Below are 72,089 nucleotides of genomic sequence, written 5' to 3'. Positions count from 1 at the left end.
GAATGAATGAACCTGGCCGCTACATGGAAATCCAAGTGTTCCACTGGAAAGATGAGATGAAATCGCTTGAAAACGATATAAAGAACGCTGGAATCGGAGTTACAGTTTGGAAATGGCAAGCAATTCAAATATGACCATGTTCTGCGATTTATAGCAAGTAGCCATCTAAATGCAACAAGATGAACATGCTACAGCATCCAAACATGGCAACAAAATACATGGCAGGGGTCCTCTCATGAGGCTTAACAAAAGACTAGCACTGAGCTACGGCCAATTCATCCATTAACAGGTTCAAACAAGCATGGCAAAAATGCATTTGGTAACCAGATTTCAGACTTAGCGAAATTAACACTTGTCTGGAATTTCAGATCAGATAGCACTTTTTGGAGCAAGAAAACAATATGCTACAGGACCTGAACATGGCAAAGCAAAGCATGGCAGGGAGCTGCTCAAAGAGCTTAACAAAAGTCCCTTAGTGACCTTGAGCCAAAAGGGATCAGAAAATACATTTGCAAGCATGTGAACATGGCAAAAACATAATCAGTTCTCAGACTTAGTGAAAACTGGAGCATGCTGAAACAGATATCGAGTAGGCATGTTTACGAGCTCGATGCACTCACCACAGAGCAAGGCATGACAATCTAAGCATACACCCATCAATAATACACAAAAATACAAGCTAGACATGGCAAGAACAATAGCATGGCATGCATGGATCAACTACAACATCCTCGGCAAAATTGCTAACAAGTAGACAATCTGCTCAGATTCACGAAATGACAAAAGTAGAGCTCGATTGACTCAAGCTAGGGTGCTCCATAATTGCAAAAAAAGACATGGATGGATAGAGCACTACAATATTAACAAAACATCCTTACTTATCATCCTCAAAAGAGGCACGGATCACTAGGAAACAACATGAACATATGGCATAATGAGATAAACAGTTCAAGGACTTAGTGGAAATGCTAAGTCCCTGAAATTAGCATTAACGAATGCACCACTTTGCAAGCTTGTGCTAGTCACCACACACATCACAAAAATACATGGGTTGCACCTCTGGATAGATGGCAAAACATATAACAAAATACATGTAGAGCTCATGGGCATATCAAGCACACAATAATCATGGCAAAAATGACAAATATCTAATTAGAGCAGCAGATCTGACAATTATCCCAAATAGCATTCTTCCAACAGCATTTCGGGCATCAAGATGAACTCAAATGAAAATGATGCAATGAGATGAAATGATGTTCTCTCTGAGGCGAACATTTTGATATGCTATATGTCCAAAACGGATCTACAGATGAGGAGATACAACATGATGAACATAGCCAAAATAACTAGGGACTTAGGGAAAAAGAGAGAGGTCAACCCCTAGGGTTTACTGTAGCGGTTCAGATCTGGATCGCGGCGTGGAAGCCGAGGTTCACCGGCACCGGGGTTGGAGCTCGGGGAGTCCGCCGGGGAGGGAGAGACGGTGAGATGCGGTGGCCGGGGCGGCGCTGCTCGCCGGAACCGGATCGGCGTGCGGCGGACGGGGCGACGATGAGGGTCGCCAGACGCGGCGCCGGTGGGACTGGAGGCGGCGGCGCTCACCGGAGATGGCGGCGCGGTGGCTCCCGGTGGCCGGAGCCGGCGAAGGAGGCGGCGGGCGCTCAGGTGCGCGGATCGAGCGGCGGCTCGGGGCACCGGGCCGCGGGGGCCTCGCCTGGGCTTCCCAGGCCGGCGCGGCGGCGCGCAGAGGCGAAGTGGGCGCGGCGTCCCAGCGAATGGGGAGGCGACACATGGCGGCGAACACGGCAGGCGGACACGTCCGTCGGCGGCGAAGATGTCCGGCGGCGGCGGACGAAGTGGATCTAGGGTTTGGGAGAGGGGATCCGCGAATTTTGAGGAGGGGGTCTATATATAGGCATAGAGGGAGCTAGGAGAGTCCAAATGAGGTGCGGTTTTCAGCCACACGATCGTGATCGAACACTCTAGATGATGGAGAGGGTTTTGGTGGGTTTTGGGCCAACTTGGAGGGGTGTTGGGCTGCAACACACACGAGGCCTTTTCGGTCCCTCGGTTAACCGTTGGAGTATCAAACAAAGTCCAAATGATACGAAACTTGACAGGCGGTCTACCGGTAGTAAACCAAGGCCGCTTGGCAAGTCTCGGTCCAATCCGGAAATGTTTAATCCCCACACACGAAAGAAAAGTAGAAATGACCACCGGAGGAGAACGAAGCGCCGGAACGCAAAACGGACAACGGGGAAAATGCTCGAATGCATGAGATGAACACGTATGCAAATGCAATGCACATGATGACATGATATGAGATGCATGACAACGACAACAACACACGGAGACAAAAAACCCGAACCCGAGAAAATAAAATAACTTAACACCGGAAACGGCAAGAGTTGGATTACATATTGGGAAAATCATATCCGGGGTGTTACAACACTCCACCACTACGAAAGGATCTTGTCCCGAGATTTAGGACTGAAAGAACGCCGGGTACTCAGAACGGAGGTGATCCTCGCATTCCCAGGTAGCTTCACGGTCGGAATGGTGTGACCACTTGACTTTGAGGAATTTGATTGACTTGTTGCGAGTCTTGCGTTCAGTCTCTTCAAGAATAGCAATGGGGTGCTCACGATAAGAGAGATCTTCTTGGAGCTCAATGTCCTCAAAGTTGACGGTGCGGTCAGGAGTCTTGAAGCACTTTCGGAGCTGAGAGACATGGAACACGTCATGAACATTTGCAAAGTTTGAAGGAAGCTCGAGTTGATAGGAGAGATCGCCTCTCTTGCTAACGATCTTGAAAGGTCCCACGTATCTAGGGGCAAGTTTCCCTTTGATACCGAAGCGACGAGTACCTTTCATCGGAGAGACGCGGAGGTAAACATGATCTCCGATCTCGAAAGCCAAATCGCGGTGCTTACTATCATAGTAGCTCTTCTGGCGGGATTGGGCTCCTTTGAGGTTATCTCGAATGACTTTGCACATTTCCTCTGCCTCTGTGATTAAGTCATTGCCGAGAAGCTGACATTCACCGGTTTCAGACCAGTTGAGAGGGGTACGGCACTTCCTGTCATAAAGAATTTCAAAAGGGGCCTTACCCGAACTTGCTTGAAAACTGTTGTTGTAGGAGAATCCAGCATATGGAAGACAATCCTCCCACTTCATGCCGAAGGAAATCACACAAGCCCTGAGCATATCTTCAAGAATCTGATTGACACGCTCGACTTGACCACTAGTTTGAGGATGGAAAGTTGTGCTGAAGCGGATGTTGGTGCCCATGGCCTTCTGAAAAGAATTCCAAAACTTGGAGGTAAAGATGCTGCCACGGTCTGAAGAGATCACTTGTGGAATACCGTGCAGAGAGACAATATGAGAGGTATAGAGTTCTACCAATTAAGCTGCAGTGATAGACTCTTTGATAGGCAGAAAGTGAGCCACTTTAGTGAGTTTGACGATGACAACGAATATAGCATCATTGCCACGCTTGGACTTTGGAAACCCAGTCACGAAGTGAAGGAAATATGCCCTAGAGGCAATAATAATGTTATTATTTTATTTCCTTATATCATGATAAATGTTTATTATTCATGCTAGAATTGTATTATCCGGAAACATAATACTTGTGTGAATACATAGACAAACCAAACGTCACTAGTATGCCTCTACTTGACTATCTCATTAATCAAAGATGGTTATGTTTCCTAACCATAGACATGTGTTGTCATTTGATTAACAGGATCACATTATTAGGAGAATGATGTGATTGACATGACCCATTCCATTAGCTTAGCACCCGATCGTTTAGTATGTTGCTATTGCTTTCTTCATGACTTATACATGTTCCTATGACTATGAGATTATGCAACTCCCGTTTACCGGAGGAACACTTTGTGTGCTACCAAACGTCACAACGTAACTGGGTGATTATAAAGGAGCTCTACAGGTGTCTCCAAAGGTACATGTTGGGTTGGCGTATTTCGAGATTAGGGTTTGTCACTCCGATTGTCGGAGAGGTATCTCTGGGCCCTCTCGGTAATGCACATCACATAAGCCTTGCAAGCATTCCAACTAATGAGTTAGTTGCGAGATGATGTATTACGGAACGAGTAAAGAGACTTGCCGGTAACGAGATTGAACTAGGTATTGAGATACCGACGATCGAATCTCGGGCAAGTAACATACCGATGACAAAGGGAACAACGTATGTTGTTATGCGGTCTGACCGATAAAGATCTTCGTAGAATATGTAGGAACCAATATGAGCATCCAGGATCCGCTATTGGTTATTGACCGGAGACGTGTCCCGGTCATGTCTACATTGTTCTCGAACCATAGGGTCCGCACGCTTAACATTACGATGACAGTTTCATTATGAGTTTATGTATTTTGATGTACCGAAGGTTGTTTGGAGTCCCGGATGTGATCATGGACATGACGAGGAGTCTCGAAATGGTTGAGACATAAAGATCGATATATTGGAAGTCTATATTTGGATATCGGAATCGTTCCGGGTGAAATCGGGATTTTACCGGAGTACCGGGGGCTTACCAGAACCCCCCCCCCCCCAGGGGTTATTGGGCCTACATGGGCCCTAAGGGAGAAGAGGAAAGGAGGCAAGAGGTGGCCGCGCTCCCCTCCCTAGTCCGAATAGGACAAGGAGAGGGGGGCGGCGCCCCCCCTTTCCTTTCCCTCTTCCTCCTCTTTCCCACTTCTCCTTCTCCAACTAGGAAAGAAGGGAGTCCTACTCCCGGTGGGAGTAGGACTCCCCCTTGGCGCGCCCTCCTTGGCCGGCCGGCCCCTCCCCTTGGCTCCTTTATATACGGGGGCAGGGGGCACCCTAGAACACACAAGTTGATCTTCGTGATCGTTCCTTAGCCGTGTGCAGTGCCCCCCTCCACCATATTCCACCTCGGTCATATTGTAGCGGTGCTTAGGTGAAGCCTTGCGACGGTTGAACATCAAGATCGTCACCACGCCGTCGTGCTGACGGAACTCCTCCCCGAAGCTTTGCTGGATCGGAGCCCGGGGAGCGCCATCGAGCTGAACATGTGCCAAGAACTCGGAGGTTCCGGAGTAACGGTGCTTGGAACGGTTGGACCGGGAAGACGTACGACTACTTCCTCTACGTTGCGTCAACGCTTCCGCTTCAGTCTACGAGGGTACGTAGACAACACTCTCCCCTCTCGTTGCTATGCATCACCATGATCTTGCGTGTGCGTAGGAATTTTTTTGAAATTACTACGTTCCCCAACAGTGGCATCCGAGCCTAGGTTTTATGGTTTGATGTTATATGCACGAGTAGAACACAAGTGAGTTGTGGGTGATATAAGTCATACTGCTTACCAGCATGTCATACTTTGGTTCGGCGGTATTGTTGGATGAAGCGGCCCGGACCGACATTACGCGTACGCTTACGCGAGACTGGTTCTACCGCCGTGCTTTGCACACAGGTGGCTGGCGGGTGTTAGTTTCTCCAACTTTAGTTGAACCGAGTGTGGCTACGCCCGGTCCTTGCGAAGGTTAAAACAGCACCAACTTGACAAACTGTCGTTGTGGTTTTGATGCGTAGGTAAGATTGGTTCTTGCTTAAGCCCGTAGCAGCCACATAAAACTTGCAACAAACAAAGTAGAGGACGTCTAACTTGTTTTTGCAGGGCATGTTGTGATGTGATATGGTCAAGGCATGATGCTAAATTTTATTGTATGAGATGATCATGTTTTGTAACCAAGTTATCGGCAACTGGCAGGAGCCATATGGTTGTCACTTTATTGTATGCAATGCAATCGCCCTGTAATGCTTTACTTTATCACTAAGCGGTAGCGATAGTCGTAGAAGCATAAGATTGGCGAGACGACAACGATGCTACGATGGAGATCAAGGTGTCGCGCCGGTGACGATGGTGATCATGACGGTGCTTTGGAGATGGAGATCACAAGCACAAGATGATGATGGCCATATCATATCACTTATATTGATTGCATGTGATGTTTATCTTTTATGCATCTTATCTTGATTTGATTGACGGTAGCATTATAAGATGATCTCTCACTAAATTTCAAGATAAAAAGTGTTCTCCCTGAGTATGCACCGTTGCCAAAGTTCGTCGTGCCCAGACACCACGTGATGATCGGGTGTGATAAGCTCTACGTCCATCTACAACGGGTGCAAGCCAGTTTTGCACACGCAGAATACTCAGGTTAAACTTGACAAGCCTAGCATATGCAGATATGGCCTCGAAACACTGAGACCAAAAGGTCGAGCATGAATCATATAGTAGATATGATCAACATAGTGATGTTCACCAATGAAACTGCTCCATCTCACGTGATGATCGGACATGGTTTAGTTGATTTGGATCACGTGATCACTTAGAGGATTAGAGGGATGTCTATCTAAGTGGGAGTTCTTAAGTAATATGATTAATTGAACCTAAATTTATCATGAACTTAGTCCTTGTAGTATTTTGCAAATTATGTTGTAGATCAATAGCTCGCGTTGTTGCTTCCCTGTGTTTATTTTGATATGTTCCTAGAGAAAATTGTGTTGAAAGATGTTAGTAGCAATGATGCGGATTGGATCTGTGATCTGAGATTTATCCTCATTGCTGCACAGAAGAATTATGTCCTTGATGCACCGCTAGGTGACAGACCTATTGCAGGAGCAGATGCAGACGTTATGAACGTTTGACTAGCTCAATATGATGACTACTTGATAGTTTAGTGCACCATGCTTAACGGCTTAGAATCGGGACTTCAAAGATGTTTTGAACGTCATGGACCATATGAGATGTTCCAGGAGTTGAAGTTAATATTTCAAGCAAATACCCGAGTTGTCTCCAACAAGTTCTATAGCTAAAAGATGGAGGAGAATCGCTCAACTAATGAGCATGTGCTCAGATTGTCTGGGTACTACAATCGCTTGAATCAAGTGGGAGTTAATCTTCCAGATAAAATAGTAATTGACAGAATTCTCTAGTCACCATCACTAAGTTAGTAGAACTTCGTGATGAACTATAATATGCAAGGGATAACGGAAACGATTCCCAAGCTCTTCGTGATGCTAAAATCGACGAAGGTAGAAATCAAGAAAAACATCAAGTGTTGATGGTAGACAAGACCACTAGTTTCAAGAAAAGGGCAAAAGGAAGAAGGGGAACTTCAAGAAGAACAGCAAGCAAGTTGCTGCTCAAGTGAAGAAACCCAAGTCTGGTCCTAAGCCTGAGACTAAGTGCTTCTACTGCAAAGGGATTGGTCACTGGAAGCGGAACTACCCCAAGTATTTGGTGGATAAGAAGGATGGCAAAGTGAACATAAGTATATTTGATATACATGTTATTGATGTGTACTTTACTAGTGTTTATAGCAACCCCTCAGTATTTGATACTAGTTCAGTTGCTAAGATTAGTAACTCGAAACGGGAGTTGCAGAATAAACAGAGACTAGTTAAGGGTGAAGTGACGATGTGTGTTGGAAGAGGTTCCAAGATTGATATGATCATCATCGCACACTCCCTATACTTTCGGGATTAGTGTTGAACCTAAATAAGTGTTATTTGGTGTTTGCATTGAGCATGAATATGATTTGATCATGTTTATTGTAATACAGTTATTCAATTAAGTAAGAGAATAAATTGTTGTTCTGTTTACATGAATAAAACCTTATATAGTTACACACCCAAATGAAAATGGTTCATTGGATCTCAATCGTAGTGATACACATATTCATAATATTGAAACTAAAAGATGCAAAGTTAATAATGATAGTGCAACTTATTTGTGGCACTGCCGTTTAGGTCATATTGGTGTAAAGCGCATGAAGAAACTCCATGCTGATGGGATTTTGGAATCAATTGATTATGAATCACTTGATGCTTGCGAACCAAGCCTTATGGGCAAGATGACTAAAAACTCCGTTCTCCGGAACAATAGAGCAAGCAACTGACTTATTGGAAATCATACATACTGATGTATGTGGTTTGATGAGTGTTGAGGCTCGCGGCGGGTATCGTTATTTTCTGACCTTCACAGATGATTTGAGCAAATATGGGTATATCTACTTGATGAAACATAAGTCTGAAACATTTGAAAAGTTCAAAGAATTTCAGAGTGAAGTGGAAAATCATCTTAACAAGAAAAATAAGGTTTCTACGATCGGATCGCGGAGACAAATATTTGAGTTACGAGTTTGGTCTTCAATTAAAACTATGTGGAATAGTTTCACAAATTCATGCCACCTGGAACACCACAGCATAATGGTGTGTTCGAACGTCATAACCATACTTTATTGGATATAGTACAATCTATGATGTTTCTTACAGATTTACCAATATCGTTTTGGGGTTATGCATTAGAGACAGATGCATTCACGTTAAATAGGGCACCATCTAAATCCGTTGAAACGACACCGTATGAACTATGGTTTGGCAAGAAAACTAAGCTGTCATTTCTTAAAGTTTGAGGTTGCAATGCTTATGTGAAAAAGTTTCAACCTGATAAGCTCAAACCCAAATCGGAGAAGTGCGTCTTCATAGGATACCCAAAAGAAAATGTTGGGTACACCTTCTATCACAGATCCGAAGGCAAGATATTCGTTGCTTTGAATGGATCCTTTCTAGAGAAGGAATTTCTCTCGAAAGAAGTGAGTGGGAGGAAAGTAGAACTTGATGAGGTAACTGTACCTGCTCCCTCATTGGAAAGTAGTTCATCACAGAAATTTGTTCCTATGACTACTAGACCAATTAGTGAGGAAGCTAATGATGATGATCATGTAACTTCAGATCAAGTTACTACCGAACCTCGTAGGTAAAACCAAAGTGAGATACGCACCAGAGTGGTACGGTAATCCAGTTCTAAAAGGTCATGTTACTTGACCATGACGAGCCTACGAACTATGAGGAAGCGATAATGAGCCCAGATTCCGCGAAATGGCTTGAGGCCATAAAATCTGAGATGAGATCCATGTATGAAAACAAAGTATGGACTTTGATTGACTTGCCCAATGATCGGCGAGCCATTGAGATTAAATGGATCTTCAAGAGGAAGACGGACGCTGATAGTAGTGTTACTATCTACAAAGCTAGAATTGTCGCAAAAAGGTTTTCGACAAGTTCAAGGTGTTGACTATGATGAGAGTTTCTCACTCGTATCTATGCTTAAATCTGTCTGAATCATGTTAGCAATTGCCGCATTTTATAAAATCCGGCAAATGGATAAACAAAACTGCATTCCTTAATGGATTTATTAAAGAAGAGTTGTATATGATACAACCAGAAGGTTTTGTCAATCCTAAAGGTGCTAACAAAATCTGCAAGCTCCAGCGATCCATCTATGGACTGGTGCAAGCATCTCGGAGTTGGAATATGTGCTTTGATGAGATGATCAAAGCATATAGTTTTATACAGACTTGCGGTGAAGCCTGTATTTACAAGAAAGTGAGTGGGAGCACTACAACATTTCTGATAAGTATATGTGAATGACATATTGTTGATCGGAAATAATGTAGAATTATTCTACAAAGCATAAAGGAGTATTTTGAAAGAAGTTTTTCAAAGAAAGACCTCGGTGAAGCTGCTTACATATTAAGCATCAAGATCTATAGAGATAGATCAAGACGCTTGATAAGTTTTTTTAATGAGTACATACCTTGACAATATTTTGAAGTAGTTCAAAATTTGGAATAGTCAAAGAAAGAGTTCTTGGCTGTGTTACAAGGTGTGAAATTGAGTAAGACTCAAAGCCCGACCATGGCAGAAGATAGAAAGAGAATGAAAGTCATTCCCTATGCCTCAGCCATAGGTTCTATAAAGTATGCCATGCTGTGTACCAGATCTATTGTATACCCTACACTGTGTTAAGCAAGGGAGTACAATAGTGATGTAAGAGTAGATCACTGGACAGCGGTCAAAATTATCCTTAGTGGAATAAGGATATGTTTCTCGATTATGGATGTGACTAAAAGGATTCGTCGTAAAAGGTTACGTCGAAGCAAGTTTTGACACTAATCTAGATGACTCTAAGTCTCAATCTAGATACATATTGAAAGTGGGAGCAATTAGCTAGAGTAGCTCCGAGTAGAGTATTGTTGACATAGAAATTTGCAAAATACATACGGATCTGAATGTGGCAGACCCGTTGACTAAACTTCTCTCACAAGAAAAACATGATCACACCTTATTACTCTTTGGGTGTTAATCACATAGCGATGTGAACTAGATTATTGACTCTAGTAAACCCTTTGAGTGTTGGTCACATAACGATGTGAACTATGGGTGTCAATCACATGATGATGTGAACTATTGGTGTTAAATCACATGGTGATGTGAACTAGATTATTGACTCTAGTGCAAGTGGGAGACTGAAGGAAATATGCCCTAGAGGCAATAATAATGTTATTATTTTATTTCCTTATATCATGATAAATGTTTATTATTCATGCTAGAATTGTATTATCCGGAAACATAATACTTGTGTGAATACATAGACAAACCAAACGTCACTAGTATGCCTCTACTTGACTAGCTCATTAATCAAAGATGGTTATGTTTCCTAACCATAGACATGTGTTGTCATTTGATTAACGGGATCACATTATCAGGAGAATGATGTGATTGACATGCCCATTCCATTAGCTTAGCACCCGATCATTTAGTATGTTGCTATTGCTTTCTTCATGACTTATACATGTTCCTATGACTATGAGATTATGCAACTCCCGTTTACCGGAGGAACACTTTGTGTGCTACCAAACATCACAATGTAACTGGGTGATTATAAAGGAGCTCTATAGGTGTCTCCAAAGGTACATGTTGGGTTGGTGTATTTCGAGATTAGGATTTGTCACTCCGATTGTCGGAGAGGTATCTCTGGGCCCTCTCGGTAATGCACATCACATAAGCCTTGCAAGCATTGCAACTAATGAGTTAGTTGCGAGATGATGTATTACGGAACGAGTAAAGAGACTTGCCGGTAACGAGATTGAACTAGGTATTGAGAAACCGACGATCGGATCTCGGGCAAGTAACATACCGATGACAAAGGGAACAACGTATGTTGTTATGCGGTCTGACCGATAAAGATCTTCATAGAATATGTAGGAACCAGTATGAGCATCCAGGTTCCGCTATTGGTTATTGACCGGAGACGTGTCTCGGTCATGTCTACATTGTTCTCGAACCGTAGGGTCCGCACGCTTAACGTTACGATGACAGTTTCATTATGAGTTTATGTGTTTTGATGTACCGAAGGTTGTTCGGAGTCCTAGATGTGATCATGGACATGACTAGGAGTCTCGAAATGGTCGAGACATAAAGATCGATATATTGGAAGCCTATATTTGGATATCGGAATCGTTCCGGGTGAAATCGGGATTTTACCGGAGTACCGGGGGGTTACCGGACCCCCCCCCGGGGGGGTTATTGGGCCTACATGGGCCCTAGGGAGAAGAGGAAAGGAGGCAAGAGGTGGCCGCGTGCCCCTCCCCTCCCTAGTCCGAATAGGACAAGGAGAGGGGGGCGGCGCCCCCCCCCCCTTTCCTTTCCCTCTTCCTCCTATTTCCCACTTCTCCTTCTCCAACTAGGAAAGAAGGGAGTCCTACTCCCGGTGGGAGTAGGACTCCCCCTTGGCGCGCCCTCCTTGGCCGGCCGGCCCCTCCCCTTGGCTCCTTTATATACGGGGGCAGGGGGCACCCTAGAACACACAAGTTGATCTTCGTGATCGTTCCTTAGCCGTGTGCAGTGCCCCCCTCCACCATATTCCACCTCGGTCATATTGTAGCGGTGCTTAGGCGAAGCCTTGCGACGGTTGAACATCAAGATCGTCACCACGCCGTCGTGCTGACGGAACTCCTCCCCGAAGCTTTGCTGGATCGGAGCCCGGGGAGCGCCATCGAGCTGAACATGTGCCAAGAACTCGGAGGTTCCGGAGTAACGGTGCTTGGAACGGTTGGACCGGGAAGACGTACGACTACTTCCTCTACGTTGCGTCAACGCTTCCGCTTCGGTCTACAAGGGTACGTAGACAACACTCTCCCCTCTTGTTGCTATGCATCACCATGATCTTGCGTGTGCGTAGGATTTTTTTTGAAATTACTATGTTCCCCAACACGAAGTCCATCTCAATGTGGTCAAACTTCCATTCTGGAATGGCAAGAGGTTGGAGGAGACCCGCTGGTCTTTGGTGTTCTGCCTTCACTCTTCTGCAGACATCACATTCATTCACGAATTGAGCAATCTCGCGCTTCATTCGAGTCCACCAATAAGCCTGCTTGAGGTCCTAATACATCTTCGTGCTCCCAGGGTGGATGCAGAGGAGAGAATTGTGAGCCTCATTCATGATCACTTTACGAAGGTCACCTTTGGGCACAACAGTACAATCCTCAAAGAAGAGAGTATCCTTGTCATCAAGGCGGTAGCACTTGTACTTGGGTTGACTCTTGGCAATCCCAATCTTCACCTTCTTCACCATAGCATCAAGAAGCTGGGCTTGGCGAATCTGGTCTTCCAAGGTAGGAGAGACTTGAAGGTTGGCGAGGAAACCTTGAGGAACAACTTGCAGATTAAGTTTGCGGAAAGCTTCACAAAGCTCGGGTTGATAAGGCTTGAGAATAAGACTGTTGCAGTAAGCCTTCCTGCTCAATGCGTTAACAATTACATTGGCCTTGCCTGGAGTATACTCGATACTCGGATTATACTCTTGAATCATTTCGACCCATCGAGTCTACCTGAGGTTGAGATTAGGCTGAGTGAAGATGTACTTGAGACTCTTGTGGTCAGTGAAGATGTCCACTTTTCTTCCCAATAAGAGATGTCTCCAAGTCAAAAGAGCATGCACAACTGCCGCCAGCTCGAGGTCATGAGTGGGGTAGTTCTTCTCGTTGGGCTTCAACTGGCAAGAGGTATAAGCCACAACTTTCTTCTCTTGCATCAACACTGCACCAAGACCTTGGAGAGAGGCATCACAAAAGACCTCGTACGGTTTGGATTCATCAGGGAGTCAGAACTGGAGCAGTGACCAATTTCTTTTTCAAAGTGTTGAAAGCAATGTCACACTTCGGAGACCAAACGTACTTGACGTGCTTCTGAAGAAGATTTGAGAGAGGCTTCGCGATCTTGGAAAAGTTTTCAATGAATCTTCGGAAGTAGCTTGCGAGACCGAGGAAGCTATGGAGTTGCTTCACGTTCTGAGGAGGTTTCCAATTCACAATTGCAGACACCTTCTCAGGATTCACCGCAATGCCCTTGGCAGAGATGATATGACCAAGATAAAGAACCTCATCGAGCCAAAATTCGCACTTCGAGAACTTGGCGTAGAACTGGTGTTCCCTCAGCTTATCGAGTACCAAACGCAAGTGCTTGGCATGATCTTCCTTGTTCTTCGAGAAAACTAGAATGTCGTCGAGATAGACCAAAACAAAGTCATTGGTGTAGGCGTTGAAGATGAAGTTCATCATGTGAGAGAACGTCGGAGGAGCGTTGACAAGGCCAAAAGACATGACAGTGTATTCATATGAACCATAGCTTGTCCTGAAAGCCGTCTTGGGAATATCTTGCTCACGGATTTGAATCTCATGATAACCCATACGGAGATCAAGCTTGGAGAATACTTGGGCGCCTTTGAGTTGTTCGAACAGCTCGTTGATGTTGGGAAGTGGGTATTTGTTCTTGATGGTCTTCTTGTTCAATGGACGGTAATCAACACAAAGTCGGTCCGTTCCATCCTTCTTCTTCACAAAAGAACACCACAACCCCACGGAGAAGAACTAGGCCGGATGAGATCCACTCTTTCTTGAATATCGAGTTGCTTCTTTAGCTCCTTCAACTCTTCAGGTCCGATCTTGTAAGGATGCTTGCACACAGGTTCCGTACAGGGCTCAAGATCAATAACAAATTCAACTGGCCGGTGCGGAGGCATTCCAGTTCACCCTTCTCATTGAGAGAAAACAGATGGATGGTATCATCACGAGCGGCAAAGACAATTACATCCTCAGACGAATGAGTCAATTGGATCCGCTTGGCTGCACAATCAAGATGCGCCTTGTGCTTAGAAAGCCAATCCATTCCGAGAATAAGATCAATATCCGAATTACCAAGAACCACCGGAGAAGAAAGAAACTTGTAGTCGCCCAACGTGATAGAGACATCCGGGACGCAATTGTTAGAAGTCATTTGCTTGCCCGGAGACACAATCTTCAACGGGACAGGAATCCTCTCGGTCACAAAATCATGCTTGGCAACAAGTGGTGTTGAAATAAAAGAAAGCGATGCACCAGTGTCAAAAAGAACTTTTGCAGGAACATTGTTAACAGGAAGGTTACCCATGATGACATCTGGCGAGTCCTCTGCCTGAGCTGCATTCAGCAAGTTGACCTTGGCATGCTTGGGGTTATGCTTGACCACAGCTATACTTGCCGATCTCACAGGAGGAGGAGGAGGAAGACGCCTCTGATTGAAGCATTTGTTAGCATAGTGACCCTTCTGTTGGCACTTGTTGCACGTGACCTCTGAAAGCGGACGGTGATACGGAGCACTCGATCTTGAAGCTTGAGACGAAGTCTTGTTCTAAAAGCCAAGGTTGGGTGGGTGGGAAGATCCACTGCCACCTTTGCTCTTCTGCTGATACGGCTGACGGAACGGAGGAGGAGGAAGCCAATACTTCTGCTACTTGGCCACTTGAGTAGAGGAAGAAGGAGTAGTGTCTCTGACTCGCTTCTTGGAAGCATCACACCTCAGTTGAGCAGCCTCTTGATTCAATGCCATGTTGTAGAACTCATCGTACCTCAAGGGCTCAAAGAGAACAAGAGCTAGCTGGATTTCTTCTCTGAGACCACCCCTGAACTGGTATATCATGCTCTTCTCATCAGGTACGTCCTGCTTAGCAAAGCGGGCGAGCTTCTGAAACAACTTGTTGTAGTCATAGATAGACAAAGAGCCTTGCTTCAGGTTGCGGAATTCCTCACGCTTGCTGTCAACCACGCTCTGAGGAATATGATGAGCTTTGAAGTCTTGACGGAATTCATCCCAGGTAATCACACGTCCTCCTCTGGAATCCTTGTACTGCTGGAACCATTCTGCGGCTTGATCTTTGAGTTGGAAGGAAGCGAACTTGACGAAGTCCTCAGGCCTGACGTTACTGCACTCGAAATGCTTGCACAAATCCACGAGCCAATCGTCAGCATCAGTTGCCTCAACACAATTGCTGAAAGTCTTTGGCCCGTTAGCAAGGAACTGGTTGAGTGTAGCAAAGTGATTCTGATTGTTGCCTTGGTTGCCTTGGTTCGCTTGATTGCGCTCTTGAAGAATTTGCATGATCAACTGCGTGTTTGCATTGGTTGCGGCCATCACAGCTTGCCATGCCTCCGGAGGAGGTGGAGGTGGTGGCGGATCAGGATTCGGAGTCGTGCGCGTTGGAGGAGCCATCCTGAAGAGGTTGACATCCATTAGCACATTGATAGACAAATATTGAAGCTGGATCCAACGGAATGAAAATTGCAACATATAGTCTTCACATCCGAACAAAATGAATGAATGCATTCCACTAGAAATGGTCACATATCCATAAATTGATAAGCCACTTAGAATTTAGGTAGAGAAATAAATCAACAAGGTACGGATCAAGAACAAATACTTGGTAAGAAATCCCAATCACAAACCAAATATCCGTGAAAGAAGAACTAGAGCTACAAGAATTCCCACCTATGAAACTCCCGAACCTTTCCAGTTATGCAATCAGGTGTTGGGGATACAGGGGAAGCATAATATCTCACCCAAATCTAGCAAATCCTACATCCAGCTGTATCCATCCTTCAACACATAACCGAGAAAACTTTGGAAACCATCTACCTCAACCTTCGAAAAGCATCCGTTATACAAGTTATGGCGATACTCCTGAACTCCCGCCCCAGTACTGGGTGGCGTCGAGGTTATCTCACCAACGAACTGCATAAAAGAGATTTTCGATGTCGGCGTACTAAACTCAGGTATTCCAGAATTGCAACGATAAAATTGTGACGACGACACCTCGGAGCTCAACTCCCTGGGACACTGCCACAACCCCTAAAGACAGGAGGCACCAAGAACAATGTTCTCGTCACAAAACCATCGGAACGATTCCAAGATACCCGCGTGATCCTAAATTTTTTTTAGTGAAATTTGAGAAGAGAAGAGTCAAAACTCTACGTCAGGATGCCTTACCAGAGTGATGAGGAGACTGGGAAGTAAAAAGAATTCCTAAACTCTCCGATATATAATTCCTAAATGACTCAAAACATTTTTCTAGACACAACAACGGCTGCTAAAAACGATCAAGCAATGGGGGCTCCTATGGTCGGGGAAGGCTCTGATTACCAACTTGTAACGCCATCAATGCGGCTATAGCTCCCACGTGTCGAGGCACGACTTAGAGACATAACCGCATTGAAAGCAATGTCGCAAGTTAGGCAATCTTCACAACATCCCATGTAATATAGATAATAAAAGGGGAGATGCATAGTTGGCTTACACTCGCCACGTCAATCAAGTACATAAATAGCATTACAACATTCAAACACTCATGGCCCGACTACGGCGCCAAAATAAAAGAACAACCCAACATGCGACACGGTCCCGATCACCCCAACTGGGCACCACTACTGATCATCAGGGAAAGACACGTAGTATCATTGAGAGTCCTCGTCGAACTCCCACTTGAGCTCAGGCGCGTCATCTAGAGCGGAATCATCAGGTCCTGCATCTGGTTTCGAAGTAATCTGTGAGCCACAGGGACTCAACAATCTCCAACCCTCGCGATCAATACTATTTAAGCTTAAAAGGTAAGGCAAGGTAATTATGTGGAGCTGCAGCAAGCGACTAGCATATATGGTGGCTATCATGTTCGCAAAAGAGAGCGAGAAGAGGAGGCAAAGCGCGAGCGAGTAACTAGAGGGCATCCTGCGGCAAGCATTACTCCAACACCGTGTTCACTTCCCGGACTCCACCGAGAAGAGACCATCATGGTTACTCACACAGTTGATTCATTTTAATTAAGTTAAGGTTCAAGTTATCTACAACCGGACATTAACAAATTCCCATCTGCCCATAACCGCGGGCACGGCTTTCGAAAGTTCAAATCCCTGCAGGGGAGTCCCAACTTAGCCCATGACAAGCTCTCACGGTCAACGAAGGAATAGACCTCCTCCCAAGACGTTCCGATCAGACTCGGTATCTTATTTCTTCAAGACACTTCGACAAGTTAAAACAAATCCAGCAACACCCCCCGAATGTGCCAACAAATCCCGATAGGAGCTGCACATATCTCGTTCTCAGGGCACACTCAGATGAACACTACGTACAACTAAAACCAACCCTCGAGTTGCCCCGAGGTGGCGCTGCAAGTGGCTCTGTTTGGACCAACACTCAGAGGAGCACTGGCCCGGGCGGTTTAAATAAGATGACCCTCGGGCTCCGGAAACCCAAGGGAAAAAGAGGCTAGGTGGCAAATGGTAAAACCAAGGTTGGGCATTGCTGGAAAAGCTTTAATCAAGGCGAACTATCAAGGGGTTCCCATTATAACCCAACCGCGTAAGGAACGCAAAATCCGAGAACATAACACCGATATGACGGAAACTAGGGCGGCAAGAGTGGAACAAAACACTAGGCGAGAGGCCGAGCCTTCCACCCTTTACCAAGTATATAGATGCATTAAGATAACATGGCAATATAATGATATCCCAACAAGTAAATAGTGTTCCAACAAGGAACGGTCTCCAATCTTCACCTGCAACTAACAACGCTATAAGAGGGGCTGAGCAAAGCGGTAACATAGCCAATCAACGGTTTGCTAGGACATGGTGGGTTAGAGGTTTGACATGGCAATTTGGGAGGCATGAAAAGCAAGTGGTAGGCATCGTAGCATAGGCATAGCAAAAGAGCGAGCATCTAGCATAGCAAAGATAGTAGTGATTTCGAGGGTATGATCATCTTGCCTGCAAAGTTGTCAGAGTTGACTGGATCCTCGAAAGCAAACTCAACGGGCTTCTCGTTAGCGAACTCGTCTCCCGGCTCCACCCAAACAAGACAAACAAGCAAACGGAGCACAATCAACCACGTGCAAACTCAAACAACATGCTGCAAAGATGGTATGCTATGCGGGATGCAATATGTGATGCATATGCAAGATTTGACAAGGAATGAATGAACCTGGCCTCTACTTGGAAATCCAAGTGTGCCACTGGAAAGATGAGATGAAATCGCTTGAAAATGATATAAAGAACGCTGGAATCGGAGTTACGGTTTGGAAATGGCAAGCAATTCAAATATGACCACGTTCTGCGATTTACAGCAAGTAGCCATTTAAATGCAACAAGATGAACATGCTACAGCATCCAAACATGGCAACAAAATACATGGCAGGGGTCCTCTCATGAGGCTTAACAAAAGACTAGCACTGAGCTACGGCCAATTCATCCATTAACAGGTTCAAACAAGCATGGCAAAAATGCATTTGGTAACCAGATTTCAGACTTAGTGAAATTAACACTTGTCTGGAATTTCAGATCAGATAGCACTTTTTGGAGCAAGAAAACAGTATGCTACAGGACCTGAACATGGCAAAGCAAAGCATGGCAGGGAGCTACTCAAAGAGCTTAACAAAAGTCCCTTAGTGACCTTGAGCCAAAAGGGGTCAGAAAATACATTTGCAAGCATGTGAACATGGCAAAAACATAATCAGTTCTCAGACTTAGTGAAAACTGGAGCATGCTGAAACAGATATCGAGTAGGCATGTTTACAAGCTCGATGCACTCACTACAGAGCAAGGCATGACAATCTAAGCATACACCCATCAAGAATACACAAAAATACAAGCTAGACATGGCAAGAACAATAGCATGGCATGCACGGATCAACTACAACATCCTCGGCAAAATTGCTAACAAGTAGACAATCTGCCCAGATTCACGAAATGACAAAAGTAGAGCTCGATTGACTCAAGCTAGGGTGCTCCATAATTGCAAACAAAGACATGGATGGATAGAGCACTACAATATTAACAAAACATTCTTACTTATCATCCTCAAAAGAGGCACGGATCACTAGGAAACAACATGAACATATGGCATAATGAGATAAACAGTTCAAGGACTTAGTGGAAATGCTAAGTCCCTGAAATCAGCATTAACGAATGCACCACTTTGCAAGCTTATGCTAGTCACCACACACATCACAAAAATACATGGGTTGCACCTCTAGATAGATGGCAAAACATATAACAAAACACATGTAGAGCTCATGGGCATATCAAACACACAATGATCATGGCAATAATGACAAATATCTAATTAGAGCAGCAGATCTGACAATTATCCCAAATAGCATTCTTCCAACAGCATTTCGGCATCAAGATGAACTCAAATGAAAATGATGCAATGAGATGAAATGATGTGCTCTCTAAGACGAACATTTTGATATGCTATATGTCCAAAACGGATCTACGGATGAGGAGATACAACATGATGAACATAGCCAAAATAACTAGGGACTTAGGGAAAAAGAGAGAGGTCAACCCCTAGGGTTTACTGTAGCGGTTCAGATCTGGATCGCGGCGCGGAAGCCGAGGTTCATCGGCGCCGGGGTTGGAGCTCGGGGAGTCCGCCGGGGAGGGAGAGACGGCGAGATGCGGTGGCTGGGGCGGCGCTGCTCGCCGGAACCGGATCGGCGTGCGGCGGACGGGGCGACGACGAGGGTCACCGGACGCGGCGCCGGTGGGACTGGAGGCGGCGGCGCTCACCGGAGATGGCGGCGCGGTGGCTCCCGGTGGCCGGAGCCGGCGAAGGAGGCGGTGGGCACTCAGGTGCGCGGATCGGGCGGCGGCTCGGGGCACCGGGCCGCGGGGGCCTCGCCTGGGCTTCCCGGGCCGGCGCGGCGGCACGCAGAGGCGAAGTGGGCGCGGCGTCCTAGCGAATGGGGAGGCGACACATGGCGGCGGACACGGCGGGCGGACACGTCCGTCGGCAGCGAAGATGTCCGGCGGCGGCGGACGAAGTGGATCTAGGGTTTGGGAGAGGGGATCCGCGAATTTTGAGGAGGGGGTCTATATATAGGCATAGAGGGAGCTAGGAGAGTCCAAATGAGGTGCGGTTTTCGGCCACGCGATCGTGATTGAACGCTCTAGATGATGGAGAGGGTTTTGGTGGGTTTTGGGGCAACTTGGAGGGGTGTTGGGCTGCAACACACACGAGGCCTTTTCGGTCCCTCGGTTAACCGTTGGAGTATCAAACGAAGTCCAAATGATATGAAACTTGACAGGCGGTCTACCGGAAGTAAACCAAGGCCGCTTGGCAAGTCTCGGTCCAATCCGGAAATGTTTAATCCCCACACATGAAAGAAAGGTAGAAATGACCACCGGAGGAGAACGAAGCGCGGGAACGCAAAACGGACAACGGGGACAATGCTCGAATGCATGAGATGAACACGTATGCAAATGCAATGCACATGATGACATGATATGAGATGCATGACAACGACAACAACACACAGAGACAAAAAAACCGAACCCGAGAAAATAAAATAACTTAACACCGGAAACGGCAAGAGTTGGATTACATATTGGGAAAATCATATCCAGGGTGTTACACTTTTGCTCTTCGGGCTCCGCCGTTGCAGTGATGTGCACCTTGTCGCCGTTGTGGAGCTCTAGAGGTTGTGTACAAGGGCTCATCTGTGTCGGTCATTCCGCCTAGATGGCAAAGTATACATATTCAACATGTACACCTTGTCTCCTTTGTTAGCCACATTTTAGATTAAGCAAAGCCGTCCTCGACGTTGCTTAATCTGAAATGTGGCTAACAAAAGAGATAAGGTGTACATATTGTATATGTATATGTCATCCATTTTTACTTCCCTTGATTTTTGCACATATGACACATGTATACATGAGTAACTTTCATAGATCATAAAATATAAAGCCAAAATATTATCATAAGTAGAAGGCATGAAAATATTGCAACTCAGTTTGCACATATAAGTGAAGCTCTTATTCATATCAAAAGATTGACAATATTCATCATTAAACCATCCCAACATTGGTGAATAAATCTTACTTGCATCAAATTTACATACGACAACATGCTTAAATAAGCAAACATGCAATAAGTCATTGGGCACAGTATCGTCACCAAGATTAGAGGTCATATCAAAATGATTAAACATTGGTTCTTTTGCATCAACAGATAATTCAATGGGTGCACTCAAAATTGTTGGTATTTTAGTTGTTTGATCACATGGAAAAGTCGAATTATCAACATAGTCCTCTAAAATAGGTGGTACGATCAAAGTAGTGGGTAGCTCATCTGATGGTGCATTCAAATTGACAAGGCATTCATCATTCTCATGTAGAGATGGAAGATCAATACCTTTGTCATTACCTCTTATGATCAACTCAGATGATGTAGCGACTCTCGGGGGCGATGTGTCACATGGTGGAAGTGATGTAGTCCTCACAACAACGAATGTGGTTGTCATAGTATGCCTAGTAGTTGAAGGAACAATCATATCAACTCTTGGAATGTGCACCGTGCGCTTGTTCTCCTCGTGGGCAACACATCGTTTTATTTCCTGTTCAGCTTTGCAAGCAAGACGAAACAAATGGTCCATAGGATAACACTCTTCATGAATTAATATCTCTTGAATATCACGGCTTAATCCTCCCCAAAATCTATTCATAAAATCATCTTCACTTTCTTCTAAAGAGGAATGCAACAAGGTAGTTTGTAAATCATCACAATATTTTGTTACAGTGTCACTACCTTGTTTTAAATGTTGCAACTTCTTAATCATGTCGCGAGTATAATAAGCGGGAACGAAAGTATGTCGCATGGCAAGTTTCAAATCATCCCAAGTAGTAGGTATATAATCGGGGAATAACCGACAATATTCACTCCACCAAACCAAAGCATAACCAGTGAAAGAACCAACCGCAACCTTAACCTTTTTGTGTTCATCAAAATTATGGGAAGCAAATAATTTTTTTATGTTGAACTCCGATTCAATATATAAAGCAGGTCTAAAACAGCCATTGAATGATGGTATAGATACATTAACCTGGTCATGTGCATTTGGATGTTTGTGCACCTCTTGTGACGGTTGTGGTATTTGCAAAGGTGGTGGTACGTCTCCCACAATCGACAAAGCCCATGAATTGACTTTGGATCCTGTCATGATTAGTAAAAACAAGAAACATAATCCAAAAAAATGTTTCTATGAACTACTTGAAAGTGGTGGTAAAACGCTTATAGCAAATCTCAACATCTTACAAGTTCTTACCATGCAGCAGGTGGTGATAGGCAATCAGCGGTGTCAAATAACTCTGAATATTGAGTAAAGCGATTGCCAGGGGAACGTACGTATACACGGTGTAGAAATATGTGGAGCTGGGTTGGCTATATATGGTAGCAAAAGATTAGCAATAATCAATTCAAAGATGCAATGTTGAATAAACGTTCAACAACGGTACTGTGCTAGTCCTAGGCTAGACCGGACTAGAGACGCGAGCCTAGAACACTAATGAGGTCATGGCGTAGCACAACTAGCATAAATAAAGGATATGAAGTAGCTCTGGACAGCAAGATATAAGTGAAGATCACAATAGCCGTAAAGATAATGATGTGAAACAACAGCCAAGCAGGATACATCAACAACTTTCTCTCCAACTTTCCTCTGGAAAAGTTTATGCCAATTTTTTGATATTTTTTTTCAAGAATGGTATTGACTCAAGCTTTCAAACGCAAAAGGAATCACTCAATTCCGAGTTAATATGAGGAGTCAAAAAATTCTAAAACTGGCTTGAAAAACTGGAATAAGCTGTGTTCATGAACTTCGGAGGGCAAAACGACCTATTTAGAAGCCGATTTTGAGGCGCCAAATATTGAACTATCTTTTGCAACTATTTAGATGCGGCTCTTTGCTAGCTTTTATTTGAGTACTCGTAGAGTCAAAACGGACTTCGTATGAGAAAGTTATGCCTATTTTACTGAACAGTGCACAAAACCGATTCCAATCCGAATTCAACTACGAGATTGAGTCTAGATAGATTCGAATTTTGTTTTTTTCTTCTCTCTTTTTTTCTCACACTTTTTTCTTTTTCTTTATCTCTTTTTTTCTCTGACTTTTTTTAATTTTTTTTCTCTTTTTTTTCTCTCTCCCTCTTTCCAAAACAAACTAGATAAGATGCAGATTGGATCTAGCGAAGATGTGAACAACCTCAACTATGATTGTGACAATAAATGATGGGTAGCATGAGGTGGAAATTGATGGATGAGTGGTGGACAGCGGAAGGGATAACGATGCAGCGGTGGCGTGACTAATGTGAACAGAACTTGAAACTCTGAACGAACTAGACACTAAGACCAGCAACTCGACACGACAATGCAACCGATAATTCAAATATGCAAGCAATGAAAAGAAAATTGCAAAGGCTTAGACTGGCTTGGACAAAGGATGAATAGATCTAATTTTTTGTGGATTTTTCTTGGACAATAGGTAAGAAAATAAATCTAATCTAGGAAAAATTGGAAATTCTCACCGAGTAACCTGAAACCTGGTACCACTTGATAGAGGCGAGGGTCCCGATCTTTCGATGAGATAATAATTACCGATTTGGTTGAGATGACTTTCACGATCCGACTACAAACGCGCACGACATTGCGCCTTAGCAATCGCTAAACCAATCTCCTGAGGTTACTGACGATGCCGGAAGCACGGTCAGCCTGACCACGAAGGTCTATTCCTGCAAGCAATCGAAGAACGAGCAAGAATATGATAAAGAAATCTGAATATTGCGAATATATATGAAGTATTGATAATGGTGGGGATCCGTAAGCGGTCTTGGTCTGTTCATTGGACACAAATGAAGTACATGAAGTTGCAATGGCTAACTTTTAACTAAACAAGTCCTAAGGAAAAGTTACTAGATGGATCTACTTATATAGGAGCAAGGGGTGGCGGCCAAGGAGGTGGAAGGACGTCCCAAGGCAGTCTAAAACTAACCCTAGGTCGTACAAGGCTCATGGGCCCAAGTGGAGGTGGTGCAACACCTTTGGACTTGTTGTTTGACTCGGATTCTGCTGCAGCGTCAGATTGTTTCGTCGATATCTCAATGCTCCGGGCGAATTTGAAGGTGATTCCAATTGGGTTGGAAAGAGCATGAAATCTACTTTCCAACAAAAAAAGAATCATCCAATTCGGAGTCCGTATGCAAAAGTTGTTGACGTTTTGAGTCAGGTATGTCTGTGTAGTCCGAATCTGAATCCAAAACGTGAGAGACTTGGACTCTATCTTCTCTTGGCCCAAAAGTGACGTGAGAGGACTCATAACCTAAACTTCTCCTTTTCCCTTATCTTCATATGTGGATTGTAGAAATGTCTCGTATACCTACAATTAGACAAAACACAAAAGTGTGTGAAGTATTTTTATTCTGGATAACATAAATAGATTATTGAATAGTTTGCACTAGAAATCACCTGACAAATATGCATGTATGCAATATTTTTGGTCGTATCCAAGGTAGTCATGTCCCCATCACTTTTGCTCTTCGGGCTCCGCCGTTGCAGCGATGTGCACCTCGTCGTCGTTGTGGAGCTTCAGAGGTTGTGTACAAGGGCTCATCTGTGTCGGTCATTCCGCCTAGATGGCAAAGTAACGACGGTGGCGGTTGGAAGATGAAGTTTGAAGCAGCTTTACTTGGATCTACTAGGTGTCTTCTTTGTGCAGGTGTGATGCTGATATTCATGTTCGTGCTTGTGTTGTTATGTTCCTTCGTCATTGGTGGCGGCCACCAGCGACGGGCGGCCCTCATGGCTTCGAGTGGCGTAGTCCCCGGCTGCAGGTGCGAATCAAACGACGTGTCATCCTCTTCTTCTCCATGAGGGTGTCTCCCTAAAGCACAGGGCCTTTCGCACTTCGTAAGCAGAGTTGTGCTCTTTCTACATGTTTCCAGAATTTATGAGTAAAGTTTCTTCCCGCAAAAAGTCCACGTCCCATCCCAAAACAACAAGATCATATGGGGCCAAATTTAAAGTCTTAGGGCATGGCCAATGGGTTGCCCCAGTCTGATGCCCTAGAGGCCAGGTAGGCTCGAACACCACTATGGCCACTCAAACGGGTGCTGCGCGGGTGTGAGAGACTCCTCCGCAGGAGGTTGTCTCTCCATGGAGGAAAGCAAAAAGGGAAGAGAGACAGGATGAGGGGAAGAGATGGGAAATCGTAAAGAATGGGAAAAATAGAAACTGCTCACGTCACAAGGGCACATGCGCGTTGGATAGATATGAAGCTCTATGGTGGTCTCAGTTCCATATGCTAATGTGCAGTGATGTGGATGTCCTGGGGCAGCACCATGGTGATGCTTCCATTATAAATGCCCTTAGAGCATCTCCACTCGCGCCCCCAACATGCCCCCCAGGACCCTTTTTTTAGCGCCGGCACCGAAAAATTGGCCCGGCCGCTCCCCCAGGGACTTGTTTATCGCCGGTTTGGGCCGAAATAAGAGTCGGTGAACCCGAGCCAAACCCAATCCCCTGGGGGTCGCCCGGGTCGCCGGCCGAAGCGAAAAGGCGTGTGGGTCCGCTATGTCGGCGAGAGACGACCCTTTTCCTGCTGATCCCCCGCTTCCCCCCTTTCCCTCCATTCTCCCCTTCTACCATACTTCTCCCGCCATTCTCCTCCATCTCCCCTCCATCCGACCGCCATGCCGCCGAACAAGTATATGGCCCCTCGCGCCGCTGTTGGTGCCGATGCCACCCAGCTGAAGCAGAGGAAGCCGAGGGTGCCGCCGGCAAAACCACAGGGCATATCGAACGCCGACTGGAAAGAGGAGGTTCAACGCTGGGAGGCTGTCACCACTGACCGGCGGAACAGGCTCAATGCCAAGAGGGCCCGGGCCGCAGCCGCGTCGGCTGCGGCGGAGCAGGCAGAGGCGTCTCGCGCGACGGAGTAGGCCGAGGCGTCTCGCGCGGGGATGATGAATCCACCCGGCAGCCACGACCCGCAAGCCTAGAGCCAGCAGAGCGTCGGGTCGCCAGCCGGCTTCTCGCCGTTGACACAACCCTGGGGGTGCGCGCCCTCGCCTGGCTATGCCGATGGTGACGCGCACGGCGGGTTCAACCCCAACATTACCTTTCCGCATGGCCATCCCGCCCAGCGCGCGCCCTCACCCGCGTTCGCCGGCGTCCAGTACCCCCGTACACCTACTTCCCGCCGGCTTACGCCGCCTCCCCGACGCCGCCGCTGCGCCCTGGCGCCCTGCTCTTCTCGCAAGCCTCGTCGTCGCATTTCGGCCCCCCTGACGGGACGGAAGCCGACATGGACGACATCATCACGAGCGGCTTGGCCGCCGCCGCCTCCCCCGGGTTCCATGCGCAAGACGATACAATGGACCTCGCCGGCGACATGGATGACGAGATCGACTACGACGAGGAGGAAGAGGAGGAGTCGACGCCTGCTCCGGCGAGGAAAGGGAAAAAGAAGAAGCGGGCGGCCAGGACCGGCGAGCCGCGCGTCAAGTGGGCGTCCAAAGAAGACGAGTGCCTCGCCGAAGCATGGAAGACCGTCTGCCTCGACTCGATCACCGGCACGAACCAGAGCGCCGACACGTACTGAGAGTGTATCAAGTCGGAGTTCGATGAGCGCAAGTTGGTCGACCCCTACTTCGCCGGCATCCACATGAAGGGCGGCTCGAAGACCATGGCGAACCATTGGGCACACATCCAAACGGCCTGCAACAAATGGCATGGGATCGTCGAGGAGGTCGTGGCTCGCCCGAACAGCGGCGCCAACGTCGAGGGTCAGGTATGCACCGTCACCGGTTGTCGCTCCTTTTCGCCGTTTGCGTCGCCGACACTTGTTCTTCAGCACAGATGGTTCAGATGTCCGCCATGTACCGCCAGGACAGCAGCACCGACCAAGAGTTCAAGTACCTCCACGTGTTCTCCTGGAACAAGAAGTGCGAGAAGTGGGTAGATGTCAGGCGCACCCTCGCCAAGGCCAAAGAGACGTACAAGCCGGACGCGCCGACGCCGGGCGCGGCTGATTGGGGCCCAGACGACAACAAACGAGCCAAGGCGGCAAAGGACGCCGCGCCGGCTACCGCACGACTGCACACGTCCATCGAGCAGTGCATCACCGACGCCAAGAACCACGCAGCCCAGAGGGAAGAGAAATCCGAGGTGCGGTGGTCGATGTTGATGACGAACAACACTGTCAAGCTCGACCTACTCCGGACCAACGTCGCCGCGAAGAAGAGGAATACCGACCTGGCATTCCTGATGGGGGCGGACATGTCGACGATGGACAAGCAGGTCAAGGCGTGGTACTTGGTGGAGCGCGGCCTCATCTTGAACCAGATGCCGCCGACGACAGCGCCAACTCCCACGCCGCCCCCTACGCCGCCGCCAAGCCCGAGCGATGACGCCTCCACGACGCCCGACACAGAAGCCGGGCCGTCACCGACCAGCCCGCGCACGTCGACTCCCGCCAGTCCAACGCCGGAGGAGGACGTCGCTGCTTGATGCATTGCCTACACGTCCTTCCTTTTTTAACGCCGAACTTTCGAGTTATTGATCGCTGAACTATGTGGTAGCCGCTGATCGCTGTACTTGTGGCGTTTTTTTGGATAGTGGAAAATGTCAAGTTTGAATTTATAACGTCTTTGGGCCGACACCTGGGGACGTGGCTGGGAACTACTTCACCCCCAAGGCCCAAAATGTGCCGGACGAAGGGCCAAAGTAGCGCCGGACCGTGCGCTCGGAGGCCGAACGAGTGAAGATGCTCTTATCGCCCTTGATTGATGGTCTATGTTCACGGGGCCACGCAGGTTTCATGTCAAAAATTGTTATCAACCGTATTCCTATATCCCTTTTTGTGACGCAAAAAATAATATAAACCCTTTGTCACGCAAAATCCATTGCCAGGTCCTCTTGCCATTATCGCGCCCCCAGCCACGTCGCTGCAATCTGCGCCGCGCGCTCGCCTCGCCTCTGCCGGGCTGCGTTCGTCACAACCACCACGCCAGCGCAGGGCCCCTCCCCCATCCAAACCATCTCCACACTCCTCTCGCCAGCTCCCCGCCGCCGTCTCCACACTCTCCCCGTTCTGCCCGCGGCGGCGGGAGCAGATGGCGACGGCGAGCGGCCTCTCCGCCCCTCTGCAGCTCCTCTCCTTGCGGCGGGTAGGAACCCTATCCTGTCATCATGTTCCAGTTAATCCTGCGCATGCTTTGTTTATGTGCCCGCCATCTGTTCGCGCTAATGCCTGCGAGGCGCTTACCTGAGCTTGTTGATGCCCAGGCACCCGCCAAGAACCTCTCGCCGCGGAGAGCGGCCGCGGGAGCTCTGTCAGGTACCGTACCGCCGTCCTAGCACTCGCATTTGGGGTTGGAAAGGTAGGGCCCTTTGTGTGGTGCGAAATAGACGGCTCCCCTGTTCTCGTGGACATAGCAATGCGTTGAATTGCCTGGAATATAACTGTTCAGGATTGGATGGGAAATCACCATGCCGAGGTCGTGGTATTGTGAATTTGTGAATTGTACTGCCAATTGCATGGCGGGAATACAAGGCCGTGTCCTTGTATGTAGCATTACAAGTGGTTAGTTATATCAAATAATCTTCCTTCGGTAGAAAGGCTTGTGGCTTGGACTCTGGCGGTTGAGGGGGTTGACCCCGACGCCGGCGACCGTAGAGGCAACAGTGACAAGGTGGCACACCGAAGATCGGTAATGAGCTCCCTGCCAGGCTTAGAGGATGGCCTGATTTTGGTGAGCAGTGCCCTGACTTGACACCGCCAGTAGCAATGTAGCCAGAACAGGTGTGGGAGAGAAGGAGGCAGTGCAGCCACCCTGCAGAGCAGGAGGAGGTGAGGAGGTGGCGCCAGAGGGAGAAGTCTCTGCACAAGGAAGAATAAGGAGTCGCGTGATTCGGGCACAGATCCATACTGTAGCACGTCCGTAATTAGACTGTTATACAAATGAGATAGTTGAGAAATTGCTCAGCTCATCACATATACTCTCTCAGTTCCAAAATATTTGAAGTTCTAGGTTTGTCCTAATTCAACCATCTTTATGTTTGACCAAGTCTATTGTAAAATATACCAACAATTACAACATCAAAATAGTTCCATTAGATTCATGATAAAATATATTTTCATACTATGTATGTTTTATGTTGTAGATATTAATATCTTTTTATATATACATGGTCAAACTGATAGAAGTTTGACTTAAGACAAACCTAGAACGTCAAATATTTCGGAATGGATGGACTATATATCTAACTTCCCAATTTTCATTCTTATTTGGCGGCATCATTTCATTGTTTGGATGTTGCATTCCCATGTTTTGCCAGGTTCACTTATTGTTAAGAGATTTTCTTTATGCACCGGGAGAAGTCACCACCAATTTTTACCATTGAAACAAAGGGGAAGGTTGCAAGCAGCAGTGCTACCTGTTACTCCACCACTGCTTGATGACGAGGAAAAAAGGAAGCAAATGTCTGAAGATTATGGTTTCAAACAAATTGGAGAACAGCTACCAGATAACATTACTCTTAAAGATGTCATGGATACTCTGCCTAAAGAGGTACCAACTAGACAAATGCCAATACCAGCTATGCTCCTGATGTTTCCTGTACTCAAACTCTTCTTATGTAAAACTTCGCTCCTGCTAGGTTTTCGAAATTGATGATGTAAAGGCTTGGGCATCTGTTCTTATATCAGTTACTTCGTATGCTTTCGGTCTTTTCCTTATTTCAAAAGCTCCATGGTATCTTCTTCCCGTTGCTTGGGCATGGGCTGGTACAGCAGTGACCGGGGTAAGCTCTCTTTCCCTCCCAACTTGCCTGTGGTGTGCTTGCACATGTGTTGCACACCTGCTTGCTTTTGTCCTTGTGGCATGTCCACGATTTAATTGATGTCTTTGTGAAGTTTTTTGTCATAGGTCATGATTGTGCACATAAATCATTTTCAAGGAATAAGCTAGTGGAGGATATCGTTGGAACTCTAGCCTTCCTGCCATTAATTTACCCTTATGAACCTTGGAGATTTAAGCATGACAGACATCATGCCAAGACAAATATGTATGTACATACCTCCCTGTATAATCATCTCCAATATGGTCCAGATGATGTTGCTGTCATTCAAGTTAATGAGTCGATAGTATCAGCCTGTTACTTTACTTTTGATGTTTTCAGTTCATGCGTTGCACTGTAACAAGAAGACTCATATACTTCAAAGAAAGCCATATCGCGATTTGAAAGCCCTTTTCATTTTGAACCACGTTCTGCTTTGGTCATTCAAATTCTTACCTTGGTATAACTCCAGGTTAGTAGAAGATACTGCATGGCAACCTGTTTGGCAAAAGGAAATTGAATCGTCTTCTTTCTTAAGGAAGGCAATTATAGTTGGTTATGGTCCTATCAGGCCATGGATGTCTATTGCTCACTGGTATATCCTACCCAACATCTCTCTAGTCACATGTTTTGATGGCCATCTCTTATGTTCAATTACTTTTCATGAATTCCTCCAGGCAATAACATTTATGTTCACAATGTAACTTGTCAGGTTGATGTGGCACTTTGATCTGAAAAAATTCAGACCAAATGAACTCCCTAGGGTGAAGATAAGTTTGGCGTGTGTCTTTGCATTCATGGCAATTGGATGGCCCCTAATCATTCTTCAATCCGGAATAGCTGGCTGGTTCAAGTTTTGGTTCATGCCATGGATGGTTTATCACTTTTGGGTACATTGCTGTTTTTTGTTACTATCATTTACTCCCTCCATTCCAAATTATTTGAAATTCTAGCTTTATCCTAAGTCAAACTTCTTTAGATTTACCAAAAGTATAGAACACAAATGCCAATATAGAGAAGTTGTATAGGAGCAGGAATGCTCGCATGTAGCAGATATTATAGCAAAATAAAATTCTGTAAATTTTGTCAAATATAGAGAAGTTTGACTTAGGACAATGCTAGAACTTCAAATAATTTGGAACGGAGGGAATACTGCAGATGTACAGTATCCAAATTCATGGTTATCCTGTTCAGCTGTGGAAGTATATTATACTAACTGGAATTTAAAATTCATGGTAATTGAATAATGAACACTTGAGCCCACCAGATTATCTAGAAGACTGCCAATTGTGCAAGCTTCCACCTAGAATTTGCCGAATTTCTAGATGTAAATGGAACTATCCCATCGGAGCCATAGGATTTTCCTTTATTTAATAATACCAATTCTCTGCACCCAGTGATCTTAGTACGAACTAGGAAGGTACAGACTAGTAGTCTTCATAAAGACAAGTTTATTTTGATCTTCCAATGCTGCGAACAGCAGCTACACTATAAAGTATAAATAATACTTATTTTGGAACGGAGGGAGTACTAGCCAAGGAAACTTTTCGGCATTCGACCATGGGGTGCGGTTGAATCGAACAATTCGGGCATATAGCACCCACTCCTTTATGTCAACCAAGCACAGGACAAGGCAGAGCCTGCGATGCTGCGGAGGCCGCAGCGCAGGCGAGCAGCATACTGAGGTTCAGCCGGCGATGCTGCAGCTAGTCGTGGCGGAGAAGGGCAGGTGAGAAGTGACGAACCCTGACCCGACTTAGGATTAGGGTTGGGGGTGACACACCGGCGCTAGCGAAGAATCTGGCCCTCCGAGTTTATAGGGATAGCCGGGCGGCGGCGGACCAGCAGAGGAGGTGGCTGGGGAAGGGCAGGGTGACGAGGCGGCGCGGCAGCGAAGCCGGCTGCGGTGGCAGAAGATGGCGGTTAGGCCGGTCGTCAGGGAGGCGGCTGTTCCAATATCAACAGCGGCGATGGTTTTGACCACAAAACGACAGTGTACAGCACCTATCGGAATCGACTGCAGCAAAGTTCGCCTGTGATCAACAATGAATTAACTCCCAGCAATACTTGCAGTGACTAAATTGGCTAGAAGCCTCGAAGACACTGACAGAACAAGGAATGCATACATAAAAAGATAATGATATTGGTCCAAGTTACGAAATATCGACTTCATTGTTTATGAGTTTGCGTACTGTAAGTTAACTTAACTTTGTGTTCTTTAAACTATTTGCTTCAGATGAGCACCTTTACGATGGTACATCACACTGCTCCTCATATACCTTTCAAATCATCAAAAGAGTGGAATGCTGCACAGGCGCAATTAAACGGCACAGTTCACTGTAGCTATCCTCGATGGTACACATTATTTATCTTTGCTTTCAGTTTTGTTTACATGCATATTAGGACTCTTGTTATGATCATATATGTTAAACAAACTTTCAGGAAGTGTTCTCCATATTGATTCTCATTGCATATGGAATTAGTATGACAAGATAAAACAAAGACTTTGCATTCAAATAAAACGACGCATATTGTGCATTTGTTTCTTTGCCTTTCAGTTGAAAATTAAGAAACTACACCAGCATGTTGTTTTATGTTTCTGGATTGCAAATCATTTTTCATTTTGGGTAAAGTGCCATGAGAGGATATGATGGGGCCTTCCAAGTACAGTTTTGATTGTAAATTAAGTAGGCTTAATTGAACTGTGGAGTTCTGGTCCTAGTTCTGTACGAATAGAATGGTACTCAACTTCACTTCGCTGAAGTGCATCTAATATTAGTGCATTACTAATGGATCTTGGAATGTTTTGTGAATATTCTGTGATAAAGGATGTATGCGAAACTGTGAGTACTGAGTGTAAGTTCCAACTTTTTTTTTTTGAACTTTAGGTGAACATGAGTAAATCAAATCATCTTCCTTTTCCCGTCTAGCCAAATTGTCTTGGAGACATAAACATGAGTAAATCAAATCATCTTCCTTTTCCCGTCTAGCCAACTTGTCTTGGAAACATGTTGATTCTGAAATTGAGTTTTATCTGGCTAACATATTTGTACATTTACAGGATAGAGATCCTTTGCCATGACATAAACGTACATGTCCCGCACCATATTTCTCCGAGAATTCCAAGTTATAACCTTCGTGCTGCCCACAACTCCATTAAACAGAACTGGGGCAAGGTGCTTTGATACTTCTCCTTCTAGTTTTGTGCATTTTCTCTGGGCCTTGACATCATAGCTTCATTTGTGCTCCCCGCATGTCTTGTGTCTGCAGTATATCAACGAGGCCAGCTGGAATTGGCGGCTGATGAAGACAATACTGACTACGTGCCATGTGTATGACAAAGAGAGATACTACGTTTCTTTTGACGAGCTCGTACCTGAGGAATCTCAACCAATAAGATTCCTTAAGAAGTTCATGCCAGATTATGCTTGATGCAATTGCTACCATTGACTAGTCAGAGAGTATTTAGACATAAAGAACAATCACAACCATTATTACACTACAAAAGGTCCATCGCAGACGGCTCAGGCATGGCTTTTACTGTAAGTCGGCAGGGATAGTCCTTATTGCAGATGGCTTTTATTGAAAGCCGCCTGGAGTGTTACCCTTTCTTTGAACTAAAACCACGACGAGTAATTTGGTACAGAGGGAGTAGAAACATCATATAACAGTATATTATAGTGTCATATATTAAACATGCAAGAGGAAACAGCATATGTATTTCACATTCATTCTCATTCAAACATCTGCAAAGTGACACGAACAATATTTAGATTGCATCAGTAAAATGGCAACGATATCACAAGTTCAAGAAATGAAATTCTAGGCCATTATCTGCCCATCTCCATTGCGCCGCAGCAAAGATGAATAAGCTTTATGTATTCCTCTCGTCTTCTCTGTTGCGCCACGCCGGATGTACTATTTCCATCTGATGGCTTCATCATTCACTCGATGATTCCATCGATCCATGGATGGTTAGTCAATCTACATGAAAAGTTTTCACCATCACCTTGTAGAAATAGTGTGGCTAGGCTCTGTCGACTGACATCAGCCTTGTAAATCGGCCATTGTTAGTTCCGTTCGTATCTGTGTGTTGCTTTTTCTCGTCTCGCTGCTGACACCACAGGTGTCATTTTCCTTCTTGGAGGCGCATCATGGCCTCCTCCCGCGCCTCCCTCTTCGAGTTTAGGGGAAACCTTAGGTCCGGTTCTTCGGATTGGATGACGACGGCATCACAGGGTCATTTTCCCTTCATGAAGGTGTTGTATTGGTCGCTCGCGGTATCCCCAGGGGTTTGGCGATGGTGGGCTTCGTGTTGGTTCGCTTGCCCCTCTAAATTGGGGCTTTTGTGGTTTTAGCTGTATAGTATCCTTGGTTTGGATTATACCTGGCCAAACCTCGAGCCGGGCCTAGCCAAGTCCGAAGCAAAAAAACTAGGCCCAGGCCCGGCCCGGCCATCGGGCCTGTTTTTTGGGCCAGAGCCCTGCCCGAATGCGTAAAAGCTCACCGGGCCTCGGGCCGGGCCCCTTCAGAAAAGCGCAAAACCGATAGGCCCGGGCCCAGCCCAGCCGGGGAGCAGCGTTGGGCCGGGCCGGGTCGGGCTTTTTCGGGCCGGGCCGGGCTTCCCATGGCCAGGACTAGTTTGGACCAAGCATCCCTGGTCCTTCTGCTCTAGGTACCATGTTCATGTCTACTTGCATTTTGTGTCGTGTTGTATCTCCTCTTTGCACTCATTTTATTCTCTTCTATTTCTACTCTTATAAAAAACAGAATTGATGATGATGGTGTGTCTGCCATCCTGTAATATAAACCGCCCGATTTATATCTGACGAATAGGAAGAAAACTATGGCAATTTTGCAACAAGATACCCACAACCCTCTTCACATTTGTAAATAAGGCCTTTCCTCATTCATCCTTTTCTTCCACAAGATAAGCTACTCATACAATGCATCTTGATGTTCCGTGCAACGCATGAGCCTCTTGCTAGTCAATGAAAGATAAGCAAGCTTTTTCTTTCCCCGCAAAAAAAAAGACTTTGTCTCGTCCATATACAAGACAACGTAAAGAAGTTTCAATGAACTGTTTTGCATAACACATGGACATTTTTGGGGGTAAATAATATGTTTTCCCTAAACATGAGTATATGTTAAAAATATGAGATGAACATTTTTTTTCGTATGTAGTTGGTCCATTCCAAAATGTTTGAAGCTTTAGGTCGTCCTAAGTCAAACTTTTGACCAAGTCTATTTAAAAATATGCCAACATTTATAACATCAAATTAGGTCCAATATATTCATCATAAAATATATTTTCATACTATATATACTCCCTCTGTAAAGAAATATAAGAGTGTTTAGATCACTAAAGTAGTGATCTAAACGCTCTTATATTTCTTTAGGAGGGAGTAGTTTACATTGTAGTAGATGTTAGTATATCTTTTTTTATACATGGTCATAGTTAACGGTGTTTTCACCCAAAAACAAAAACTTAATGATGTTTGACTTAGGACAAACCCAAAACTTCAAATATTTAAAAACGGAAGGAGTGTATTTTAGATGACTTTATTTAAACAATGTATTTTAAATCCGGCTCTAGAACGGGAACCGATTTTTTTGGGAGCGAGGAGCTTTGATTTTGTCTCTTTTTTTAGACAAATTGATTTTTGTCTTTGTTTCTTTAGGGGTGATTTTTGTCTTTGTGAAACGAGTGTATTTTCAGGAGCGAGGAGGAAGAGCTTTTGGGCCGGCCCATATAGAAGAGCTACGATTGATTTGTTTTTTTTGCGGGTGATTTGACTATGTCCTCGCTTTAATAGAAGGGTTACCCCTCAAAAAAAAAATTAGAAGGGCTCGCGTAGCAGCCCCCGGCTTGTTGGAGAATTTTCCGTGTATTCGCGTCAAATTTGGCCGCGCCGGCGCCGCCCCTGGCGGCGGAAGTTTCGTTCCGGTACCGGGCGCGCAAGGACGCCATGATCGGTGCACTGCCTGCCCTCTCCCTTCGTCTCGCTTCCTCACTCCGATCACTCGATCAGCACACCAGGTTCAGAATAGATCGTTCGTTCCCTATGAACTCAACGCCGTTTCTGCAGCAGCGCACTAGCGCCCATCAGACAAATCTACAGTCCATCCCATCCTTGCTTTCAGAGGCCGTAAATGGTCGCAACGTGCTACGCGTATTCTACTCCTGCACAGCAACGTTCACGAGGCAGTAAACATACACACAAAAATACACAACGGGAATCATCACTTTGGCGTCGCCATCTCCCGTCCCATGGCCTCTTTTTCGTGCCCATCACCGGCAAGCACTTTACTTCCTTTGTTCTCCTCGTTGTCATAGCTTTGGTAGTGGTGGTATTCCTCTGCCTTTTCGTACACCAGAATTCCCATCGTACCTACCTATCGGTCCCTTGCCCAGCAACCCCCCAACCTCAACCTCAGCGACCTGATCTGATCATGCAGTGGCTGCGGGTAGCTCCACCTCCACGATTTATGACTAGTCGGGTCGATCTGCAAAGACGGCTTAGTAAATTGTTTCAAAGCTGAACTTTATTTCTACATTTTCGGAAACTTCATCCTGATCAGCAGATTCAGAAGGACACTCATGCAAGTGCAACCATGGCTAGTTCATTTTGTTTGAGTTAATGGACTAATGGCGCATTTCATTCTTCAATCTGTGCAGACTAATACTGAGAACTACACAAAGGGAAGCAACGAGACAGGTAAAATAACATGGTGAGCTGAACAATTTCCCATTCCCCCCATATATGTAAGAATCAAGAAAAACTTTTGTCTTTGTACAGCTATATTTTTAACCTTTGTAGACATCTAGTACTATTACACAGTAAAGTAACGGCCCCTTCTAAGCCCTGAGGGTGCAAGAATCACCGCCCTCAAAATCACCACTAGCACTATCCTGTGCACCCCACCAAAAAAAAGGGACATTCCTCTAAGCTGCTGCTCTACGACGACGAGCTGTCCTCGTCCGACGAGCTAAGCGTCCGCGAATCATACCGGCGAGGCGGCACCGAGGTGCCGGCGCTGACGCGGAACGACTTGCCGGACCCCATCATCACCCGCTCCGGCGTCCTGCCGACGTCCCGGCACACGCGGTCCAGTATCAACAGGAACTCTGTCACCACCATGAACACCCTCAGAGGCTGAGAAGGCTCCTCCATGTTGCCATCACCATGGAAGTACTGCGTGGTCTCCTTCACACGCTGCAACGCGCCCCTCTCCGCCACCTTCATGCTCCCGATCTCCGCCTGCGCCCTTCCAAGAAAACCATCCATCGACTCGAAGAACCCCGCGCCGGAGCTTTCCTGACGGGCACACGTCTCCCTGAGCTGCAAGACCAGCCTCACTTTCTCGAGGTCGGTCGCCAGCCTCAGCAGGTTGCCGCTCAGCGTGTCCATCTCCAGCGTGGCCGCCTTCCTCACGTTTGAGAGCTCGCTGCTGAGCCCTGCCAGCACTTTCAGGCCGTCCTTCTTGAACCGTTCTTTGCTGGCACTGCCAGTGCCAGGATTGTTGGTTTCTGGTTGGTCGGAGTCGAAGCCTTCTGACCGGATGATCTCTTGAACCACGAAGTGGAGCAGCGTCGTCTTACCGTCGGTTGACTTGATGTCGGCGAGCTTTAGAAGCGTGTCGAGTTTGAAGGCCCTCGCCTCGCCTCGGTTGGTGCCGTCGTTCATGCGGTTCCCGGTCTTGAGAACAGCGTCCAGCAACTTCAAGAATAGGTTGCTGCTTCTTAGGTCTGAACAAGCTGCCTGAAAATGTATATTTGACATTGGCCTGAATATTAGTACGTCATAAATTATTTAGACACAAACTGGTACATATCCTAAGAAGTTAATAAAGGATGAACTTCAAAAAAGACTGCTAACAACCAATGCACCATAAACTTGAATATTGTCAGATGCTTATTCTGTGAAGCATGAAGCATTTATGATTGATTTATCTAACAAAAAAGAACGCGTCAAAAAAATCTAACAAAAAAGAAAATATAAGAGGAAGTACTGTAAAATGCAGACTATAAGATGTAATCATCAATTCATCATAGCTAGTTACCTCCATAGTTCCAAAAGATTTCTTTAAATAATTCACTTCAGCATCAAAGTTTGCTCTGTAAAGCATTGCATCCACTCTCTTGAAGGCAAAGGGAACATTAAGGACGTCTTTTAGAAAGCGCTCTGCTGGATCAATTTTTGATAAGTCACCGCTGTAATCTTTCAGCTTTAACTCTTCTTCTTTTGTTGGTGCCATCTTAGCTAGTGTTTCATACAACTCAGGCTTATCTTCCAGATTTCCTGTTTATTCATGGAGTCAAAACTGTCATAATTCAGATAGCCGAAGGGTCGATAAAACAAACTCCAAACATTAAAAAAAAATCAATTTCAGGTGGACTTGACTTCCTGATTTAAACAACATGCCAGAAGGAGGATTTACCATTTTAGTATTTATGTCAACAACTGAAACAGGAAAGAAAAAAAATGCATTGCCAAAAGGAGGATCATGAATGCAGTTTGAAGTCTGAACATTGCTGTCCATCTCTTTTCTTTCTAATGAAAAGTCACACCTTTAATACAACATTAAAATATCAAAGCATTATACTATATTACACAAGTAGTACTGAACTTTCTATTGTGTCATGTAGCACATGAGTTATATATATTCGATGCTGTAAAGAGTGAACAGTATTCTTGAAAGTTGAATTTATGATAAATGTACAGATGCGATCTGTTGGTTGAGCACAATAAAAAAAGGTTGTAGAAAAAAGTTTGTTGGATCAAACATTCATAGATAATGTCATTGCCAAAAACAAAAATAAGCTAATGAATGCTTCCAAGTGGCATCGTAATTGAAGCAAAAACAGAGTAATAGGCCCACTACTATGTCATCCACAGCATTATCGTTTTCTACAGAATCTCTCTAACAAAATAAGTTCCTGTCTCTTAACAGCGCCTTGCTAATCATTCTAGTTGATGTAATAGCACACATGGAAGACACCTCATAACAACGATATGCAAACTAGCGATATAACTCATAATACACCAGTCACTTTCAGAACCAGCTATGGGGCTGAATATGTCTGAAGGTGTGCATGGCCAAAGGACCTCCCACTAAAATCCTGGAAAATGTATGCTACTTCTACCAAACGACAAATTGAGCAGTGATCATATCCCAACAACTCATATGTACTATTGTCCAAAGAAATAACCTCATACTTATGTAGCTGTCGCCTTTTGACCATGAGGTCACGGGTTCGAGTCCTGGAAACAGCCTCTTGCAGAAATGCAGGGAAAGGCTGCGTACTAAAGACCCAAAATGGTCGGACCCTGCGCAAGCGGGAGCTACATGCACCGGGCTGCCCTTTTTTATTATCAAACTAATTGCAATCTACGAAACAAAAGTTTGAGAGGATCAAACGAGATTGTCCACCGGCAACAGATTAAGTATGCAATAATATTCCAATAGATTTAGCATTCAATAATATCCCTAAAGGACAATGACGAAAGTGATGCTTCTGCGACACAATACAAGAGAATAGTGTTTCTCGAGAGAAAATAAAAGAGAAAAGTTGACAAGAAGTGATGAATAATCTGAGGAAAAAAATCTTCAATGAAGGGGCAAGTCAAAATTAGCAGGGAATGACTTCTAACTTTGTATGTTAAAAAAATGTAGAAATTCAACGCAGCTGACACCTCATTCACATGAAACAATTAATACCGGTAACTGTATGTGATACCAAATCGAAAATATACACATCATATATCTCAAGGTAAAGGTAAAGCACTTGTGTCTTGTCAAAAGATGCAGATCTCCTCTCCAATACATGTCCTAATCTGCCCCACAATCTTACTATTGCCTAAATTGACATGACTAATGATGATATATCACCGATTGTTCACAAAGATATCCACACCAACTAATCAAGACTTAACCACAGAAGAAAGAAAAAATATGCGTTTCATTGGTCAGATGCGTCCCGCGGTCCAGGCCCTCAGCTCTGGAAACTCAACTATCCACCAACATAAGCTTATAAATGCAAGAATGATCCTTGTTGGAACGCACTGCATCCAGAGGATTTGATCGTGAAAGCAACCTCCCACCCAAGAGAAAAATCTTGAATGCGACAATTGAGGTCAAAAGGCAGGACAAGTATACGAGCCTTCACTATCAGCTCACATCAAAATAAAAGAAAAGGTGTCATGTAGGGAAGTGGGAAAGATTCCCGGTATGTTAGGAATGTATATTAGTTAGGTGAGCAACACGACAATCGCTGGATTGCTCTGCCTGATAATTATACGGGTTTCAAGGTATAGTATATGCGTATTTGGTGAACATGGTGACGTGTTTCGCCAATTCGGGCGCAAAATTCCTGTGTGAAACATACGACTAGAAAACGGTTTGATGAAACATGTGAAAGGTGTGACGCGGACCTTCTTATAACCACCGATGGGCACAATAATGGCTTGCAGTTCATGTATCTAGTAGTTTCGTGATCACCATGACAGGGCCATCTGGAAGGAACAAAACACGGGACCAGCTTAATCATAGCACGGGTTATCTATTCTGAATGTGAAAGTTTTACCAATTCAAGTAAACCTGTCAGGGTGAAATTTTCCCAATCAATCCTTTGCAACCCTCTTATGTAGCACTGGTATGGGACTTGGCATTGTGGACCAACCAGTGGTCTTCAATCATTTGCCAAGTTGCTGAATGTACTTGGTTCAGCAATAACTAGATTGTACTCATGCACTGGCATTACATGTGGCCTCCGGAATTGCACAAGAAGAGAACAGAAGACAGAATTGCAAGCGCCACAAGGACAGTTGTGGTAGGGGACCTGAACAAGCAGGAAGTGGTAATAAGAGTGTGCAAACTCACCGTGCACGAGTGCTCCGATCACCTCGTCTGCGGTCACATTGAGCGCCTTGAGCATGATAGCCACGTTCTGCAGCCTCTTTGGGTCGAGCAGCCGGCTGTGCTGCCCTCCTCTCGCTGCCGCCTGACCGGAATTCCCCGCGGCGGCGGTGGCGCTGTTTTGGGGGAACAGGTTCTCCATTGCCGCCTCATCCACGCTGTAAATATCACCACACGGTTGCCAACAACAGCTCGGTGAGAAAACAATGAGGTCGCCGAGATACTGTGGAAACAGGAATGGCAGAGGGGCGTACCGGAATGAGTCGGAATTCTTGACCTGGTCCCAGACTGTGGTGCGGCCGGAGACGGCCCGGAGCTTGTCCCAGTGCAGCGGTTTCAGACTGGGCGGCCGGGTGCTTCCGCCCGGCTGGACGCCAGAGCTCTCGGCTTCCCTGTTCTGGACAGAGGCTTCAGGGGGGCTGGTCAGAGCTAAATTGGCCAGGGCGGCAGGAGGAGGCGACTCGGCGGGCATCGGCCGCAGCAGTCTCTGCCTCGGCAACGGTGGCGGACGAGGAGGTCGCAGGCGATTCGCTTGCGGTGGCGGCGCCGCGGGCGCTGGAGCGGGCGTCGGCGGCATCGGCACGGGCGCGGGAGCAGGTGGAGGCGCCACGGGCGGCGGCACTGCGTACTCCATGGTGCTGCGCTGGCTCGTGCTCCGGCTGAACGAAGACATGTTGGTCTTTCGCGCGGTGTAAAACGTCGCCTGGTCCTCGTCGGAGGAGGAGTACTCCGTGCCGGTCATAGGCGGCGTGGCCGCGGGCGGCGGCGTCGGCTGCGCGCCCATCCGTTTCAGCGGCGGCAGCGGGCGGAGGTCAGGGCTGGGCTGTTTCTGCAGCTGGAGAGGGCGCAGGTCAGGGCTGGACCGGTGGTGGCGCACCTCCATCACCGCGGTGAGAGGGTCCAGGTAAATCGCGTCCGACGCGGTGGAGCTGGGCGGCGGCGACGTCTGGTGCCGGGCGCTGCTCCCGGCATCACTCGGAATTCTCGCGGCAAGGGCCCCCGCCGGCTTCGCGGCGGCACGGTCGTCCTCCGCGCCCTCGGCGACGCGGCGCCACAGGAGGACGCAGGAGTAGGAAACCACCGCGAGCGCGACGAGGCCCGCTGTGAGCGCGATCGCGACGATGTTGGTGACGCTGGGCGCGGACCGCGCGGGGCCCGAGGTCGCGGCCGCAGCGGCAGCCGGCGGCGGAGGGGCGGCCGCATCCGCAGACGCCGGCGGCGGCGGGGACCAGCCGATCGGGAAGAAGGGCTGGTGCAGCGACCGCCGCGGCAGACCACCGCCGTCGGCCGCCGCCGCCGACGGCGACAGCAGCAGCAGTAGCTCGCAGAGCACCAGAGCGAGCACCGCGCGCGCACCCGGCCTCGTCGTTCCCATGGGCGCAGCAGCCGCGGAGAGTTCGAAACCCCTGTAAGTAATTCTAATCTAAATTCCCATGGATTCTGATTTTTCGAAACCTTTTTTCGCGTCGCTGCTTCAGTTTCGTGCTCTTTGTATTGTAGGGAGGGGGGAGTGAGGCTGGCTGGCCGATAGCGGCGACGGCGTGCGATGCAGGCAAGGCTCGCTTTCTCGCACATCCCGTCCCGCTGACCCCCGGGCCCCGGCCTCGCGTGGGCCCCGCGAGTCAGTCAGCGCGGAGACAGGCTGAGCTACGACGATCGCAGGAGGAATACTACCAGCGGCTGTGAATTCAGGTGAGCCATTTCGGCGGGTTGAACCAGGTGGTCTCCCACGGGAGCGCAATGAATGGGGAGCCGATGACGCGTCAGTCGTCGCGGCCTCGCCTGGAAGTAGTAGTAGAAGAAGAAGAAGCTGGTAGTAGAAAGTAAATGAAGAGCTGAGCTGTTGGCGTGTTCGCACACGAGCGGGTTCAGACTTCGGACCAGACCGCTCGCGGGCCCCACGGGGTGACTACACGAGCCAGGTTGGGGGTGAGACGACGCGATATCTGAATTTGTTCTTGTCAATCAAATCAATCGGAAAAAAGAAAAGAAATTTTGTTCCTGCCCGACCTCGTTTTTTCTTCCACCTCACCCGGTGGCGGTGCACTGTTGGCGCGTGGCTGTCAGCCAGGGAGTTTAACTGGCAGGGCCTGTCGGGAATCGGCGGCGACGTGGAGAGATTTTGCACGCGCGGCGGAAGGAATCGGAGGGGAACTTAACTCTGGGTTTGGTAGATAGTGAACCGAAAACATGGCCGCCGATCAAATCTGGAGGTGTACTATGTGGGATTTGCGGGTGTGGAAGAGAAGAGAAAGATACGATGGGGATCGCATTTCGTCAGTGTCAAATCTGAACATATCGCCAACAGTAATGGGACGCTGGCCAATAGTGCCGTCTCCAGCACAACAGCGAACCGAGGAAAGTGGGGGACGAGCTAGTAGTAGAAGCCTAGAAGAAAAACACAGGTCGTGGCCGAGGATCATTGGATCTTACCGAGATTCGCGGCTGCTTGGGGAGCTTCCATTGCAACCACCGACCGTGGGGACGGGCATGAAGTTGTCAGGCTGGCAGCATGACCAAAACCGTCCCGGAACAACCGCAGGAGCAGCTCGGTTTCAGCATGCGCGTGAATTCGTCTGACTGAAACTCCCGGTGCCATAACTCATCACTGCTGACAAGAATTGGCTTCGTCTAATGATTTCGGTAGAGTACAGTCCAGTAGTACACTACTACTACTGTGTATCAAGACGTACTTGTGCAGCCATCGTCGATCGCGGTACCGTCCATGATTATATTTATTTTTATTTTTATATATATTCCCCACATGTACTACCTCATCTAGCAAGCAAAGGCTGACGGGACTTTCTGGTTTGATTCATTGAGCTTTTGACACGAGCGCTTTCGTCCGCTTCAGCCTTCCTTCCCCGTCCAGTTCCTTTCAGCATGCGCTGCGGCCATGTATGGTATACACGCCCTCTGAAGCAAAGCATAATGACCCCCTGGAAAGGCCGTCGCCCCTGTAGCTGTAGCTATACCTACGCTAGCCGTTTAGAGACAGACGCCAGTGGCTCCGTTTGGTGAGTGCCGCGCGCGCGCGCTCGCTGTGTGTGGAATTGGCTAGGTGTAGAGGAGCACGGGCGGATCGCAATCGTTTCGTTTCGTCTGCCGCCCGCTCGTGCTGATCGAAGCTTTCGCGGGCCACCGGCTAACCTGCCGATTTGTTGGCTTCTGCCGTGGGGAAGGCTGGCCGGTGGAAGGCGGCTGTTTTGGTCCATGCTCCGTCCCGTACATGCCGCTGTGTTGTCGCTCAGCGGACGGCGGTTAGCCGCCGGCTAGGCGTTCTTCTGAAGGCCCAAGCGGCCCTGTAAACGAGCGCGAGTTGGGTTGCGCCGACAGTTCCAAGATTGTGTGCACCCGCGGCTCGGAGCACCGGCAGCCGGAGATTCTTGGAGCTCTGGCCTTGTATGCATGCTTCGCGGTCCATGCTCCGCTCTGCAACTACAAGCACTGCGTGCGTCAGATGGGAGCCTACAAGCCTAGGATGCCCTGCCGACAATTCAATTCGGTCCAGTGACAATCATCATGGCCGCCCGCGGGTGCATCGACTGGTTAGAATGTGCTGTAGATGTAGCCTCGTCGACATGCATTAGTGGGGACACAAACACAGGGCAAACTATTGATCGAGATGTGCTTGTTTGGCATCGATGCCTTGCTTTTATAGCAGCCTAGGCAGCTTTGCTACAAGTGGTACGTGGATGGGAAGGGTATTTGTATGTATCATATTACATGTATGGGTCTCACCATATCTCGTCTAGATGTGAGATATTATGTTACATCTAAGATGATGTCATCCTATTTGTGGCCACAACTTTCTCCCCGTTTGTTCTTTAAATTTTCTGCCCATCATTGTATCATTTTTTTTAATCTAGCATTGTTCGTTTTTTAGGGATGTTCATTGTTTGTTTGTCCTAGCTCTGTTTCTTTAAATTTTCAGTCCAGCGTAGTTTAGTTGTTTGTTTTATTAACCACGACATGGGGCGCACACGAAAAAGCAACATGCGATCAAGATTTGCACGACATTGTAAAGCGAAAATATGTGAGTGAAAAAAGTTCATTAATTAAAAGTGAATAAATAAATAATAAAAAGGAATATATAATGAGAAAATAGAAAATGGAAATAAAACAAAAATGTATTTAAGATAGTTCATAATTTAAAATAAATAATGAAACAAAAAGGAAATAACAGACACTGAAAAAGAAAAAGAAATAAATGGTGCTGAATGGAAATGTACAAAAACTAGAAGAATTAGAGTGAGTCACGGCACAGACTTGAAAAAGAAAAGGAGAAAATGCAGCCAACGGCCGAAGAAAATAAAGGTCCGCACCAGATATAGGCCCAGCCCAAGCAAGGGGCAGCACACCTACGCCAGACACATGAGTAGGAAGGCATCGACAGGTTTTTTTTTAAAACCCCCCATATATTAATCAGAAATAACAAAATTCTTACAATCATTCATTACAAATCTAGCCACGCAGGGCGGAACACTATTACATAAAACACCGTCTGACCTACTATCAAAACAAAATTTAGCAATCTCATGCGCCACCCTATTTACCTGCATGTCAATCTTCACTATCTTGAAATCCTTAATGAGGTTTGAGACACTCATCGCCTCCTTTTTCAGGTCCACAAAAAGAGACCTGTCAAAAGAATCTTTTGCCAGAGAAAAAGCAACAGCCGCGCTGTCAGTCTCCAAAATAACAGGACTATGAAATGTAATACCAATATATAACCCAGCAAGCGCCGCACGAAATTCTGCTTTATCCACACAAGTGCACGACCCGATAAAATCCCATGAGGAAACCAGGACTTCGCCAAGGTGATTCCTGGCAATTATCCCAATGCTGGCAGATCTCATGCTCTCCACAAAACTAGCATCAACGTTTATCTTAATATACCCTTGGTCCGGTGGTTCCCAATTACGATGAGCCTTCGCGATTGGTATGATGTACCTCCCATTATCAATCACCCCCTTACCTTTGATGCTTAAGTCAACTTGCGCACAGTTTTTGACATTTGTGAAAGATTTCCAGTAATTTCCCACAAAAGTGACAGAAGCACGTCAGGATTCTTTCCCCTTCCCGAAGATCATATCATTTCTGAGATGCCAAGCTCTCCAAAGCATGAATAAAACTTGATCATGTTCTGGCGACCCCAATTGATCAAGCAGAATAAACATCCAGTCCGGCCCCGTAAATCTGAAAAGCTCCTCGGCAGGAATATTCCACTCTTCTCTCATAGCAAAACGAAACGCACGCACCTTTGGGCAAGACACAAGGGCATGGAAAGTACTTTCATCCTCCATCCCGCATATAGTACACATACCTGACACCGTTTAGTGATGAATAACTCTGTTTACCTGGGTCGCCAAACTGTTAGACGCAGCTCGCCAGGCAAAAATTCTTAATTTTTGCGGGACTTTGGCTTTCCAAATAACATCCCACACACTTCTTTCCTTGCCATCCTGAAGGTGTGAAGTCAGTTTATACACACTTTTAACCGAGAACATGCCATTTTTCTCATAGTGCCAAGCGATTAGACCTCCCTCACCTATAGTCTAAATACGTAACCTTAGGATCTCCTCAGCATCATGGTTATAGAATAGATGCCTGATTAAATTTTCATCCCATCTTCTTGTTCCGCTTATGAATAATTCAGAGACCCATTTCAGTCTAGTGCGGTCCTTTTTGACTAAAACTCTGAGGCCAGAATTTCTAGGTAGCCAATTATCTCTCCAAATATTAACATTTTTTCCATCGACCACTCTCCATATGACCCCTTTTTTTAGCAAATCCAATCCGTGCACAATGCCTTGCCAATTCACGGAGGTAGCCTGCGGGAAAGCAGTATCCAATATGTGACCATTAGGATAATAGTTCGCCTTCAAAACCTTAGCACATAAAGAATCTGGATTCACTAGCAACCTCCAAGCCTGTTTAGCCAAGATAGCTTGATTAAACAATCTAAGATCTCGGAAACCCATGCCTCCCTCTCTTTTAGGTTTTGTGAGTTTATCCCAAGCTAGCCAATGAGTTTTCCTTCTGTCATCTTCGTCCCCCCACCAGAAGTTTCTTTTAATCTGAGATCATTCATCACATAATGAAGCTGAAAATTTAAAAATACCCATGGCGTACACTGGGAGCGCTTGCAAAACTGCCTTTATTTGATTTTCCTTTATACCACTGGAGACATATTTTTCAATCCAGTCTGAAACTATTTTTAATGCCTTGTCTTTTGTTGATTGGAACTTACCAACCTTCATTCTACCCTCAGGTACCGGTAAGCCAAGGTACTTATCTTCAAACCCTTCTGAAGTGATATTAAGGATAACCATAGTGACCACCTGATCCTCCATACTGCACTTTTTGCCAAACTTGATCGAACACTTATCGGGGCTCAGAAGTTGACCAGTTCCCCGCTTATAGCCCGACAGAATCCTATATACTTAAGAAGTTCATCCCACTAATCTATTTATCTTAACATGCAGCATATCCACATCAGCAGCCTTCCACATCAGCAACCCACCCATGTCAGCAATTCATTTTTTCTCTGTTTCAGTTAATGGTATGATTTTTTGAAGTAAATGGTGTGATTTAATTTAGTATTGGCTCATCTTCATGTTGGTCTGTAACCGATGATGCATCGCCTCTTATCCTGACTCCTCACAACCCCTCCAATATAAATAGTTAGAGTAGCGAAGGATCTCCAGCGACAGTTCCGCCCGTCGACGTGTTCCTGTTGTTCTATAACCGATGACGCATCGCCTCTTATCCTTGACTCCCCACTACTCCTCCGCCGGGCCATCCGCGTCCTCATGGCCATTCCTATCCCCCACCCAATCTCTTCCCCTTCACGATCCTTCTTCTCCCCCGCTCTACAAATATCTCTCTTCCATGGTATGAGCGGCTATGCTTGAGCGAAGCGACGGAGTAGCGAAGATTGCGAGGTTTGGTTGGGGACAGATGGGTGCTCCCTGTGCAGTGACCTTTCCCTCCCTCTCTCTGCACCAGATTCATTTCTCTGATCTTCAAGTCATTTTTTCCTACAATCTCCCATATCCCCGTGTGTTTAGTCGAGATGACTGCCGTGGAGACATGGTCCTTACCTTTCGTCTCTGACTCTATTCTGGCCAAGGGAGCTCCGACGCCGTTGGGGAGATTGGTTCTGGTCGGTTCCACCGGAATCAGACCAGCCACTGGTGCGGCGTCGGGCAGGGGCGCAGGGCTGCAGATCTGCGACGAGAGGATGACCTCAAGAATCTGGACCGTGCTGCTATCCAGCAACTAGCCGCGGCCAACATGGGCTACCTCCACATCGGCTGCACAGCCGCCGGTGCATGCTGATCCGGCCACCTGCGCCACAGCAGAACAATGAGCGACTCCTTATCCTTCCCACTACTACTGTATGTACGTCTTATCCTTATCCTTCTCTATGGATCGGTCTCTATTAGCTTCTGATGGTTACTTACTTCACACAGCCCAACCCATTTGATTATTTTATCTCGAAGCATTATTATTTATTTATTTGTCAGCAAAGCGCGAACTGCAGTTTTTAGTTTGAAGTGTCATATCATAGCAGGCATAAGGAGTAACAATTAAAAAAATTAAGAAGACACAAGTCGCTAAGTTAGCAAAGTTTTGGTTTCAAGTGTGATCCCTTTTCTCCAAAAAAAAAACAGAAACCGGTAGCATTTTATTATTATTTTTTGTTTCATATGGTATCCATCTAATATTTTCAGGAGTATTCAAACTGAATTCGAGGTGGAGAAAAAACTTGGTACACTGATTTTTTTTTATTTCTCATTTGAGGGCTCTAGGTCATGTCTATCCGAAACATTCAAGTTTGGAGCTTTCGGATCGTACTTCAGAAAGAACATTTAGTTACCGCCAAATTCTTCTCATGCATGTACAGAAGATCGACAAATGTAAGATACTCATTTTGTTGTTATGTAATTCAAAAAATCTGTAATATGTGTGATATGTAAATACGGCCAAGATTGTAATGACTTTTGTGAACATCTTATTGGTTTAGATGATTTTACGAAATTGAAACCTTTCAGCCTAACCACAGGTATACCCAAAAGTTTAAGTTGTTATTAATTATCATTTTTAGGTGGTTATAAGCTGTTATTATTTACCTTTTTAGGTGGCTTAATTTTTTTTTCTAAATGGTCGAAACATCATTTGATGTGATGAGAATTCATACATGACATTTCTGCATTAGTACATTATTTGTTGTCACATGCATATAATATATTTGGTATTTTGTTCAAAAAAATTCATTGCTACAAATTCCCGCCGCAACGCGCGGGGTATTATCTAGTATTTTTAATGACCAAGGCTTGATCTATGGACCCCTTGAAAAACAGAAGACTATCATCTGCAAATAATAGATGAGAAATACCTGGTGCATGTCTGTTCAAGTGGAAATCCTTTAGACCACCTTTGTCACATGCATCCTTTAATAACAAAGATAGGGCTTCAGCCACAAACAGGAACAAGTACGGCGATAATGAATCCCCTTGCCTGAGCCCACAAGAAGGATAAAAAGGTTCCAACAATTGACCATTAAATCGGACTGAAAATTTCACTGAAGTAACACATGTCATGATCCAGTTAATCCAAGTTGGCGCAAAACCAAAAGCCCCTAGCATACTCTTTAAAAAATGCCAATCTACGCGATCATACGCTTTTGCCAGGTCCAACTTATAAGCACAGAACTCTCCACGCTGATCTTTTAAAGTACTCAACGAATGAATACATTCAAAAGCAATAAGTGCGTTATCTGAAATTAACCTTTCGGGTATAAAGGCACTTTGAGTGGGAGAGATCATACCATCCAGAATAGGGTCTCAGTCTATTCACTAGGCACTTCGAAATAATTTTATAAATGACATTGCACAGGCTGATCGGTCTGAATTCCTTGATGGACTGAGGATTTTTCACTTTGGGAATAAGAACAACGGTAGTATCATTTACACCTTCGGGCATAATTCCTGATATAAAGAATTGCTGAACCGCCTTAACAATGTCCTGTTTAATTAAACCCCAATTCCTCTGGAAGAATCTTGCAGGAAAACCATCCGGACCTGGTGCTTTTAGATGACCTATCTGAAAAAGGGCATCACTAATCTCTTCCTCAGAGAACGGTTTACACAATTCCTCATTCATATCATCATTGACGAGGGGTTTCACCAAGGGAATAATACGAGAAGGATCAACATTAGTATCACAAGAATAAAGATGCTGAAAGAAGGAATTTGTAATACCAATGATTTCATCCACATTCTCAGTAATAGACCCATCACTCCTTTTAATAGCGGAAATATTATTTTTCTTCGCCCTCCAAGAAGCCTTTCTCTGAAAGAACTTCGTGTTACGGTCCCTCAAAAACATTTTCTCAATGCAAGACCTTTGCTTCCACATGACTTCTTCCTTTAATAGAAGTCCGTCCATCTCCAGGAGAATTTTCCTTCTCTCCAGCACGGCTGCCCTATCACTTCTTTTAAACAGAAGATTTAATCTTTTACGAGCAGCCTCCATCTTTTTTGGCAGATAACCAATATGCTCCTGACTCCAAGAGTGCAGGTCTTTCATTAATTTATTGAGATTAGTCGCCACATCCTTTAAATCCCTAACTTGCGAACTATTGCTCCAAAACGCCCTAACATGTTCATCCAAAGCCATACTTTCCCTCTCCCAAAAAGCTTCATATCTCAAATGCTTGTTAATAACGACATTAGGCCGACTACCCATCAACTGAATAAACAAAGGATAATGGTCTGACCTGTAGGAAATAACATGTTGTACCTTGCACTGTGGGAACATAGCAGTCCATTGAGGGCATGCCACCGCCCGATCAAGACGCACTTTCACATTTTGGAGGCCATCCTGCTTATTATCATACGTCCAAGGCACTCCATGAAAACCCAAATCAAATAAATTGCAATCCGAAAGAAGCTCCCGGAAATTTGCCATGAGCTTAGGCGATCTTTTAGTACGAGAACAATGCTCATACTACCACATAGCTTCATTAAAATCGCCAACCATAAACCAGGGACCAGAACCCAGAAGTTTAACTCGTCTCAAAAGCTCCCACATGACATACCTTTGGGTCGCCTTTGGTTCTCCATAAACACAAGTGCATCTCCATCTTGATCCATCACTGTTACATATGTACAGATCAATAAAATGGTCCCCAAATTTGTTTAACTCCACAGAGAAGCTCTCATCCCAGAAAATCGCTAAGCCACCACCTTTGCCTTTACCCGAAACAGAAAATACATTTTTCATACCCAAACGGTACCGCAAACTTTCAACATAATCTTTATTTTGCCTAGTCTCGGAAATAAAAATGATGTTGGGTCGGTAAGCTTTATTGATACAAACTAATTATTGAACTGTACGAGGCCGACCCAGCCCTCTATAGTTCCAACTGATCATTTTCATCACACGCGCCCGTTAGTTGACCAACAGCCCCCGGGTCGGTAGCATCCTTAACAGAGCCCTCATCATCTTTTCCCTCCCCCACAGACTCTCTCCTTCTACCCTGAGCCACCTCCTCTCCACCATCTACCTCTTTTGTTACATGCACCATATTCCCATCTATGCCTACCTGGGTCTCCACCCTCTCCCCACATACTTTTTTACAAGCAGGTGGCACTACATTGACTCCCTTGGATTCTACACTTTCAGAGCTAGTACTTTTAAAACTAACCACAAGGTCCTGGCCATCAGGCATGCGTCTCTTGTTGCCCGCCGAGCTTATGGGTTTTTTGTCTAAAAAGACCACCTGACGAATCGAATTGCTAGAAAAGACCCCCTCTAAAAAAATTGACAAAAAAGACCAGCTGCACCGTGGCGGCAGGTGCGGCAGCCGACACGTGGCACCTGCCGCCACAGGTGCTGGCGGCAGCCCCTGCCGCCACGGGCGCAGGCGGCAGCCCATGCTTAACAGGTTTTTTCGTCCGCGTGCAAGCTGCAACGGAACGTGCAGGAGTGGTGCGCGCAGGTGCGACGCAGCGAGATGGCAGCTACTGCTGCTGCGTGTGTTGCGACAGGCCAGGTGGGCCCTGCCGCCACGGCCCGAGGCGGCAGCCGCTGCGTACGGCCACACGGCAGCTCGAACCCTTTCAAATGCATATCAACTTGGAAGAAACTTGCTAGTACTAGTACTTGGGTTAATGGACCAATTGATTTCAGTGCTAATCACGAGCTGGGTTCTCCAAAACGGCCAAAAAAATTGGTCAGTACTCGTCAGCTCGCCGTGCATACACGGCCACACTAAACAATACCCCATCCTGATGCTGATCTCTCCCCTGCGCTAGCCGCATGGATTAAACAAAGCAGCATGGCCTCCGCGTACAGGGCGCCCTTGCCACACAGCGGCTGCCGCCTCAGACCGTGGCGGCAGGGCCCACCCAACCTGCACGCGCGAGTTGGTGCCGTCTGGCCGCGTGGCGGCAGGGCCCACCCCTCCAGTCCATTCCGTTGCAGCTACTTTCCGGACGAATAAACCTGTTAAGCCCGAGTAGCCGCCTGCTCCTGTGGCGGCAGGTGCCACGTGTCGGCTGCCGCACCTGCCGCCACGGTTCAGCTGGTCTTTTTTGTTAATTTGTTTTAGATGGGGTCTTTTCTAGCAATTCGATTCGTCAGGTGGTCTTTTTTGACAAAAACTCCAGTAAAAGCCGCCTTGCCACTGGAAAGGTCGCTACCACTGTTCGGGGGTGTAGGGACCCCAAACTGGACGTGCGTCGTGCAAGCCGCCTGCACGACAACACGTTCCTCTTGCTCCTCCCTATGCAGTCTTCTCCATCGCGCCAAGTTCGTCGAGCCACCAGGGGTAGCCAGACTGAGGCCGCCACCCCCAGCAGCCTTGTCCACCTTGACGCACGCTCCAGCAACATTTTGAGGCATCACGCCGGCTTCAATGCCCCCGGCAAGGAGCAGGGCAGCAGTAGACCCAAGATGGGCACCCTCATTAGCAGTCTGCCCTCCCTCATGTGCAGCATCGGCAGAAATCACTGTTTTGATCTAAGGACGAAATCAATTCACAAACTGAACTGTTCTGAAAAAAAATTCACCCAACTGACCTTTTTATGTGGCGCCCGACAACTAGGCGCCACACTACACTGTGCAGCGCCTAACACACAAGCGCTACACATCTGGACAGCGTGGCACCCCGGAGCCAGGCCTGACCCCACCCCTGATGGTGCAGCGGCTAGGCGAAAGGCGCTACACTATCATGTGCAGCGCCTAGACGAAAGACGCTACACATGCACTTACTAACCGCCTCGGGGCAACAGAGAACAAAGCTAAAAATTGCTAAGTCAGTGTGCAGCGCCTGAGAGCTAGGCGCTACACGATACAGTGTAGCGCCTAACGTCTAGGCGCTGCAAGATTGATCCACCGCATGTGGCCTGACCGGCTGAGCTGTAAACGCATAGGGCGTGGCGTGACATGACATGCACGGTCAAAATTTGAGTTACTACCTGCACTTGCCCTGCCTTGCTCGCAGTAGATAGATATGCCATGCGATGAATCTATCCCTACTACTGGTAAGTTCTGTTGCGCATTTACTGTTTACGTACGTACTGCCTTGCAGTGGCTAGTAGCAACAGCTCTGCGCTTCCGTTTTACTGTTACCACCATGGGCCGGCCCACACTATTCTTGATTAACTACACTGGCTAGATGCTAGTTGTACTCCACTGCTCAATGCCTGGTCATTACTGAAGGAGAGACAAAATCTGGCGAAACTAAACGGAAATATACTACTCTCTCCAGCGCGCGCTTACTCTTGTTGATCTTTGGCTACATATTCCTTTTATTTAATCGATCCATGCACATATGCTCGTTCTGATCATACCGCGGGCTCTTTTTTTTCTAAGAAGATCATTTCATCTGATTGCATAGTGGCCGGCACATAACAGGGATGGAGAAGATCCGCGGTGACCGTCCAAGGGTCCGTGCTTGCTTGCTTTTAACCGCAGGAGCATGGGTGTACAAATACGTGACCAGCAGCCAGTCTCTACCCCTGAGCCAACCAACCTGCAGATCAACCACAGCAGGTAGTAACTCAAATTCTGACCGTGCATGTCATGGCATGTCAGGTCACGCCGCGCCCTATGCGTTTAAGCTCGCCGGTCAGGCCACACATGGTGGATCAATCAATTTTTAGTCTTGCTCTCTGTTGCCCCCGAGATGGTTAGTAAGTGCATGTGTAGCGCCTTTCGTCTAGGCGCTGCACATGATAGTGTAGCGCCTTTCGCCTAGGCGCTGCACCATCAGGGGTGGGGCCAGGCCTGGCTCCGGGGTGCCACGCTGTCCAGATGTGTAGCGCCTGTGTGTTAGGCGCTGCACAATGTAGTGTGGCGCCTAGCTATCGGGCGCCACATAAAAAGGTCAGTTGGGTGAATTTTTTCTCAGAACAGTTCAGTTTGTGAATTGATTTCGTCCTTAGGTCAAAACAGTGATTTCTGCCTGCAGCATCAACAGGGAGGGCATCTGCCGGTCCGTCCGCAGCACCAGCAGAAGGCTGCGCCCCTTCACCGGCCGCCAGCAGATCAAGCTGGCTGTCGTGGGCAGCCAACGCCTTTGACAGCTCCTGGATGGCGCCCTCGCCACCTTGGTCACGATCCTTAGTAGGGTCAGTCAGCGAAGGCCACCCCACCTGGGCAACCCCTGACCCTACTGCGTGGTCGTCCTCCAGTCCGCCCTTGGCCGGATCACCCCGCAGCTGCGGGCAAGCCTCCACCGTCAAGTTCTGCACCGCAGTCAACACGGCGGTGACGACCTTCTCCGGAAGCACGACAGGTTCCCTGGACTCCCTCTCTTGGACCACCATGGAGAGGGTCTGTCCTCCGCGGCGCTCTGGACCAACCCCCACCTGAGGCCTCTTCCAGAGCACCGGCGCCTTGATGTCGATGGAGAAAGAAGGCTGTCAGAGCTCTTTGGGAATGCTGCAAAAACTGGCCGTGGTATGCCCCAGCACGCCACAGCAAAAGCAAAATCTAGGTAATTTTTCATACTTTACATCATACAGGACCTCTTTTGTGTTGCCGTCCAACATAGTTTCGACCGTGTCGATGACTTTCCGCAGTGGCTCCTCCACACGATGCTCAGCCCGGACACGAAGGTGCTCGTCGACGATCATCTTGTCCTTGTGGGAGACCGCGACCACTTTGCCGAGCTTGTCGCCCATCACTTTGCCCATCTCCACCGTCTTGAGTGGGACAGGAAGGCCCCAGATTTGTACCCAGATCTTGATGGAGTCGAGGGGCACGTCTTCCGGATTTCCCCTCCCGTCGAAGGCCGCAAGCACCACAACATCATCTCTGAAATGCCATGGCCCAGCATGCAAAACGTGACTCCGGTCACCCTCCTCCTTGAAAGTGATGATGAAGCGGCGGTCTTCACTGGTGACACGCTGGGCCACGGCATCGCCGCGTAGCCGCCACGGTCCTCTGAGCTCGTTGACGACCATCTTGGGGTCAACCGGGTACGGAGAGAGCACCCGGCCGACCACCAGCTTTCCGGCCACCGCCCGAAGAGCCGCCTCCAGGTTGATGACGATTGGCTTGTTGGGAGCCCTCGAGCTCGAGGCCTCCTTGATCTTCCCGTATCTACGGAGTTGGGGAGGCGCCACCGCAGCCGTGAAGCCAACGACAGTTTTAGGAGTGGTGGTGATCGCCAGCCCAGCCGGGCCACCCACTGTTGCCTTCCGCTTCTCCAGCATCGGGGTGTTGGTCTTCTCTCTAGCCACTGCATCAGCGGACGCAGGAGCAGAAGTGGCCGCGCTAGCGGCGCCCACGGCGACCACGGCGCCATCCGATCCCATCACCGGTGCGCCCAAGTTGGTACCAGTACTCATGGCGCCACCGTCTAGGTCCATCTCTGTCTCCCGACTGGTGGCCATCGGTTCCTGTTTCACACAAAGAGGACAGAGCGCAGACACAGGAGGAAGAGGAACAGAGTACATCCAAAATTGGTACAACTCTCCCTGATTCCCTTCCCTTAAATACTCCCTTGACACCACAAATTTCTCCCTCATACTAACGCTATTAGCGCTGAGAATTAAACCAGCATAATCCCCAATCCCAACGGAAACAAATTTGGAATTAATTTTGGAAGAAACTGATTCTTCACTCTGCCCATAACTCACCTGAATTTGGTCTATCCTTGCCAAATCAGAGACCGAGATCTCAGCCTCAGTCTGACCTGGAAGAATTTGGCGTCCCTCTCCCTTTGATTTCGCTGCAAACGAATCCATCTTAAGGAACGCATCCGCCTTCTCCCGCAATCTCCGCAGACAACCTTTCTGGTCTGTCGCCCGCCGGAGGATTTTTCTCCCCCGCTGTTTGAAGGTGCTCCACTCATCGTTGTAGAGGCCACACACACCCCCACTCACTCCTCCCACCGCCTTGCCCGGCGCCCGGCCAGGCGTCGGCGCCGCCTTGCCCTGCACCCGGTCCGGCGTCGGTGCCGCCAAGGGGGTCTCCATCCCCCGTTGTTTGAAGGTGCTCCGCTCCACGCTGGAGAGGCCACCCACCCCCCCTCTCACTCCACCCGCCGCCTTGCCCTGCGCCCAGCCCGGCGTCGGCGCCGCCACGGCGGTCTCCATCGGTCAACGGGTCGCCATGGCTATCACCAGAGCACCGCATCGACAGGTTATTATTAAAAAAAGACAAGTTTAATCTACTCTCTCCGTCCACGAATAAGTGTACATCTAACTTTTGTTTTGTTCTAAGTCAAAGTTTAAATAAATTGACTAACTTTATCGAAAATAGTATTAACATATGTGACATCAAATTGATATATTGTCAAAGTACATTTCAAAGCGAATCTAGTGATACTAATTTGGTGCCATAAATGCTTTTACTTTTTCCTAGGAAGATGGTCAAAGTATTAAAATTTTGAATTAAGACAAAAAACTAGATATACACTTATTCGCGGATGGAGAAAGTACAGTTCTAGATTCAGATGGGAGATAATATATTACATCTAAATGTGAAATAGCAAAACTGTATATGTATACTTGTACTAGCATGTACCGTGAACCTTTGTAGTTTTTTTTAAAAAATAGAGACAAAAGACTTACCTCATTTATTAATAAAGAAGGAGTGTTTTAGAGTACAAATTAGTGGCTCCACAACATAGCCCGTCCGTCAACAAAAGGAAAATAACAACTACTCTCGCGGCATGATAATGCTCAGGTGCGTAGCTCCTGCCTGACCCAAAGTTTGGCTTCATCTTGGATTAGTTTTAGAATGTAGAAGGGGGGTGTTGATTTCTTCCTAAAAACTCTAGCGTTCCTCTCATTCCAGATGGCCCAACCGACAAGCATAGTAAGAGAAGCCATGGCCTTCCGGTTCGTCGTATTGGGCTTCGACATGTTTGTCCACCAATGTTTGATGCTGCGCTCCGCCTGCCATTGATGGATCTCGAGAGCCCCTAGGCCAAGCCACTCCTTTACCAATCTCCATACGCGCAAGGTGAACCTGCACCGAAAGAAGAGGTGCGCGGACGTCTCGTTTGCCCTTCTGCAGAGGGTGCATAGCCGGCAATTCTCCCAACTTCGCTTCTCCAATCTATCTGTCATCCATATCCTGTTTTGAATCGCTAACCAAGAGAAGAACTTGACCTTGGGAGGTGCCCAAACCTTCCAAATAGTCTTGTTCATGGTCGTCATCGTGGAGCCCAAGAACTGGATCCTATAAGCAGAGGCCGCCGAATACTCACCGTTCACCTCAAATTTCCAGGATATGTCGTCATCAATGTCCGGTGAAAGATGGAATTGTCCAAGCGGACCCAAAGGTCCACAAACTCCACAATGTGGTTGATTGTTAGGTTGATGGAAGGATCGATCTTGCGCACCCAAGCATTGTCTCGCAGTGCAACCCTCATCGCCCACTTCCTTCGCTTGGAGGCTGTGAAGATGAGGGGGGCGATATCCTTAGGTTTTTTCCCTCTCAACCATGGTGCTTCCCAGAAGGGCGTCTTCCCTCCATTTCCCACGGTAATGACAGTGGAGGCGTAGAAGAGGTCCATATCCACCTCCGATCATGGGTTTCCTAAGCCCACCCAAAGTCTAGTCGGGTCCTTGCACTCCACCCACGGCCATCTCAACCTTAGAGCTCTTGCAAATTTCCCCAATTGTAGCACTCCAAGCCCGCCGAGATGCGTAGGGCGGCAAACAGTCTCCTAGTTGACCTTACATTTTGCACCTGAAGTTTGACTCTGAGCTGACCACAGGAAAGCACGCTCAATTCTATTGACATTGTGTAGCACGCCGGCGGGAACGTTCAGGGATGTATGTGGTAGACGACTTGTGAAGTGAGGACCGATTTGACCAAGGCCGCCCGGCCTATTGTGGTGATGTTTCTCCCTTGCCATGGAGGAAGCCTTGCAGCCACCTTGTCCTCAAGGTGTTGGTGAACCTTTGTAGTAGCATACTGCATGGAGCAGGGACCATGGGCGCAGTGTGGGGATTATGGGGGCCATGGCCCCCACAAACATTTTGCAAAACATTTTTTTATTAGTGAATGCTTATAATATATTTCCTCCGTCCCACAATAGTCGTAGGCCATTTTGAAGTCAATATATATACTTTGACCAAGTTTTCAGAAAAAAAATGTGAAAATACGAAATCTTTTTCATTAGATTTATCACGAAATATATTTTCATACAATGTATATTTGCTACTACCTCCGTTCACAATTACTCTCTCCGTCTTTTCATACAACACTGTTTCATATTTTTATGTCTAACTTCGATCATTAATATACCAACAAAATATGAGTTATATGCCACAAAGAGTATAGCATCAGACACACATTTCAAGCAACTTCGCCATGATAAATTTTTAATGACATAGAATCCATATTTTGTTGACTAAGTACAAGTCAAAGTTTGACACAAAAAACAAAGTCGTGACATTGTATACAAAGACAGTGAGAGTATAACATGTTTGAGATATTTCAATATGAACTACTTACAAACTGAAATGAATGAACAATCACACTAAAACATGTTTATGTAATCCGATTATGAAAAAAGTTAGAACATTTTATATTTGTGAATGGATGGAGTATTATAGAAATTGATAAATTTCTCTATAGACTTGGTCAAACATTGCAATGTTTGACTTTCTAAATCATTGTGCACTATATTATATGAGACAAAGGAAGTATTAAATTAATTTGGTGCGGCCTAAATACTTCAATACTGAAGCCCATACAAATAGATTACTAGGTTTCATTCAAACAACTGTAATTCAGACTTCAGCTCAAAACCTAATACAACCCATCTCTTCTCCCCATAAATACCATATTCCACGTCTAAACAAATGGCGACACATCCATTATGAAGTTGTTTCTCCGCTTCATTGGAGCTATGTGTAGGACTGGGGGGGGGGGGGCAATTGCCCCCAGCTACAAACAAATTTCTGGAGAATTTATTGTTAGAGGGCCTAGATGTGGAATTTTTAGCTTTTGACCCTTAAACTGTCATATTCTGTCTTGCCTCCACGACAACTTTTGTCTAGCCCCGCCACTCGCAGGGACCTTTGAATTTTATCAAAAAAGGGAGAGGAACATTTGTGTGACGCCATCAATACAACATGAGATGACGATTATAGAAAGGAAATGAGGTGTTTCGGTACCTTGGAAAATCGAGACGGTATTTTACTTATGAGTTTTATTAAGAGCACAATCCGCACTAAAAACAAATTATGTGAAAATTAGTTTTAGCGTCGGCAAATCATGTCATGAACCATGATCGAAACCATGTAAGTTCTCTTGCGGATTTTTTAAGATTTTATTGATGTATTCGAGCAGGTAGGCTTGATGTAGGGTCGCTGTTGTTTGGTTTAAATGCCGGCGTAGCAATGGAGCAAGTAGTCGAGGCGAAGATACAGAAGGAAATATGCCCTAGAGGCAATAATAAAGTTGTTATTTATATTTCCTTATATCATGATAAATATTTATTATTCATGCTAGAATTGTATTAACCGGAAACTTAGTACATATGTGAATACATAGACAAATAGAGTGTCTTTAGTATGCCTCTACTAGACTAGCTCGTTAATCAAAGATGGTTAAGTTTCCTGACCATAGACATGTGTTGTCATTTAATGAACAGGATCACATCATTAGAGAATGATGTGATTGTGACGCCCCAAGACCGGCACTCAAGATGCCTTCCATGGACTCCGAGATTCGTCGTGTGATTTGTTTGCTTGTTGCATTCATCATGTCATCATTCGCATTGCATCATGTCATCATGCAACCCATTTTAAAAACTCAACCAAATAAATTGAATGGATCTCGGATCCATTTAAATCGAGAAAATTCACATGGTGATTTCTCTTTATAACATACCCTCCCAATATTTAGGGAGCTAATAAATATTCCATTAATTTGAAATTAACCTCAACACACGTGCAAACAAATCCCATGCCTTTTCTGCTTTGAGTTGACCTCCAAACCTTGTCAACATTTTCTTTCTTTGTTTATCGGAGCCCCACCAAAAATCTCAACATTTTTGGACCTTCTCAACCCTCACTTCCTATTCAAACCTTGCAATCTTGCCCACTCCAATTTTTTTGGAATGAGCACATTTGAATTTAAACCTTGCAATCTTGCCCACTCCAATTTTTTTGGAACGAGCACATTTTTATGAGTCCGGAAGAGTAGCCCCCTTGCAAAAAATCCTTTCCCTAACCCTCCCTTTCTTTTCTTCTCTCTAATTCTTTTCTCTTAAAAGAGATATGAGGGACAGAGAGAGCACAGCCTTGCAGCCCAGTCGGCCTCTTGGGCCTAACCGACCAGCGCTGGCCCACCTAACCCTCCTTACTCTAGCCACTCGACCCCTCAAACCCTCTCGTTCCCCTCTGCCGCCACCCACACACGCATGCATCGAGCCAGGGAGAGCCCTGGTCGATCCCTTCCTCCCTCCTGTGCGCCACCAAGTGAGAGAGAGCGAGAACAGACGCGCCTCGCCGATCCCCTGCTCACGGCCATCTTCGCCCGCGACCCGTCGTCCTCCTCAACCGAGCCTGAGATGCTCTCCATCGCCAGCCGCCTGCTCGCCCTCGCGCGCCCACCTCCTCGACCCTACTGGCTCCTCCCCTCGCGCACCCGAGCTCGCAGACCCCGCGCGTCCCTGGGGCAAAGTTCGTCGGCGACCACCAGGCGCGTCTCCGGTCGAGCCGCCGCGCCGCTGGGCATGGTTCCTCTGGCCGACGAACCCTCCCGCCTCCGGCTCTGTTCCCCTTCCCCGCATCCTCCGCGCCCCCTTCTCCGTCGTTCCCGCGTCGCCGCGTCGCCTTCTCGCCTTGCCCGTCGCCCTCCCTGCCTTGCTCCTGCTTCCCCACCTCCATGTCGCTGCTTGGCTGTCAGCAGCTGCTCGACGATAGCGACCCTGCTTCGCCTGCTCTGCATCGAGCTGCCGGCGTCGAGGAGATGCCCCTGCTCCAGGCACAACCGCCGCACCTCGCGTGTCATCCAGATGGCCGAGCGCCGCCTTGCTGTAGTGCCCCAGCTCGGACCCCACCTTCGAATCGAGGCCTTCGTGCCGCTTTTTTGGGCTCACTAGATGACCAGTTACGCCACATGGCCCAAAGACCCGTTTAAAACCATATTCGTGTTGAAAATATTTGCATTTTTCTCAGTAACTTTATATTTGAGTATATTTGGTAAGAACTTATACCCCTATATATAAAGGAAATTAGATGAAAATATTTTCTTAAGGTAATAATGTCACAAATTAGATCATCGGTAGGTCAAGATAGTTGAGTCTGCAATTAGGAACTTCGAGTAGCAGTAAACTTGCATTAAAAAGGGATTTCAGTGGAAAAATATGTTGATCCAACCATGACTTCTACTGGCAAATGCTACTTTATCTAAAATATACAGATTTCAGTGCTTGGAAAGTGCAAACAATTTGTACATTGAGAAATCTATCTTGGCATTCAGTTTATAACATAACAAGGAATGAGAGCTTTGACAAGCTTTTACACTTGGTCAGATTTTGCATGCATGATTTGTCAGATTGTAATGTCATGATTTGTCAATAACTGAATGTTTTCAGTAGGCTGATGTATAAAACCTGAAAAATAAATTCAGTTAAAGCAGAAGTGCAGAGTGTATGTAACAGAAAATTTAGCTATAGAAGAAGTGCAGAGTGTATGAAAATTCAGTTATACTAAAACATGAGTGTTTTCAATATGCTGCTGTACAGTGTATGCATATTTTCATACTATCACTGAAAATATGCAGTGCATGCATATTTGAAGAGTACTCAAATGTTCTGAAAATAAGATGTGAGATCAATGCATAGATAGACCAATGCCGAGACCAATAAAATTTAGCTAATACTGGACAGAGATGTCTCCTTGCAACAATCTCTACAGAAAATTCTTGTACTCATCTTAGCTCTTAGCTAACACTGGACACTGGAGTACTTTCAATTTCTAAAAAATGGGGTGCAGTACAAGAACTAAGGGCGTGTTTGATTGCTTGCGTAGCTACAGGCTGCATTGCATGGGGCGTCCTGGGTGAGCCTGGCCTGGTTGGGCTGATGCAAGGATGAGTAGAGATGGGTGTTTGGTGAACTTGCATGATATTGCTGCACTACGAGCAGGTTTTTCTGAATTTTGTTGGGCTTGACATATCATTGTTTGCTAGCTACTTCAGCGACAGATGGCTAATACGTAATCCATCGCTCGAGCCGCCAGTCATGACCAAAACTGCACTGCTCCAGCTATCTCGCACACTTGAACTGAAACAGAGGAGATAGATTGGCCGAGTTGTGCAGACTCGACCGATATTGCCGCGAGTCACCGTGCAAATGCAACCGATCGTTTCCTTCAGTGAGGAACGCTATGACGCAGCAGCGCCGGGCGACGAGACCCGGAGCTCGGCGGCTCCAGACGGCAGGACGAGGACGGCAGCAACGATGCTTGGTCGAGGTCGACGGTGGCTGCAACGCTTGGTCGACGACGATGGCGACGGCACTTGGTCGAGGACAGCGGCGGCGGCGACGCTTGGTCCAGGACGACGACGACGACGGTGACGCCACTTGGTCGAGGACGGCAGCGGCTACCCTTGGTCGAGGACGACGGCGAAGACACTTATCGAGGACGATGGCGGCGCGCGGCTACCCTTGGTCGTGGACGACGACGGCGACAGCACTTGGTCGAGGACCACGGCGGCGGCGACGACGACGACGACGTTTGGTCGAGGACAATGGCAGCGCTTGGTGGAGGTTGAACGAGGACAACAGAGTTTGACGAGGACGGCGGCGACCGTTGGTTGAGGACGACAACGGCGGCGTTTGGTCTAGCGGCGAAGAGATGAAAGATAGTAGAAGAAAAGCGAACGAACCAGAGCCTGCATGCGAGAAACGCGAGAAACTTGCGTTTCGCTCGGCTTGGCTGGTAGGCCTCCTTTTGCATCCACGGACCAGGCTCACCAGCCCATGCAGCCTACCAAACCATCCAAATTTTGCATGGCGGGTGCGAGCCACATACAAACCAGGAAACCAAACACTCCCTAAGAAACCTCTGCACACCATTTTTAAGCTGTTCTAGAGATAAGATGGCACTGCACCATTTACAAGCCATTCCAGTGTCAAAATTCATGGAATATTTTCTTTGATTTTAGTAGTCCAACATCATTCTTTTCCCCAAACTACTTACTTTGTGTGGTGCTCAATCAATCCATCAACCCTACAAGACACATGCACATCCTCTTTTTTATGGTACATAGATTTCCTTTGTGTGGTTTACCTTCTTGAAACAAAGGTAAACACACACCTCAGGAATCATGATGGCAGGCAAGGCACACACACCTCATATGACACTTGCTAGTAATGATACCAAGAAACAACAGGGGCACCCTCTAACACAGAAATACTGAGGTAGTGCTTTACCTTTTCGAGAAATCCATAAACTTCAGTTAATTCAGTTAATTTGAAAAGTTCAATTTGCACTGCAAAATTTAGTTAGCACGTTCAAGTTCAAAATCAGAACATCATGCAACATCACAAAGAACTCTTTACACCGCGGCAGATTCTTTTGAACTAAAAGTTGATAGAATTATTCACAATGTAAGCAACTAATTTTGAAAAATCCATGTTGTACAAACAAAAGCAATTCAATAGGAAGGCGAGGTCCGTGTCTCCGCTTCTTCCTCCAGATCGGCTGGCATCCAGTCCTCCCCTCCTTCTCCGGCCATAGACGGGCGAGACGGGCACCGCAGAGCACGGGGCGGACGCATCTGGGCCACCACGCGACACGGACGAGGCGCGTCTGGCTGCTGCCACTCCTCTTCCTCGGACTGACGATGAGGAAGATGCGGCAGGTCCGTGTGCCGCCATGGAAGGGAAGTGGGAGGAGGATCCAGGCGCCGCCATGAGGGAAGGGGGAGGAGGATCCAGACCTTGGCAGGCGAGGACGGCGTCGACGGCATGACGGACTGCTCGGCCTCCTCGTCCGTCTCTGACGCACGCGCTGAGGGGGGAGAATGACATCGCCCCTTTGCCCCTCACCGCCGTCCTCGGCCATGGGAGAGGAGGAGCGCCGCCGTTGTCGCCCCATCTGCCATCACCACAGCCACTGCGTCCCGCCGCCCGAAGAGGCGAAGCCCGGGTGGGAAGGAGGTGGGGCTTGAGGGAGAGGAGGCTGCACGTGAAGATGGGGAGGAGGCGGCTGGTTCGACGAGGAGAGGAGGCGGCTAGGATGGAGTGGCGGCGGCGAGGAAAGGAGAGCACGAGGGAGAGGAAAGGGGGAAGAGAGCGCTCGGGGCTTATCCAGCCGAACGCAGCGCTCGTGGCTTATCCCTTCCTCCCATTATTTATAGATGCAAAAAAAGAGACGTGGCCATAGCCGCTAGTTGGGCGCATTCCCTCATCCTTTATATGTTCAATGCCAAGTCTTGCAAGACCGGGGCCTCATCGCGCATGACCGTCGTTGCACCGTTTCATCTCCGTCGATACCAAGAGGACACGCAAGTACCACGACACCAAGTACCCCTTCAGAACGCCAAGGTGGATCTCTACCGCTGAAGAGGTTCCGGTAAGACCGTTAAGTGAACGACTACTTCCACGACAATACGAGAACAACTACCGTCGACGTGCATTTTGCCAAGTACCACTACCGTCGACCCTCGAAAACTCCATGGACGTCAAGCTCCTCGTCGTGACCCCGAACGTCTATGAAAACTTGTGCGGCTACGGACGTGAACGACCACCGTCGACCCCAAGTTACTCGGATTCGTCAAGTTCCTATCCGAAACGAACCATGTACGACTACCGTCGCCAATATAGCGAGTACCTCTACCGTCGTCGTGTACCACTACTTCCACTACCGTCGCGAGAATGACTACTTCCACTACGGCTCGTGAACCACTACTTCCCGCAATGAACTCAAACTGCTCTGAAAATGCACCCTTGGAAGGTATAACGTCGAGACGACCGCCGTGGACGAATGTTGTGTGATGTATGAGATGAACCACATGTTTGCACCGTGCCCGTTTGTTTCGTCCACGTCCCTCGTTTTCCATGACACCGACACATGGGACACCCGGTATCCGGGATCACTCCCCGTTGCATTGCACATTCCATGCATCCCATGTTTCTTTTTCACCGACATCTCAACGAGTTGTCGGAATCGGAACAATGCCTTGGCATCATTTTCGTTATCACCGCCATGGCACCCCTTTCATTCCGTCATGGCGACCAAATGCTTCATATCATGTTCATGTCAACTTTTAACAAAAATTGCATAAAACTTGCATATGTCATCCGCATCATGATAATAACATTTAAAATTATTGTTTGCATTAAATTGCTATTTGCACATGAGGATTTACCAGAATTATTGTTTGATGTTTCTGACCTCATTTAAACTTGCTTTAAATAGTTAGTTTAATTATGCTTCACCTTTTGCCATGTTTAACAACATTTAATATTGTTGAGTACCTAAACGGGAGTGAACTAAATAATCGAATGTGGTGTTTCGTCAATATGCAACTCGTTGCATATTAAGCTCCACTTAACTTGTAGTTTTGTTTGTGCACTTTGTCATGCCATGCCTCATTAAACCGGACATGCATCATACTTGATTGTGCATCATGCCATGATTATGCTTGGTTGTTTACCATGTTGTTTGCTTCTTTCCGGTTGTGCTCCTTCTCGATAGTTCTCAGTATCGTTGCGATTGTGAGGTTCCATTCGACTTTGTTGGTTCGTCTTCTTCTTCATGGATTTGGTCTTCTTCCTAGCGAGATTTTAGGCAAGATGATCATTACCCCCGATATCACTTCTATCTTTGCTTGCTAGTTGTTCGCTCTACCGCTATGTCGCGCTACCTACCACTTGTTTATCAAGCCTCCCAAACTGCCATGATAGCCTCTAACCTTTTAACCCTTCCTAGCAAACCGTTGTTTGGCTATGTTACCGCTTTGCTCAGCCCCTCTTATAGCGTTGCTAGTTGCAGGTTGTTACATGTTGGGACATGGATATCATGGGATATCACAATATCTCTTATTTAATTAATGCATCTATATACTTGGCAAAGGGTGGAAGGCTTGGCCTTTTGCTCGGTGTTTTGTTTCACTCTTGCCGCCCTAGTTTCCGTCATACCAGTGTTATGTTCCTTGATTTTGCGTTCCTTACGCGGTTGGGGTTATGGGACCCCCTTAACACTTCGCTTTGAATAAAACTCCTCCAGCAAGGCCCAACCTTGGTTTTAACATTTGCCTAATAACAACCTAAACTTTTTCCTAGGGTGTAATTAACCCAAGGATCATCTTTATTCAACCCCCCCGGGTCAATGCTCCTCTAAGTGTTGGTCCGAGCCGAGTAGACTGCGGGGCCACCTCAGGGAAACTCGAGGGTTGGTTTTACTCGTAGGATGTCTCATCTGGTGTGCCCTGAGAACAAGATATGTGCAGCTCCTATCGGGATTTGTCGGCACATTCGGGTGGTCTTGCTGATCTTGTTTTACCATTGTTGAAATGTCTTGTAACCGATATTCCGAGACTGACCGGGTCTTTTCGGGAGAAGGAATATCCTTCGTTGATCGTGAGAGCTTGTGATGGGCTAAGTTGGGACACCCCTGCAGGGTATAAACTTTCGAGAGTCGTGCCCACAGTTATGTGGAAGATGGGAATTTGTTAATATCCGGTTGTAGAGAACTTGACACTTGACTTAATTAAAATGCATCAACCGCATGTGTAGCCGTGATGGTCTGTTTTTGGCGGAGTCCGGGAAGTGAACACGGTTGGGTTATGTATGAACGTAAGTAGTTCAGGATCACTTCTTGATCGCTTCTAGCTTTACGACCGTTGCGTAGTTTCTCATCTTACTCTTGTAGTTGTATGTTAGCCAGCATATTTGCTTAGCGCTTGCTGCTACTCCACCTCATAACCACATTCCTATCGATAAGCTTAAATAGTCTTGATCTCGCGGGTTTTGAGATTGCTGAGTCCTCGTGACTCACAGATACTAACAAAACAGTTGTAGGTGCCGATGATGCCAGTGCAGGTGATGCCACCGAACTCAAGTGGGAGTTCGACGAGGACCTTGGTTGTTACTATGTTTCGTTTCCTGATGATCAGTAGTGGCGCCCAGTTGGGAAGATCGGGATCTAGCATTTGGGGTTATCTTCTTTTCATTTGGATTTGTCCGTAGTCGGACTATGTGTGTACTCTGAATGATGTATGAGTTATTTGATCATTGTGTGGCGTGGTGATTGTAAGCCAACTATTTATTCTATCCTTGTTCTTGGACATGGGGTTGTGTGAAGATGACCCCTCTTGCGACAAAACCAACATGCGGTTATGCCTCTAAGTCATGCCTCGACACGTGGGAGATATAGCCGCATCTTGGGCATTACAGTGATGGACAAGACCTGTCTGTTAGCTTAGCATAATGATTGTTTAGTTTTATTGCTATTGATTTCTTCATGACATATACATATTCCTCTGACTATGAGATTATGCAACTCCCGAATACCGGAGGAACACCTTGTGTGCTACCAAACGTCACAACATAACTGAGTGATTATAAAGATGCTCTACAGGTGTCTCCGGTGGTGTTTGTTGAGTTGGCATAGATCGAAATTAGGATTTATCACTCAGTGTATCGAAGAGGTATCTCTGGGCCCTCTCGGTAATGCACATCACTATGAGCCTTGCAAGTAATGTGTCTAATGAGTTAGCCACGGGATGATGTATTACGAAATGAGTAAAGAGACTTGCCAGTAACGAGATTGAACTAGGTATGATGACACCGACGATCGAATCTCGGGCAAGTAACATACCGATGACAAAGGGAACAACGTATGTTGTTATGCGGTTTGACCGATAAAGATCTTCGTAGAATATGTAGGAGCCAATATGAGCATCCAGGTTCCGCTATTGGTTATTGACCGGATACGTGTCTCGGTCTTGTCTACATAGTTCTCGAACCCGTAGGGTCTGCACGCTTAACGTTCGATGATGATTTGTATTATATGAGTTATGTGTTTTGATGACCGAATGTTGTTCGGAGTACCGGATGAGATCACAGACATGACGATGAGTCTCGAAATGGTCGAGACATAAAGAATGATATATTGGACAATGTTATTCGGACACCGGATGAGTTTTGAGAGGTACCGGGTAACTATGGGAGTGCTGGAGGGTTATCGGAACCCCCCGGGGGAACTAATGGGCCTTCATGGGCCTTAGTGGAGAGAGAGGAGGGCCGCAAGAGGCTGGACGCCCCCCCTTGGCGGTGCCCCCCTTTCCCTCTCCCTCTCCCTCTCCCTTCCTGCTCCCCCCTTCCACCAAGTGGAATCCTACCAGGACTTGGAGTCCTAGTAAGACTCCTCTCCCCTGGCGTGCCCTACAGTGCCCGGCAGACCTCCCCCTCTCCTCCTTTATATACGGAGGTAGGGGGCACCCTAGAACACACAATATCAATTGTCTTAGCCATGTGCGGTGCCCCCCTCCACAGATTACACCTCAGATCATATTGTCGTAGTGCTTAGGCAAAGCCCTGCGTGGATCACATCATCAACACCGTCATCATGCCGTCATGCTGATGGAACTCATCTACATCCCTGAACCTCTGCTGGATCAAGAGGTCGAGGGACGTCACCGCGCTGAACGTGTGCAGAACTCGGAGGTGCCGTGCGTTCGGTACTTGATCGGTTGGATCGCGAAGAGTACGACTACATCAACCGTGTTAACATAACGCTTCCAGTTTTGGACTACGAGGGTACGTGGACACACTCTCCCTGTCTTGTAGCTATGCATCTCCTAGATAGATCTTGCGTGATCGTAGGAAAAAAATTTGAAATACTGCGTTCCCCAATAGATATGTTGTGGAGAATCCATATTTCCGCCCTCGTGTGGGCTTTTGTGAACGCAAATGACAAAGATACTGCTCCTCCTCTCCTCAGTGCACAAGGACAAGAGGAATCCATATAACTGACAAGGAAATTAGGGATGCACCCTTCACAAAAAAAATTAGGGATGCCAGTTAGGCATGCATATTTTTTTCAAAGGGGAGGCAAAAGATTTGCCTCATCAATTAATTAAGAAGAAGATAATTGCCCAGTTAATTAACGGAAAACCGGGGGAAACCGATACAAATAGACCACATGCGGACTACTCGCTAAGAAAGAAACTCCACGACCCCATGGTCAACCGGACAAATACACATAACGTGCAACAACCACTATCCCTCGCACTTCTGTGTCGCAAAGAAACCCCCAACAAAATCAAGCTTGAAGACAACGGATACCACTGACTCCACGGCGACGAGCCAATCGAAGATGGTGGTCGAAGAGATTGAATATCATTCATTAAGCAGCCGCAGACTGTTGGGGAACGCAGTATTTCAAAAAAAAATCCTACGATCACGCAAGATCTATCTAGAAGATGCATAGCAACGAGAGGGGAGAGTGTGTCCACGTACCCTCGTAGACCTAAAGCGGAAGCGTTAAATAAAGCGGTTGATGTAGTCGAACGTCTTCGTGACCCAACCGATCAAGTACCGAACGCATGGTACCTCTGCGATCTGCACACATTCATCTCGGTGACGTCCCTCGTACTATTGCTCTAGTTGAGGCCGAGGGAGAGTTTCGTTAGCACGACGGCGTGATGACGGTGATGATGAAGTTACCGATGCGGGGCTTCGCCTAAGCACTACAACGATATGACCGAGGTGGAATTCTGTGGAGGGGGGCACCGCACACGGCTAAGACAACTGTCAACTTGTGTGTCCTAGTGATACGTCTCCAACGTATCTATAATTTTTGATTGCTCCATGCTATATTATCTACTATTTTAGACATTATTGGGCTTTATTATCCACTTTTATATTATTTTTGGGACTAACCTATTAACCGGAGGCCCAACCCAGAATTGCTGTTTTTTGCCTGTTTTAGGGTTTCGAAGAAAAGGAATATCAAACGGAGTCCAAATGGAATGAAACCTTCGGAAACGTGATTTGCTCATCAGATAAGATCCAGGAGACTTGGACCCTCTGTCAAGAAAGCCATGAGGTGGTCACGAGGGTAGGGGGCGCCCCCTAGGGCGCGCCCCCTGCCTCGTGGGCCCCTCGAAGCTCCACCGACGTACTTCTTCCTCCTATATATATCCACGTACCCCCAAACGATCGGGGACGGAGCCAAAAACCTAATTCCACTGCCGCAACTTTCTGTATCCATGAGATCCCATCTTGGGGCCTGTTCCGGAGCTCCGCCAGAGGAGGCATCGATCACGGATGGCTTCTACATCATCATCCAAGCCCCTCCGATGAAGTGTGAGTAGTTTAATTCAGACCTACGGGTCCATAGCTAGTAGCTAGATGGCTTCTTCTCTCTTTTTGGATCTCAATACAATGTTCTCCCCCTCTCTCGTGGAGATCTATTCGATGTAATCTTCTTTTTGCGGTGTGTTTGTTGAGACCGATGAATTGTGGGTTTATGATCAAGTCTATCTATGAATAATATTTGAATCTTTTCTGAATTATTTTATGTATGATTGGTTATCTTTGCAAGTCTCTTCGAATTATTAGTTTGGTTTGGCCTACTAGATTGGTTGTTCTTATCATGGGAGAAGTGCTTAGCTTTGGGTTCGATCTTGCGGTGTCCTTTCCCAGTGACAGAAGGGGCAGCAAGGCACGTATTGTATCGTTGCCATCGAGGATAACAAGATGGGGTTTTTATCATATTGCATGAAACTATCCCTCTACATCATGTCATCTTGCTTAAGGCATTACTCTGTTTTTAACTTAATACTCTAGATGCATGCTGGATAGCGGTCGATGAGTGGAGTAATAGTAGTAGATGCAGAATCGTTTCGGTCTACTTGTCGGGTAACGTAGTAAAAATCCTTTATTTCAGGGGATTTCCCTTTTCTTTCCAAATGAATTTATGTTGTTCGTTCCGTCGTTGACCCTATCTATGTTTCTACGATGGCCTAAGAACACGCTCATTCTTCAGCCGTAGAGAGACTTTTGAATCGGACGTGATGCCTATATACATGATCATACCTAGATATTCTCATAACTATGCTAAATTCTGTCTATTGCTCAACAGTAATTTGTTCACCCACCATAGAATACTTATGCTCTTGAGAGAAGCCACTAGTGAAACCTATGGCCCCCGGGTCTCTTTCTCATCATATCAATCTCCAGCACTTTATTATTGCTTTACTTTTACTTTGCTTTTACTTTATTTACTTTGCATCTCTATACCAAAAATACCAAAAATATTATTTATCATCTCTATCAGATCTCACTTTCGTAAGTGACTGTGAAGGGATTAACAACCCCTAAGCACGTTGGTTGCGTTGAGCTATTGTTTTTGTGTAGGTACGAGGGACTCGAGCGTAGCCTCCTACTGGATTGATACCTTGGTTCTCAAAAACTGAGGGAAATACTTACGCTACTTTGCTGCATCATCCCTTCCTCTTCGGGGAAATCCAACGCAGTGCTCAAGAGGTAGCAAGAAGAATTTCTGGCGCCGTTGCCAGGGAGTCTGCGCAAAAGTCAACATACCAAGTACCCATCACAATCCCTATCTCCCGCATTACATTATTTGCCATTTTCCTCTCGTTTTCCTCTCCCCCACTTCACCCTTGCCGTTTTATTCGCCCTCTCTCTCTATCCTCCCTCTCTATTTGCCTCTTTTCCCGTTTGCTCTTTGTTTGCTCATGTGTTAGTTTGTTTGCTTGTCGTCATGGCTAGTTCTTTACCTTCTACCTCTATGTCTGAAATTGGGGATACTATTGTCGATAATAA

The 72,089-nt window shown here is 46.7% G+C and overlaps 2 protein-coding genes and 1 long non-coding RNA gene across 4 annotated transcripts; 2 read left to right on the top strand and 1 right to left on the bottom strand.

Annotated features, from left to right (window-relative positions):
• The first annotated feature begins 28,010 nt into the window (after positions 1 to 28,010).
• Positions 28,011 to 33,603, top strand: LOC119354037 (omega-6 fatty acid desaturase, chloroplastic-like). Its single transcript, XM_037620742.1, has 10 exons — positions 28,011 to 28,200; positions 28,319 to 28,370; positions 29,372 to 29,604; positions 29,693 to 29,836; positions 29,949 to 30,100; positions 30,345 to 30,467; positions 30,585 to 30,762; positions 32,109 to 32,227; positions 32,934 to 33,048; positions 33,143 to 33,603. The coding sequence occupies exons 1-10, from the start codon at positions 28,147 to 28,149 to the stop codon at positions 33,302 to 33,304; spliced, it is 1,332 nt and encodes a 443-aa protein (XP_037476639.1). The 5' UTR covers positions 28,011 to 28,146; the 3' UTR covers positions 33,305 to 33,603.
• A 2,989-nt stretch (positions 33,604 to 36,592) lies between these two features.
• Positions 36,593 to 42,322, bottom strand: LOC119354035 (formin-like protein 13). The gene is made up of 4 exons (XM_037620741.1): positions 41,047 to 42,322; positions 40,757 to 40,950; positions 37,937 to 38,175; positions 36,593 to 37,635 (listed from the first exon to the last, which is right to left on the bottom strand). The coding sequence occupies exons 1-4, from the start codon at positions 42,165 to 42,167 to the stop codon at positions 36,832 to 36,834; spliced, it is 2,358 nt and encodes a 785-aa protein (XP_037476638.1). The 5' UTR covers positions 42,168 to 42,322; the 3' UTR covers positions 36,593 to 36,831.
• Positions 42,323 to 47,524: 5,202 nt separating this feature from the next.
• LOC119354034 lies at positions 47,525 to 48,857 on the top strand. 2 transcript variants are annotated; one of them, XR_005170610.1, is made up of 2 exons: positions 47,525 to 48,195; positions 48,532 to 48,857. It is a non-coding gene; the product is annotated as an uncharacterized LOC119354034 (long non-coding RNA). The 2 variants fall into 2 exon arrangements; XR_005170611.1 differs by having other exon boundaries at positions 47,525 to 48,199.
• Positions 48,858 to 72,089: the final 23,232 nt, after the last annotated feature.

The sequence above is a fragment of the Triticum dicoccoides genome, chromosome 2A, assembly GCF_002162155.2.
Source record: "Triticum dicoccoides isolate Atlit2015 ecotype Zavitan chromosome 2A, WEW_v2.0, whole genome shotgun sequence".
Classification (NCBI taxonomy): domain Eukaryota; kingdom Viridiplantae; phylum Streptophyta; class Magnoliopsida; order Poales; family Poaceae; genus Triticum; species Triticum dicoccoides.
Note: the sequence above shows the minus strand (reverse complement) of the source record. Positions and strands in the feature narration are given on the sequence as shown.

Excerpts from the sequence above, each read along its gene's own strand:
- LOC119354037 (XM_037620742.1), top strand. The coding sequence starts at position 28,147 with ATGGCGACGGCGAGCGGCCTCTCCGCCCCTCTGCAGCTCCTCTCCTTG. Across the intron at positions 29,837-29,948 it reads CTGGTACAGCAGTGACCGGG|TTTTTTGTCATAGGTCATGA; the intron begins GTAAGCTCTCTT and ends GTCTTTGTGAAG. Across the intron at positions 33,049-33,142 it reads TTAAACAGAACTGGGGCAAG|TATATCAACGAGGCCAGCTG; the intron begins GTGCTTTGATAC and ends TTGTGTCTGCAG.
- LOC119354035 (XM_037620741.1), bottom strand. The coding sequence starts at position 42,167 with ATGGGAACGACGAGGCCGGGTGCGCGCGCGGTGCTCGCTCTGGTGCTC. Across the intron at positions 40,951-41,046 it reads AAGAATTCCGACTCATTCCG|CGTGGATGAGGCGGCAATGG; the intron begins GTACGCCCCTCT and ends TGATATTTACAG. Across the intron at positions 37,636-37,936 it reads AATCTTTTGGAACTATGGAG|GCAGCTTGTTCAGACCTAAG; the intron begins GTAACTAGCTAT and ends ATACATTTTCAG.